Raw genomic sequence first — 72089 nt, 5'->3', positions numbered from 1 at the left:
CAGTGTCCAAATATGCATAGCTAAACGTGTGGAATTATGGAGATAGGGTGGTGGTGGGGGCAGGGATGGGGGGGTGTATATTGGTGGGCCTGAGTAAGATGCTCTTTTAGTGAGTCAGCACAAACTCAATGGGCCGAATGGCCTCTTCTACACTGTAGTGATTCTTCGGATCTGTGGTCTGAGAATCCAGCGCCTCCTCAAGTCTCTGAACCAGAACCCCATCCCCAGTTCCTTGACACCCCTTTCTCAAAACCGTGCCCACTTGTCTAAGCCCCACCCTGCTTCTAATCCTAAAGTTCCTGAAGCAGACCTATTCCTAAATCCTGCCGAACTTCGGAACCCTGCCCACATGTCTATATCATGACCAGTGAAGTTTGGATAAGTTGTTCCCAATTTCGGTTTGGGAGTTCTGAGCTCTGTCACCAACTGGAATGTTGGAACCTGAGAACACTGTGGAATTTTAAGCGTACAATTTCTCCCCCTCACCTTTGCCCTCTCAAATCTTTAAACTCTTGATAACAATTGGGATTCCGAAGATACACAAGCAATGAACTTTCTCATCCTGTGTGTTTTTTAACAATAAATGCACAGCGCTAGCTCCACACTTATCCAGGATGGACAAGAACAAAATGGGTCTCGGTCTCCCTGGCTGGGTGGAGGGGTGGTGTTTGTGACCTAGGGTAACTTCCCTTGTGCTCCTGTCTCAGTAACCCTAACTCTAACGCTATCTTCTTGCATAATATATATAAAAGACAATAACAGCTTTGGCAATAAGCACTGTAACTAATATAGCAAAGTTTGGACTATCATTATTTGCCAGTCATTTTTATTCATTCATGGTGGGGGAGTGGGGGGGTTCATTGTTGGAAAGGTCAGAATCTACTGACCATCGCTAATTGCCCTTGAGAAGTTGGTGGTCTTCTTGAACCGCTGCACTCTATGTCCACGGTGCTAATAGGGGTAGTGTTCAGGGGTTGACTCAGTGACAGTGAAGGAATGATGATTTGCACATCAGGATGGTGTGTGAGGAATCCCCAAATCACAGTGTTGTGATGCACCAGCCGCCCTTGTCCTTCTCTACAGACAGTGGCCTGGATGGAGCTCTGATGAGTTGCCGGAGTGCATGTTTGGCTGGTGTACAGTGCTGCCACTGTGTGGTGGAAATAAGTAAATGTTTAAAAGTAAAGGCAAAATACTGCGGATGCTGGAATCGGAAACAAAGAACAGAAAATGCCGAAAAATCTCAGCGGATCTGACAGCATCTGTGGAGAGAGAAAACAGAGCCAACAGCTGATTGAATTTTAGTACCTCGCCTGTCCGAGGCACGTAAGATTTCAGCCGAGGCCAATGCAGGCGTACTGGTAAAATTTGGCAAATATTGCGAGTCTCGCTGACCCTTTGTCAGAGCTGGGAATGTTTAAAGTGAGTGAATGGGAAGCCGATTAAACTGTCTGTTGGACTGCAGTGAGCTTGGTGTCGCTGCACTCACCCAGGCAAGTGAAGAGTATTCTATCGCACTCCTGACCTGTGCCTCGTAAATGATGGAAAGGCTTTGCGGAGTTGGGAGGTGAGTAACTTGCTGCAGAATACCTGACATCTCCCCTTGTGGACACATGTGGCCAGTCCAGTTAATTTTTTGCTCTATGGTGACCTCCAGGTTGTTGATGGTGTGGAATTTACCATGGTCCATCAAGGGAAGGTGGTTAGAGTCACGTAATGCTTATTGTTTCAGCTTCAACATTTAATGGCAAATGATTTCTCTTTTAACTTTGCAGACTTTTACAATAATGTTCCAACAAGCAACCTATAAAATTGTGAAAGAGATTGACCCTGATGGCAACACACTGAACCCTGCACCAAGCACCTACTATTCTGACTCCCTCAAGCCCCTGTACATTGTCAAGAAGAAGAGTAGAGTTTTCTTTTTCACAAAGAACAAATACATTTTCCCGTGCATCAGACTGGTTGATATATTGAAGGATGGCGGCGATTTAGACTTTGGTAACCTTGCCATTTATTTCAGTTTAACTATGTCGGTCTGTGGGGCCTAGGTGGTCCCTATTAGTTTTTGGTGTTGTGGGACATTGGGGTCTACAGCATGTTCACATTGGAACAAGACCTCTCTGACTTTCCCACTCAGTTTTACATGAGTAATTGAGCCAGCGTTGCATTATCACTTTCCTGGATTATCACCACAACGATGTGGACATGCCGGTGTTGTACAGGGGTGGGCACAGTAAGAAGTCTCACAACACCAGGTTAAAGTCCAGTAGGTTTTGGAGCTTTTGGAGTGCTGCTCCTTCATCAGGTGAGCATCACTCACCTGATGAAGGGGCAGCGCTCTGAAAGTTCATGATTCCAAATAAGCCTGTTGGATTTTAACCTGGTGTTGTGAGACTTATCACCACCTTGGCATCGAATGGCTCCTCCACCGCGTCTCCCAAATACAGGGCTGCCGTTAATACAGAACAGGAAAAGAAGTCAGCAATATCAAAGGGAGAGAATGCAGCCTTTGTTTTTGTGAAGAGCATATATCATTCCGCGGAACAAATGTAAACTGATATGATGGTGCAGTGTCAGGGGGATTAGCTTGGGTAAATACCTGGGATTACGGAGATAGGGCCTGGGTGGGATTGTTGTCGGTGCCGACTTGATGAATCGAAAGGTTCCCTTCTGTAGCGTAGAGATTCTGTGATTCTATATGTGATTCTTCCTTGTTTAATTCATGTAAATTTTCTACATCAAGTTAAATTCTCAGTAATTTTTCAGACCTGTTTCTATATTCTAGCATGTCTATATTTAAAAGTGAAGAAGGTTTCTCTCCCTCCTCAGTCTGCCTTCCTAGTCCTCATGCCTGACCATCCAAGATAATGTCAAGTCTACAAGTATTTATTTCAAGTTGATTTTGGTTTGTCATAAATGTTATCTGGAGTTGCTATGTCTCGTTGAACAAGTTGGGAGACATTTTGACATTTATATGAAATGTACTATGCTGACCCAGTTACCCAATAAGCATCTCTCTCAATCACATTTCAACTGACCTTGATGAAAACAAGTAGGTGAGGCATTATCACTGGTTTGAATGCTCATTGAAACTTTTGAATGGACCTACCTTATATTAAGCTGATCTTTCTCTACAGCCTAGCTATGAGTGTATCACTATATTCTGCACCTTCTCCTTTCCTTCTCCCTCATGTACGCTATAAACAGTATGTTTTGTCAGTATAGCACGGAGAAATGATACTTTGCACTGTATCCCAATACATAAATCCCTACAACATAGAGGAGGCCATTCCACCCATTGACTCTGCACTGACCACAATCCCACTCAGGCCCTATTCCTGTAACCCTACACACTTACCCTGCTAATCCCTGACACTAGGGTCAATTTAGCATGGCCAATGCACCTAACCCGCACATCTTTGGACTGTGGGAGGAAACCGGAGCACCTGGAGGAAACCCACGCAGACCCGGGGAGAATGTGCAAACTCCACACAAACGGTGACCCGAGGCCTGAATTGAACCCTGGTCCCTGGCACTGTGAGCCAGCTGTGCTAACCACTGTGCTAATGTGCCGCCCTGTGACAATAATAAATCACATCAAATGAAATTAAGGCAGGGAAGAATAGATTTTTGGTCTCTTAATAAATTAAGGGATAAGGCGGGGGGCAGGCTGGAAAGGCAATGAAGGTCAGCTATGATTGTACTGAGCAGGTTCAAGAGACCGCACGTCAATTCCTTCTTTATTTCTTATGTTTAATACTGCAGCCTAAAGTCAAAATTGCCCCGATCAAATCTGTTTCCCTTCAATTTTCTCCCTCCATCCCTGACCACCTAAAGATCTTGACTCCACTTTGGGGGACACTAACTGGGATTTTCCAGTACCTCACCCGAGTGGCCAACTCCATGTGTGAATGAACAGTGAGTGTTGTCAGCAAATGCATTCTCAGATTAGCCTAGTTATGTCCACAGCCAATGCCATGTATGTCTAATTGGAGGAGGAGGAGAGAGAGAGGAACAAATGATGTTTGTGGTGGATTTATTTTGTTTCTGCAGGATTACAAAGTTCATGTTTTAGCTGCTACTCTCAGCAAGGTACCATCGCAGTCTCTGGAGACATCGATGTAAATGAATGTTACGTTGATGCTGGAGTGCATGCATCAGAAGCCAAGACAGATACCATGTCTGCCATAGAAATGGTAAAGCGAACAATCTCGGAAAATACATTGCACGAGGTTGTTCAAACCAGGTATTTATGTCTCAACCCAAAGTAAGGCAATAGGCAATGTAGGCTTTTGCACTTGACAGTTAAGCAGTTAAATTCTGCTGTGGACCAGAGAGGGATATTTAATAGCAGTTCCTACCAAACTCAGGTAGTAGATTATATATCAAATTACCATTTGTCGTCCACTATAATAACTAACAGTGGATATGAAACTATAGGCTTAATAACGATCTTTGGAAACATCAGATGCTTTATACCCTAATTTAGTGTCATGCTTTATTTTGTAAACTTTTATCTCTTTTATTTTCCTCATTCTTGGGATGTGAGCATTGCTAGCAAGGATAGCACTTATTGCAAAACCCTAATTGCCCTTGAATAGATGGCGTTGAGCTGTCTACTTTAATAAGGCCAATTGGCCTGTTAGGCCATTTCAGAGGACAGTTAAAAATCTCCCACATTGATGTCGGCCAGCAGTCACTTGTACATCAGATGTACAGATTTCGTTCGAGAACATTTTGAACTATCCCATAGTTCTGTGGTCATCATTACTGATACTTGCTTTTTATGGGACATTTGTTTAATTAGTTCAAATTAAATTCCAGCTGCCATGATGGGATTTGAACCCATGAATCCATGTCATTTGTCTGAATTATTATTCCAGTAATATAACCTCTGTGGTACTACACTCTATATCGTTATATTGAGTATCACTGTACACGGGTTAGAGTTGATTTTCCTTTCTGAAGCTCTGAATCATAGAATCCCTCCAGTGCAGAAGGAGGCCATCTGGTCCATCCAGTCTGCACCAACCACAATCCCACCCAGGCCCTCCCATAATCTCACATGTTTACCCTAACTGGTCCCCCTGACACCAAGGGGCAATTTAGCATGGCCAATCCACCGAACCTGCACATCTTTTGGACGGTGGTGGGAAACAGGAGTACCTGGAGGAAATCCATGCAGACACAGGGAGAATGTGCAAACTCCACACACACACAGTGACCCGAGTCGGGAATCGAACCCAAGTCCCTGGCGCTGTGAGGCAGTAGTGCTAACCACTGTGCCACCGTGCCACTCTGTATGAGGTAATGTACTCAGTATCTTTGTAATTGGTCCTGTATTTGCATTTTTTCTACTAACATATTGTATTTACACTGAAGTACACGATGCTCAGGATTATTCAGAGAATGATCCCCATAATAATAGCATTGATGCAATTCATAGGCATCTGATGGATATGGAAAATAAGTTAAAATCATTTCCTCTGTCAGTCTTTCACAAAATTGAGGGTGGTGTGGTAGCACAGTGGTTAGCATTGCTGTGTCACAGCGTCAGACACCCAGGTTCAATTCCCGGCTTGGGTCACTGTCTGTGTGGAGTTTGCACATTTTCCCCGTGACTGCATGGGTTTTCTCCGGGTGCTCCAGTTTCCTCCCACATCCTGAAAGACGTTTAGGCGCGTTGACCCGAACAGCCGCTGGAGTGTGGCAACTCGTGGAACTTCACAGTAACTTCATTGCAGTGTTAATGTCAGCCTTTCTTGTGACTAATAAACAAACTTTAAAAAAAAATGGATGAGTTCTGATTTTTTTTTTCCCTTTCAGGAAGGTAAACAGAGGAAACAGTTTTGTGAAACAGCTGAAGGGTGATATTTTGTACGTCATATCAGAAGTGGTTGAAACAAATCAAGAATGCTGTCTCACTACAACATCCATGGCAATGACTGGAGTAGAAGCGTTTCTTCAGATGATACAGGTGAGTATTACCAAGCTAACACTGAGCAATAGTCAATTTGTTTGCAATATTAATTGAAATATAGGTGGGTTATAGTGGGATATTCTGACTGCATTGTCTGTGACATTGTGCTGAATTGAGAAAATTGCCTGTTAGTTTCCAGGCAAACAAATGGATCTTAGTAAAGGAAGATTCTTAAAGGTGGCACGGTGACACAATGGTTAGTGCTGCTGCCTTACAGCACCAGGGACCCGGGTTCAATTTCCGGCTTGGGTTTGTGTGGAGTTTGCACATTCTCCCCGTGTCTGCGTGGGTTTTCTCCGTGTGCTCCTGTTTCCTCCGACGCTCTGAAAGATGTGTAATTTAGGTTGACTGGCCATGCTGAATTGCCCCCTAGTGTCAAGGGGATTAGAAGGGTAAATATGTGGGGTTCCAGGAATAGGGCCTGGGTGGGATTGTGGTTGGTGCAGACTCAATGAGCCAAATGGCTATGATTCTGCAAGTTAACCTTCAGCAATGGCAAGTAATTTGGAAGGAAAATGGTATGTTACTTTCAAGTGTCTGGAGGCTAGCTAGGCTAAATGCATGGGGTTATGGGGATAGGACCTGAGTGGGATTGCGGTTGGTGCAGACTCAATGGGCCAAATGGCCTTCTCCTGCACTGTAGAATTCTATGATTATAAGTGTAAGAATGAACAAGGCTTGCTACAATTAGATAGGACTTTTTTGAGGCCACAACTGGAAACTGTGTGCTCTTGTTACCTAAGGAAGGACCTCTCAAAAGGTTTTGACTTTGCTGAGAATTCAGTTTCAGTTTTAAATATTCTAATTTTCTTTTGTTGTACTAGGTTAAAGGAGGAGTTGCAGCAAAAATGAATAAGAAATTATCCTTTCCAGCTGGAACTACTGTTGCATTCAAGGTCTCAAAACTCAGGATCACTCAGGATGACACCTTGGGTATGTGAACAGAGATGAGAGACAAAGGCAAAATACTATGGACGCTGGAATCTGAAACAAAAGTAGAAAATGCTGGAAAATCTCAGCAGGTCTGACAGCATCTGTAAGGAGAGAGAATAGAAAGTAAAAGTAAAGTTTATTTATTAGTCACAAGTACATTAACACTGCAATGAAGCTACTGTGAACTTCCCTGACTTGCCACAACCTGGCACCTAGTCAGCTCAATGCACCTAATCAGCCAGTCTTTCAGACTGTGGGAGGAAACAGGAGCACCCGGAGAAAACACACGCAGACACATTCCTCAGAATGTGCAGACTCTGCACAGACAGGGACCCAAGCTGGAAATTGAACCTGGGTTCCTGGAACTGTGAGGCAGCAGTGCTAACCACTGTGCTGCCCCAATGTTTCGAGCCTGGATGATCTTTCATCAGAACTAAAAGCAAAACTATGAGCCAGTCAGGAGATTTTCCCAGTAGTAAATCGCCTGGTGAATGAGTAATTCAATAATCTTCCATTTTTTATGTCCTATCTCCATGTGAATTCCCCTTTCTCCTTTCTTGCCACTGGGCTTGGAGGATCTGAAAAAGCACCATAGATCTCCATTCTCCAGTGCGTTGAGGTGCTATGGGTTGTCCAAATTTCCGAAGTAGATGGTAATTCACAGCTGCCAATAAACCATGACCTTATTTTCCAGTCTGAGATTCTCATCCTCAAATGCTCTTTTCCTCAGTTGGCTGAAGTCTGAGCTAGCATATGGGAGGTGATGATGAACTTCATCATCTACGTCTCCTTTCTTTCAGAGGAGGTTCTCTTAATATGGAAAATGGTCCACATTTTCCAGGATCTCGCTGGATCTCATTATCTAAGGATATTGTGAGAACATCTTCTCCACATGGACTGCAGAGGTTCAATTTAAGTGCATCATGGGATGGGCAGCAAATGTCAACCTGACCCAATGACACCCAAGTCCCAAGATGTTTTACAAAATTAAGGGTTGTCACTTTACTATTGCAGTGTAATTCAAGATAATTGTCTCTTTCTGTTTTCTTCATTCTAGTCATTAGTAGAGCGACAACTCATGGTAGAGAAGGGGAGAAAATAAATGTGATGATTAATGGGTAAAACAAGGAAAGAATCATTGATGTTGCACTTGTTGTGTTCTGTGTCAATCCAAATCTAGACTCCAACGGTGCTAAGGAGAATGGGGAGAGTACTGGAGATAAAGGATCAGCCATGATCATATTTTACAAAGACACCTTAGAAAGCATCCTTTCTGGTTGTATCACAGCTTGGTATGGCTCCTGCTCTGTCCAAGACTGCAGGGAAATACAAAAGGTTGTGAATGTAGCCCAATCCATCACGCAAACCAGCCTCCCATTCATTGATTCTGCCTACACTTCCCGCTGCCTCAGCAAAGCAGTCAGCATAATTAAGGACCACATTCACCCCGGACATTCTGTCTTCCACCTTCTTCTGTTGGGAGAAAGGTATAAAAGTCTGAGGTCACGTGTCAATCAACTCAAGAACAGCTTCTTCCCTGATGGCATTAGACTTTTGAATGGACCTACCTCCATTAAGCTGATCTTTCTCTACACCCTAGCTATGGCTGTAACACTACATTCTGCATTGTCTTGATTCCTTCTTTATGAACGGTATGCTTTGTCTAAACAGTTGCAAGAAACAATACTTTTCACTGTATGCTAATACATGTGACAATAATAAATCAAATCAATGAACTGAATGGTGGAGTAGGCTCGAGGAGACGAATGGCTGACTCCAGCTTCTGTTTTCTATGTTTTTATGAACGACGAACTGCAACTAACTTAAAATTTGAACTTTTTTTCTGTTTATTCAGAAATGATTTGGAAGGAACATAAACAATTATGTTTGCTTGCCAGTAATTTCATTTCAAATTTCATTGGTAAGTTTGTTTTACGTTTCATGTCATGGATGTTAGAATGTAACCGAAGACAACGTTGTATTGGATGCAATGTGACCAATGGTAACAAGCTGTAAAGATCAGCTGACCCAGTTAACCATGGAACCAATTACAGAATGATGTGATGATCAGCTGACCAGCTGATTCACTATAAATAAGAACCTGTTGGGAATTGTGTGGAGAGCTTGGATTGGCCCCAAGTTTGGAGTAATGAAGTTTCTTTATTAAACCCTTTCTTTGATTTAGAATTTAAAGGAAGTTTTGTTATATTTTCATTATATGCATTTGAAGAATGAATTTGATGAAACGATGAAGTGTTAAAGTCAGACATGAAGGAGTGGTAGATGGTAGAAGTAATGCAGCATTTACTGGATTTTTTTTAGCTTGGAGCCCACATTGAATCCAGCTTCACTTTTACATTTTCTCAAAATACCATCATCATCCCAAATTATTAATCATATTATTACATAATTTGGACCATCATAAACATTTCTAAAATGCAAAATTATCCTGATAATGCAATAAAAATGCACTGCTCGGATTTTCTGGTCTCCGAATGGTTAGAGACCGGATGCTCCTGGAAGATGCACTGCAAAACCCTTTGGAAGTCTCAACAGAAGGATTCTATTGGAACTGCCTGTGAATGCCCGAGAAGCCAGGGCAGCACAGCAGCCCAGTGGTTGGCACTGTTGCCTCACAGCACCAGGGACCTCAGGTGACTGTCTGTGTGGAGTTTGCATGTTCTCCCCATGTTTGCATGGGTTTCCTCTGGGTGCTCCAGTTTCCTCCCACAGTCCAAAGATTTAGGTTGATTGGCCATGCTAAATTGCCCCTTAGCATATGAAGATGGGTAGGTTAGGTGGATTAGCCATGTAAATGTGTGAGGTTATGGGGATAGGGTGGAGGGTGGGCTTAGATAAGATACTCTGTCAGAGACTTGATGTCTCTGATGCAGACTTGATGGGTTGAATGACCTTCTTCTACACTCTATGGATTTTATGGATATGGAATCTATTCAATGGTTGAACATTCCATTGAATCCAATGGGCAATTTCCCTGCATCTGGAACCATCTGGAAATGTCTCCAGCTCTTGAGTTAGAGCCAGAGATGTGAGAGGATTCCGATTCATTTACCTATCTGGGGAATCAAAGTACCTCACAAGAGGTTATTGCAGAAGGTCGGGGGACATGGAGTTGGGGGTAGGGTGTTAGCGTGGATAGAGGATTGGTTGTCAAATAGGAGGCAGAGAGTGGGGGTCAACGGGTGCTATTCGGATTGGCGGATGGTGACTAGTGGAGTGCCCCAGGGCTCGGTGCTGGGGCCTCAGCTTTTTACCATTTATATAGATGATCTGGAGGAGGGAACCGAGTGTAGGGTGTCGAAATTTGCTGATGACACCAAGATTGGTGGAACGGCAAATTGTGCGGAGGGTGTGGAGAGTCTGCAGAAGGATCTTGATAAGCTGGGCGAATGGGCCAGGAAATGGCAAATGGAATTTAATGTTGGCAAGTGCGAGGTGGTCCACTTTGGTAGGAATAATGGTAGGAAGGATTATCACTTACGTGGCGAAAAACTGCAGCAGGCGATGGTGCAGAGGGACCTCGGGGTCCTTGTGCATGAGTCGCAAAAACCCAGCTTGCAGGTGCAGCAGGTGGTCAGGAAGGCGAATGGGATGCTGGCCTTCATAGCGAGGGGGATTGAATATAAAAGTAGGGAGGTCTTGCTGCGGCTGTATAGGGCATTGGTGAGGCCGCAGCTGGAGTACTGTGTGCAGTTTTGGGCGCCGCACCTGCGCAAGGATATTTTGGCCTTGGAGGGAGTGCAGAGGAGGTTTACTAGGCTGATACCGGAGTTGAGGGGGTTGAGCTATGAGGAGAGGCTGAATAAACTAGGCTTGTACTCGTAAGAGTTTAGAAGAATGAGGGGAGATCTCATTGAGACGTATAAGATGATGAATGGGATGGATAGGATAGAGGTGGAGAGACTCTTCCCGCTCAAAAAAGACAGTAGGACTAGGGGGCACAGCCTCAAGATAAAGCGGGGGCAGTTTAGAACGGAGTTGAGGAGGAACTTCTTCACTCAAAGGGTGGTGAATCTCTGGAATTCTCTGCCCGTTGAAGTGGTGGAGGCTACCTCGCTAAATATTTTTAAGACGCGGGTTGATGGGTTTTTGATAAGAGAGGGGATTAAGGGTTATGGGGAGAGGGCGGGAAAGTGGAACTGAGCCACGACAGATCAGCCATGATCTTATTGAATGGCGGGGCAGGCTCGAAGGGTTAGATGGCCTACTCCTGCTCCTATTTCTTATGTTCTTATGTTCTTATGAATGTTAGCCAGGGAAAAGCCATGGCTGGGATTTTCTATCCCTGTCCAATGAAACGAGCTTGAAAATCCCACTCCACGTCTGATCCATAGGGGTGGTACGGTGGCACAGTGGTTAGCACTGCTGCTTTTCACCATCCAGGGACCTGGGTTCGATTCCGGGCTTAGGTCACTGTCTGTGTGGAGTTTGCATGTTCTCTCTGTGTCTCTTCTGGGTGCTCTGTTTTCCTCCCACAGTCCAAAGATGTATGGATTAGGTTGATTGGTCTAGCTAAATTGCCCCTTAGTGTCCTGGATTGCGTAGGTTAGAGAAATTAATGGGTAAATATGTAGGGATACGGGGATAAAGCCCGGGTGGGATTGTTGTTGGTGCAGACTCGATGGACCGAATGGCCTTTTTCTGCTCTGTAGGGATTCTATGGTTTCAATGAATCCTCCAGACTCCCTACTGCACCCCTGACTAATTCCCCCCGAACCTCCGACTCCCCTCACTTGACCTGACTTCACTGCAGTACCTTACTACCCTACCTCCTTCCCTATCCTTCCACTTGCCAGCCTGCCAGCCTAACCACCTACCACCGTGCCACCTACCTCACTGATACTCTTTGGCTAAAGCACTGAAATGCTATACCCAAGCCAAAACATTTTCAATGTCTTAACGAATGAAGACTTACCAAAATATGGCAGCTAAGCCAAAAAGGCTTGGCTTCTCCTGTATTGTGAGATAGGACTCTGGGGACAGGTAAGTTTGACATTTCTGAAGAAGTCTGGTTCGGGAGTCAAAGCCAGAAATGTGGAGATTCAGCGCTGAGTAAGAAGAAGTCGGGATGGACTGGCAATCCAACGGTTGTTGCCATTCCTCACAGGAATCTGCTCACCATTTCCCCAGGATTTCCACTGATCTTCCACTGGGAGATCGAGGGAATCTTTACAGAAATTCATATTTGTTTATAACTCTTCAAGATCTCCCTTTCAAACAATTCTGAGAATGGTGCTCTGAGATACCGAAGTCCCCATGCAACGTGAATTCTTGTAGTCAGATTAATGATATGAATGGCCACCTCATTCAACTAATTATGATCCCTTTCCCGTGATCTGAGATGAAATCGCCAGAGTCAGGTAAGATGGGTGTCTAACGATCTGCCGTATGTGGTGGAGCCTATTCGAGTCTTTGCTCTTTTAATCAGGTTATCTGTTATCAAAAAACAACCTCACTCGAAGGGCTAGATGGCCTACTCCTGCTCCTATTTCTTATGTTCTTATGTTCTCTGTCAGTTACATTGCCTTTTGCACTGAACTTCACTTTCTCCCTTTGGGTAAATGGAGCTGTATCTGACTGACTACTGATTATTATTTGTAATTTTACAAAGTGTTCGATTCTCGGTAATAATCCTTTTTCCTCATTAGGATCAAACTCTCCCTGGAAACCTGACATTCCATTCTCCGAACTGGCTAAGCTGCCGAAAGACATAAGTCTGCTGATGCTCGACACTTTCCGAGAGATTCTGAGCACCTGTGATTGTGTTCCAGATCTTGAGATAATGGTTCGTACCTTGATTTTCTCAACAATTCAACTGGAAATAAGTTTCAAAGTTTTATTTATTAGTGCCACAAGAAGGCTTACATTAACACCGCAGTGAAGTTACTGTGAAAATCCGCTAGTCACCATACTCCGGCGCCTGTTTGGGTGCACTGAGGGAGAATTTAGCATGGCTAATGCAACTAACCAGCATGTCATCCGGACTGTGGGAGGAGACCCACATAGACAAGGGGAGAATGTTCAGACTCCACAGACAATTCTGGACCCAAGTCAGGAATCGAACCTGGGTCCCTGGCACTGTGAGGCAGCACTGCTAACCACTGTGCCACCATGCAGTGTTGCTCTAATTCAGAACCCACACTAACCATTTAAACTAATCAGACCCTAGTCCACTAATGATTTGAGGGGACAACCTATTGCACATTCATAACAATCCACCAATTCAAAGGAGACTTCAAATCATTTAATTTCATTCCTTTCAAACTGACTTTAAAACAAGCGAGTTGCAGGGACTTATTTATGCTTTGTCTTTCTATTTGTGAGTTCAGAGATGCTTGATACTGGGAAATCTTTCTGTTTCTCTGAGTGTCAGTGTTGTGTGAGCTGTGGTGCACTGCACTGTGGAATAGAGCAATGCATATTCCGCTCTCTCTGCAATCCTAGACTCCAGCTCCAGTTTGGAAGAATGCTCCTGTTGTTCCAATGTGCTTTTCCTTTCTCATCGACCACACCCAATGTCCTCCTGCCTCTCTGTGACAATTTATGAACAGTTTTATGCTGATTTTTTTTGTGAGTTGCCACTGTCAAAAACAATTTTACACAGATTTCCTAAAAAGGTGAGAATTACTCACTGGGACAGCAACAGTGGAGTTAAAACACATCGATGAGGCAAAATTGAGAGATTTTATTCTGCCTCAGGTCATGTAATATCCAAAGATATGCCTGTTAGGTGGTTTGGTAATGCTAAATTGCCTCTTAGTGTTGGGGGATTAGCATGGTAAATACATGGGGTTATGGGCATGGGGCCTGGGTGGTATTGTTGTCAGTGCGGGCCTCCTTCTGCACTGTAGGAATTCTATGATTCAATGTAATCTCTTATCAGAGGATGTAAGACACCAGCATTGAACTCCTGAATTTGGAAAGTGTTCTAATTCCCAACAAAATAACTCTTGTCCTAATAGAAAAAAAGTTAATCTATTTCTAACATCTCCCTCTCCCCCTCCACCCTGCCGCCCATCTTCACAGCTTGACCAGATGAGTGAAAGTTTCCAACCCGACCTCCAAGTGTTGGAGCTGATGGATGATGAGGACAGAGCGCCTGTGGAGAAGCTGCTGGATCTGATGGGAATTCGGAAGGCTGACCCACCGGGACAGCCCCTCACCTTGACTCCTGATCAGAACGGAATCATAACCACTGCAGCCATTTTCATCCAGGCACTCAATAGTACGATAGAAAGCGTATTTCATTAACACGTATCCATAACATAATTAACAAATCGCCCTCTGCCTCCTATAGAAGTGAAATACTGCAGATGCTGGTATCTGAAACAAAAATGCTGGAAAATCTCGGCAGGTCTGGCAGCATCTGTGGAGTGAGAATAGAGCCAATGTTCCGACAGATGTTATTGGACCTGTTGAGATTTTCCAGCATTTCCTGTTTTTGTTTTTTGTTGACCCCCTGCCTCCTGCAAGCCTTAAACCCTGGCATTTTCTCTCAAAATCTCTGCCTCTCCACCTAGGACTATGATATAAGAGCAGAATTAGGCCATTCGGCCCATCGAGTCTGCTCCGCCATTCAATCATGACTGATATTTTTCTCATCCCCATTCTCCTGCCTTTTCCCCATAACCCCTGATCCCCTTATTAATCAAGAACCTATCTGTCTCTGTTGTAAAGACACCCAATGACCTGACCTCCACAGCCTTTTGCGGCAAAGAGTTCCACAGATTCACCACCCTCTGGCTGAAGAAATTCCTCCTTATCTCAATTTTAAAGGATCATCCCTCTAGCCTGAGGTTGTGCCCTCTGGTTCTAGTTTTTCCTCTCCTCCTTTAAGACATTACTTAAAACCACCTCTTTGGTTACTTACTCTGGAATCCATTTCTGTGGCTTGGTGTCAGTTTGTTTTTGATAACACTCCTGTGAAGTCTCTCGCTGTTTAATCACATTAAGGCACTATATAAATCCATGTTGTTGTTTCTGTCAGCTGCTAAGCAGCTGTCAGAAACCTCGACAGATCCAGTTGGTTGATTGCCAGTATTTACTGTGCTTAATATATCCCTGGCTGCCAAGTGAGGGTGAACAGTTTTGAAACTCCTCAGCTTTCCCTTGCTGAAATTGGAGTGGGAGATTCTTTGAATCAGACTCTGCACAGACAGTGACCCAAGCTGGGAATCGAACCCAGGACCTTGGTGCTGTGAGGTAGCAATGCTAACCACTGTGTCGCCTGAGGTCAGGTTTGACCTGACTCCGAAGTGAACTCAAATAAGACTCCCTGGTGGAGGATGACGAACAAGGACGAGTTTGATATTTCATGGAGGTTAAATCCAGAACCGATTCAAATGGGGATAGGGCCTGGGTGGGATTGTTGGGGGTAAACGCCCAATCGGCCAAATGTCCACCTTCTGCACTGTAAGGGTTCTATTATTCTATCAAATCCAGCTTACAGTGTGTTCAGAGTTTGCTGGCCTCCCTAGAAACTCTCTCAATCTATCTGATCTTATTTGAAATTTCTAGAGATTTCTGCCCCTGCCTGCTCACTAAACATTTAAATTCTCAATTATAGGGGTGGGGCTGGGAGTGGGTACACATGTCTACAACCAAGCTTATGCAGAGTTCTTACTGGAACAGGACATTAACAATTTGTAGTTGGGGAGAAGCCAGGCATTGGATGTGGCCAGTGAGAATATCAACAGCAGCTATTAGTTTCAGAGGAACCTTTAGACACACGCAGCTGAATAAAAACCAATAGGATTAAATAATGTCGTTCTACTTAAAATTTGACCTCATCCAGATTCTTGCTGCCTGCATCTGAACTTGCACGAAGTCCCCATTCACCTATTGACTGGGTGTTTGTGAGGCTACATTGGCTCCTGGACTTGCAACTTCTCGTGTTTACAATTTGCATCTTTCTTTTCAAGCCTGCCAATGGCCTGGCCCCTCGTTCAATGTGTAACCTCCTCCCAGGCAGCGGCGATTCTCCAATTCTGGCCTCTTGTGCATCCTCAGTTTTAATCGCTCTACCACTTGTGGATCTTTCTTCAGTCGCCGAGATCCTTAGCTTCAGAATCTCCTCCCTAAACCTCTCTGCCATTCTACCTCACACTTATTCATTATAATGTTGCTTCAAACCTGCCTTTTGACCAAGCTTTAGCTCTTGTGTTTCAGCACATTCTTATGTGTCAATTTCCTTTTGATGAATCTCCTAGGAAGTGCTTTGGGTCATTTCACTGTGTTAAAGGCAGTATATAAATTCTGGTTGTTGCTATCATTGTTCGAGTGTACAAGTGCAACTCAGTGCAGCCTATGCCACAGGATGCCTGAATTATTATGCTTCTTTTTCAGAATTGAATGCTGACACTCTAAGCCTGCTGGCTACAAGTGTTGAGATGAAGATTATATCCACACAACTAAAGCTGGTAAGAAGTACACTTTGTTATTAATTCAGCTGAGTGAGAGAGGAAAGGATAAAATAACTTTCCGACCATCATGGTCCTATTTCTGGGTTTCTTGTTTTAACTCAACATTGCCGATCCCCAAATTTGGGAACATCGGGCTAATCCTAGTCTGAAGGCACGTCAATAGCTCCTCTGGGGTTAATCCTGTCTCCAAATGCGGCAGTGTCCTAAAGTTAGAAAGGAAATTGTTTCCGAATACCCTTTTCCATTTGACATTTCTGTCAGCCTAATTAATATGAAGAATGCCATATCCACCCCTCAACAAGGGAGAGAGTCTCCCTTGTCAATGTACTTTTTACAACTCTTCGTATCTTTTTAGTTTCCCACGCAACAAAGCAACATTTACCATTTCCCCTCTCCCCGTGAGAAATATTATAAATCCTTTTGTGTTTGGAAATCCACCACATTGTTGTTTAGTGATGCATCTGATGCAAAGTAATCAGTTTCATTTCTCGAACATCGTGGGGATTTCAAAACACAATTTTCTGATTTCGAATGTTGTCACTATTTTGTTTGGACAAAGATCAAAGAACAGCGCAGGAACAAGCACTTTGATCCACCAAGCCTGCATCGACACCCTGCGTCTTTCTAAAGTAAACCTTGCTCAGATAATTTCTTCAGCATTGGGATCATTCATTTTAGTGCTCAATTCTAAACTGACATTTAAAATTGATTATTGTCTCGCCAATTCAGTTGCCCAGTTTGACTTCTGAGTATCACTTGTTCAGTTTTAGGAGTTCGTAGAATCATAGAATCCCGACAGTACAGAAGATGGACATTCGGCCCATCGAGCCTGCACTGACAACAAACCCACCCTATCCCCGTAACCCCACGTATTTACCCTGCTAATTCCGCACCCCTCCCCCCCCCCGAAACTAGGGTCAGTTTAGCATAGCCAGTTGATCTAACCTGCACATCTTTGGACTGGAGAAGGAAACCGGAGCACCCGAGGAAACCCACACAGACGCAATGAGAACGTACAAACTCCGCACAGACAGTGACCCAAGCTGGGTCCCTGGCACTGTGAGGCAGCAGTGCTAACCACCTGTGCCACCATGCCATCCTTTGCTGCATCTTTTTATGAGGCCCTATCCCGACAGGTTGCAATGGGATTAACATTCTCGAAAAGCATTGCCGAACGTAAAGTGACATTTGACCACCCCGCCTGATTTTCAATCCGATGTATTTAAATGTCTTCCGATCTTGAACTCTGTTCCACGCCCGTTAATGACAATCTTTTCAAATTTGCTTCCCCACCCGACAAAAAACCGTCTACAAAACGCATCATGAAGATGCCTGAAGCTTTCCCTCCAGTGTGCCAATAAAACATTGCAGGGTCTGCTTTCAACTGAAGGCAATTGAACTTTTGCAAAACTGACCTCACTCTGGAGATGCCATTTAAACTGTATCCTCTTTTATTTAATGTTCAGAGTGTCTCCTCTGTGTTTGACGCCTCTTTCAGAGGATGGGGCAGATCTTCCCTTTGAAACTGGTGCCCCTGAAAAATGATATGGAGATACTGGCATTGGACTGGGGTAAACACAGTCAGAAGTCTCACAACACCAGGTTAAAGTCCAACAGGTTTATTTGGTAGCAAAATCCACTAGCTTTCGGAGCACTGCTCCTTCATCAGGTAAGTGGGACCTCTGTTCCCATACAGGGCATATAAAGACACAAACTCAATTTGCAAAATAATGGTTGGAATGCGAGTCTTTACAACCAACTTCTGCTCCTTGTAGCGTCTTTAACTGTAAAGACTCGCATTCCAATCATTATTTTGCAAATTGAATTTGTGTCTTTATATGCCCTGTATGGGAACAGAACTCCCACTTACTTGATAAAGGAGCAGCACTCTGAAAGCTAGTGGATTTTGCTACCAAATAAACCCATTGGACTTTAACCTGATGTTGTGATATTTCTTACTCTGTTTGCCCCTGAAAAAAGGCAGTTTTAATACCAATCGAATTACATTCCCAAGAACTTGTAACTCACAGAGCCAAGAACATCTTCAAATAACCTTTCCTGCTCCTTATACCTGGTCACCAGATTTTTCTTCAAAATCTCATGTCATCAGCCTGGCGTTAGCTTTATAACTCCAGTCAGGAAGTACCTTTTCTGTGCATATCCATCTATGAGATTAGGCTGGCTATCCCCTATCTTCCACCTCTGTGGATAACCCAAATTCCAGCCTTGCAACCCTAGAAGTTTGGCAGCTTTCATTAATTTTGATCACATGGACTTCTGCCCCTTGTAACGTTCCCAGCCTGGGCCATATTCCTTGACCTTGTTAAATTACCAGGATTTACCAGAATGTTGCCTGGTATGGAGGGCATTAGCTATGAGGAGAGGCTGGAGAAACTTAGTTTGCTCTCACTGGAATGACAGAAGTTGAGGGGCGACCTGATTGAAGTCTACAAGATTATGAGGGGCATGGACAGGGTGGATAGTCAGAAGCTTTTTCCCAGGGTGTAAGAGTCAATTACTAGGGGGTATAGGTTTAAGGTGCGAGGGGCAAGATTTAAAGGAGATGGACAAGGCAAGATTTTTACACAGAGGGAGGTGGGTACTTGGAACTCGCTGCTGGGTGAGATAGTGGATGCAGATACGATTGTGAGTTTTAAAGGACTTCTTGACAAGTACATGAATAGGATGGGACTAGAGGGACATGGTCCCCGGAAGGGTAGGGGGTTTTAGTTCAGTCAGGCAGCATGGTCGGTGCAGGTTTGGAGGGCCGAAGGCCCCGTTCCTGTGCTGAAATTTTCTTTGTTCTTTGTTCTACATCCTCTATCCTGCTCTGGACTGTTTCTGTTTGACCTCTTCTTCCTACTAACAGATGCTCTTTCAATATTTGTGATCTCCTTTGAGGAGTATATTCACCCTCAGACCTGGTGTCCAAACTGGTATCTTCCCTCTTTGTACTTCATGCTCCCAATCCACCAGCATCCTGCTCTTGTCTCATACATATCGCCAGTTTTTGTCCTTTCCTTTGCCAATCTACCAACAATTGTCACATCCCTCCATTAACTGACCCCCTCTGTCAAGTATGTAACTCTAGTGCCAGTTTTTGGCAGTTGCCCTTTGGGACAAATTACCTTATTTTCTTCATCCGAATGCCAGTGTCTGTTTTCAGACACCTTTAACAACTTTGTCCTCATGATTACGCAACATACAGGCATAAGATATACATGGTTCCTCATCACTTTCTATTAACCTTTCCAGACTCAAATTTGTAACCAGTGTCAAATAACCTTGAGGAATGTACCGACTAATCTGGTTCCCATGTTGTAAAATGACAGTTTCACATCCCTTTACCAATAATCTTTCCTGGACCTTTCCACTTGTTACGTCCTTCTCTTTTATAGTGTACCATGCCTCCCTGATTGAATATCATTTCCAATCGCAATACACTGTGTCTTAAGGTTTGTCAAATCCTTTGATGCTTTGGCTTTGGGGAATGCTCTCCTGCCCACTTGCAGCGAATTCAAATTCTCAGAAAAAGTTGAGCTCAATGTAGTTGCTTCCCAGGATGGGTGATGATCACTCAGGGCAGCACGGTGGCACAGTGGTAAGCACTGCTGCCACACAATGTCAGGGACCCAGGTTCGATTCAGACTTTGAGTCACTGTCTGTGTGGGGTTTGCACATTCTCCCCGTGTCTGCATGGGTTTCCTCCGGGTGCTCCGGTTTCCTCCCACACCCCAAAGGCGTGCCCAGGTGAAGTGATTGGCCATGCTGAATTATCCCTTAGTGTCCCAGGATGTGTAGGTTAGCAGATAAATACATGGGGTTACGGGGATGGGGCCTGGGTAAGATAGTCTTTTGGAGAGTCAGTGCAGACTTGACGGGCCAAATGGTTTTGTTCCACATTGTAGTGATTCGGTTACTGAAGAAATTTTTGAATTCTGACTAAAATCAACTGCTGTGAACTATAGATCCCCCCGAGGAGAGGAATTAGTAATGCCGAGTTATCTGTTGGTAGTCTTTAATTAGTTCTACAATTTATACTGTAGTTTGAGTGATATAAAATACAAGAATGATCTCTCATGGAACTGTTTCAAGCCACAGAGATAAGGATAGTTCTGAACTACTTTTATTTTGATTGGTTTTCCAGTTGGAAAGGATTGAGGAAAGGTTTTTTCCCGAGAGAATGGATCCAGTAGAAAAGCTGCATGAAGCTGAGGAGAATCTGGAAGTACTAGCCCTCCAGCTTACAGATACGGAGTTTGAAATAATGCAGAAGATGCTGCAAGGGTCTGGATTTCACCTGAGTAGAGAAAACGCTTCAATCGTATTCACAGGTCACAGTGAAGATGCAGATACGTTTTTCCGCATCTCAGCTGTTGTGCGTATTCTCAGTGCTTTAAATAAATGAGAAAAGATGCACACCATTTGTACATGGCCCTTGAAAATGTAATCCTTCACGTTCTAATCATCTGTCTGTTGACTTTAAGCTGCATCCTCATAGAATCCCTACAGTATCGAAGAAGGCCATTCAGCCCTTCAAGTCTGCACTGACTCTCTGTTAGAGCCTTCCCCTCCGTCCCTTTCCCTGTAACCCACATATTTACCTCACCAATTCCCCCTAACCTATACATCTTGGGACACTACGCAGCAATTTAGCATGGCCAACCAGCCTAATCTGCACATCTTTGGACTGTGGGAGGAAACTGGACATGGAGAAAACATGCAACCGCCACACAGACAGTCACCCCAAGGCCACAATCGACCCTGGGTCCCTAATGCTGTGAGGCAGCAGTGCTAACTGCTGTGACGTTGTGCTGTCCTCTTCCTACCTCTCTGCTGAAGATGATATCCTCGCTGTAACAATGCTAACAACAGCCTCAACTGTTCACTTGTGGCTTCTGTGAATATTAAAACTGGATTTCAATGTAATAACCACTGGGAAACCAACTGAATAAATACTAAAATATTTCTACAAGTGACATGCAGTAGAAGCTGTATTAATTTTGCTGTTGCAAAGCCAGCCGTCATGTTCTAACATTGTTGCCTGGGTATGATCCGAGCCAACTGCTGCTCTCAAACATAAAAGTGAGCAAAAATTAACAAATTCCTTTCAGAATTGTGATACCTATACCCAGCATTTCAAAAAATATATTAATTATGCAAGAATCGCTTTATACACACCTTTGCTTAGGCAGATTTCTGCATACATTTAATCATATGCAGTCTTTGTGAACTACATTATTAGTGAGAGTATGCTTGTTGGCTGATTAGATAGTAATGTGAGATTTGATTTGATTTGATTAATTATTGTCACATGTATTAGCATACAGTGAAAGGTACTGTTTCTTGCGCACCATACAAAGTATACCGTTTAAAGAGAAAGAACAAAGAACAAAGAACAACCCAGCACGGGAAACAGGCCCTTCGGCCCAACGAGCCCACGCCGCCGCATCTTCCTACACCTACCCTGCCCTGCGTGTCTGCGAGTGGAACCCCTAACAGCCAGATTCAGGGGAGAATAGTGTCAATTTGGTAAACCAATCAGCCTAACAGCACACCTTTGGGGTGTGGGGGGAAACCGGAGCGCCCGGAGGAAACCCATGCAACCACAGGGAGAATGCGCAAACTCCCACAGACACAGGCCCAAATCCATGTATCTGCACAGCTAGCAGTGATAGTCACTGAGCTGTTGTGGTGCCCGTCTGCTGGTCCAGGATTAAGCACACACAATGACAAGAAGTACTAGGCCACTCCCGGAACCTCCAAGAGCAGCCCACGCATGACCCACCGTGTGCATGCCCCTCGTTTGACAACAAGGTGGACCGACACCTGTGGAATAAAAAGACAAAACGTTAACATGTAATACTACATTTCCGGTGTCGTCCCGAGGCTCTGACCCTATTTAATACCCTCTACTATAACCCTCCATCCTTGTTTCTCTCATGTGTCTATCTAAGTTAACCTTAAACAAGTCCAATGTGCCTGCCTTCACCACCCTACTCGGTAGCGCGTTCCATACCCCCACGACCCTCTGCGTGAAAAACCTTCCTCTTGTATCCAAATTATACTTCTCCCCCCTCAGCCTTAGATCGTGACCTCTCGTAATTGTCCCCAATCTAGGGAAAAGCCTACCACTGTTGACTCTATCTATTCCCTTCAGTATTTTGTACACCTCTATCATATCCCCCCTTAATCTCCGTCTTTCTAAGGAGAAGAGTTTCTCCAACCTTTCCTCGTAACTCAGTCCTTCCATGCCAGGCAACATCCTCGTAAACCTCCTCTGCACCCTCTCCAGGGTCTCCACGTCCTTCCGGTAGTAAGGTGACCAGAACTGGACGCAGTACTCCAAATGCGGTCTAACCAACGTTCTGTACAACTGAAGCATTAGATGGCAGCTGTTATACTCTATACCCCTTCCTATAAAGGCTAGCATTCCATAAGCTTTCTTCACAACCTTCTCTACTTGTGTTGACAGGAGAGAGTGTAGAATGTAGTGTCACAGTTATAGCCAGGGTTTAGAGAAAGATCAACTTAATGCAAGGTAAATCTATTCAAAAGCCTGATGGCAGCAGAGAAGAATCTGTTCTTGAGGTTGGTATGTGATCTCAGACTTTTGCATCATTTTCCTGATGGAAGAAGGTTGAAGAGACAATGGCCGTGGTGCGTGGGGTCCTTAATTATGCTGGCTGCTTTGCTGAGGCAGCAAGAAGTGTAGACAGAGTCAATGAGGCTGGTTTGTGTGATGGATTGGGCTACATTCACAACCTTTTGTAGTTTCTTGCGATCTTGGGCAGAGCAGGAGCCATACCAAGCTGTGATACAACCAGAAAGAATGCTTTCTATGGTGCATCTGTAAAAGTTGGTGAGAGTCGTAGCTGACATGCCAAATTTCATTAGTCTTCTGAAAAAGTAGAAGCTTTCTTAACTATAGTGTCTGCATGGGGAGACCAGGACAGGCTGTTGGTGATCTGGACACCTAAAAACTTGAAGCTCTTGATCTTTCTACTTCGTCCCTGTTGATGGAAACAGGGGCATGTTCTCCACTGCACTTCCTGAAATCGATGACAATCTCCTTTGTTTTGTTGACATTGAGGGAGAGATTATTATTGTCACACCAGTTCACCTGATTCTCTACCCTATTCCTGTACTCTGTAATTGTTTGAGATCTGACCCACTAGGGTAGTGTTGTCAGCAAACTTGAAAATCAAGCTGGAGGAGAATTTGGCCACACTGTCATAGGTGTAGAAGTACAGTACATTGCTGAGGACGCAGCCTTATGGGGTGCCTGCAGCCAGAGAAATGAGTGATCTGCAAAGTGTGTCATGTGAAGGAATAAGAGTAAAGAAGTATAGCCACAATGCAGGAATAAAAGTTTGAAAAGAGTTAGTTCCCTATAAACTCACAGATAGTATTATAATAAAAGCAAAATATTGCGGATGCTGGAATCTGAAACAAGAATGGAAAGTGCCAGGAAATCTTAGCAGGTTTGACAGCATCTGTGGAGAGAGAATAGAACCAACTTTTTGAGCCTGGGTGACCCTCCGTCAGAGCTAAGGGTTCATCCTGACAGAAAATTTGGTGGACCATTCAAAGGTCCATTGAACCCGGGAGGGAATTTCCAGTCTTGGGGCACATGTGGCTGGAAGATCCCACACATAGGAGTTACATGAAATTACATTATTATTACACTTGACTCTTCCAAGTGCAAAGAACTGATGGTCTAATCTAGATTAGAGGCACAGACCGGCAGTTTCAATAGAGCTGGCTTCTCAGAGGTCTTGTGGCACAGTGATAAAGTCTCTACCTCTGGCCCAGGAGAACTGAGTTCAAGTCCCACACTTGGACTTGTTGGTCATGGAAGGCCCATTCATTATGTAGCTCAATCAGCTAAAGAATCCTTCTACCACTTTCCCCCACCATTCTCCAAAGTAAAAAGAGTGTGTTTATTATTTATTTATCATTGCCACAAGTCAGGCTTACATTAATACTGCAATGAAGTCACTGTGAAAATCCCCTACTCGCTACAAGCTCCTACCTGTCCAGGTCCACTGAGGGAGAACTTAGCATGGCCAATGCACGTAACCAGCACGTCTTTCAGACTTTGGGAGGGAACTGGAGCACCCAGAGGAAATCCACGCAGGGAGAAAGTGCAGACTCTGCACAGACAGTGACCCAAGCCAAGAATTGAACCCGGGCCCGCTGCAGTGAGGCAGCAGTGCTAAGCACTGTGCCAACATGCCGTTCTGTGTAAGTGTGAAGAATTGAGAATGTGGTATATAAATTTCAACACCCAGGCCTGACTACTCAACCAGCTCATGCTTGCAAAGTTCCGAACACAATGTCGAATGTATGATGTGATTCTACAATTGGCCAACACATTAACTTCCGGAATAAGATCATTTGCAGGGCTTGCGAGGTGGTACACTAATGCTTGCTAAAAGCTCCATCTATTCATACAGACAGGGACAACCTGTCCTCTACAGGCAGAAATGAGATGTCCTGGCATTGTGGCCAGAATTGTTGGGCCATTCATGCCGGTGGGATTCTCTGGTCCCGCTGGCAGCGCACCTCAGCCCGCAGGTTTCCTGGTAACATGGGGTGGCTCCAATGGGAAATCCCATTGACAGCGGTGGGACCAGGCAGTCCTACCACCAGCAAACAGCCTGCCACCTCCCACCACTAAGAAACATGTGGCTCAGAGGCCAGAGAATAGATACTTAATTACTTTTAAAGTCATTATCTTATCAGGAAGAGCAGTTTCTCACAGTCACAGCTGATATGGTTGTTCTCAGCCTGATTTCACTGTTTGAGTGTCTCACTCAGTGGACAGAAATTCAACCAGACTATTTAATTGGTTTAATTGCAACTCATTACGCTATTAAGAGTGGAACAATATATGAAAATGAAAGGAAATAACTTTAATTTTAACTAATCACTGTTTCAGTTCCAAATAAGCAACAACCCTCTTATAGTGCCGCTTTAGACCCATAAATATACTTGCCATGATGAATTAGACAGTCTTGATACTTTCAAAGAGAGAAAATGAGTTTCAGGGCAGCCTGTAGAATTCTGCCTTCAAACAAACTCCAGCCAGGACTAAAAAGCTGTTTGGCCTCCTATAAACCTGGCTCTTCCCATTAACCACATCATCACATAACCCTGTCTACCTAAACCCACATTCCATTCCATTAACCAAAAACCCCAGGGAACATTTTTTTGTGAACAAAAGTCCATTAGCTTTATCTTAGTAAACACAACATGGCTAAAATGAGTAATTATTCTATTCTCACAGCACCTGAGCTGTATTTCTGCCAGATATACTGACTACATGTAGCATAAAGCTGATTTTTAAACATTCTCCTTAAACACAAATGCATATATATAAATCTCAATTGTATTACAATCATCACACAATACTACTGGATAATAATACAGTGCAGACTCTTCACTGTTCCCCCAATCCTTCCAGATTCCTTCTAACTGCCAGGTGGCATGCAAGCACTTTTAAAGGTTACATCCATGGGGTGGGGGAAGCGGGAGGGGGAGGGAGGGTGAAAAAAATCAGCTTTTGTTTTTAAGATTGTGTTTCTCTTTCAATTTCCTCTTTGACGGTTGCAATGTTGAATGCTGGCTGTGGATAACATTTAAAATCTTCAATGCAATGCTGGGTTCTGGAGGTTTCACCACTCTTGTGTGCTTTCCTGCACTCAGTCCTGGCTGAAATCAGCAGACACAGTAAGTAAATAAGAACATAAGAACTAGGAGCAGGAGTAGGCCATTCGGCCCCTCGAGCCTGCTCCGCCATTCAATAAGGTCATTGCTGATCTTTTCGTGGACTCAGCTCCACTTACCCACCCACTCACCATAACCCTTAATTCCTTTACTGTTCGAACATTTATCTATCCTTGACTTAAAAACATTTAATGAGGTAGCCTCAGCTGAGCAGGGAATTCCACAGATTCACAACCCTTTATGTGAAGAAATTCCTCCTCAACTCAGCCCTAAATCTGCTTCCCTTTATTTTGAGGCCATGCCCCCTAGTTCTAGATGCAACTGCCAGTGGAAACAACTTGCTTCTATCTTACCTATTCCCTTCATAATCTTATATGTTTCTATAAGATCATTCTTCTGAATTCCGGTGAGGATTGTCCCAGTCTACTCAGTCTCTCCTTATAAGCCAACTCTCTCAACTCCGGAATCAACCTGGTGAATCTTCTCTGTATCCCCTCCAGTGTCAGTAAGGAGACCAAAACTGTACTCAGTACTCCAGGTGTGGCCTCACCAGCACCTTATACAGCTGCAACATAACCTCGCTGTTTTTAAACTCCATCCCTCTAGCAATGAAGGACAATATTACATTTGCCTTCTTAATTACCTGCTGCACCTACAAACCAACAGTTTGTTATTCATGCACAAGGACGCCCAGGTCCTCTGCACAGCAGCATGCTGCAATTTTTTACCATTTAAATAATAGTTCATTTTGCTGTTATTCCAACCAAATTGGATGACCTCACATTTACCAACATTGTACTCCATCTGCCAGACCCTTGCCCACTCACTTAGGCTATCTATATCTCTTTGCAGACTTTCAGTGTCCTCTGCACACTTCGCTCGACCACTCATCTCTGTCTCATCTGTGAATTTTGACACACTACACTTGGTCCCCAACTCCAAATCATCAATGTAAATTGTAAGCAGTTGTGGTCCCAACACTGATCCCTGAGGCACACCACTAGTCACTGATCACCAACCAGAGAAACACCCATTTATGCCCACTCTTTGCTTTCTGTTAGTTAACCAATCCTCCATCCGTTCTAATACATTACATGGAACACCGTGCACCTTTATCTTATGCAACAGCCTTTGATATGGCATCTTGTCAAATACCTTCTGGAAATCCAGATACATCACATCCATGCGTTCTCTATTGTCCACTGAGCATGTAATGTCCTCAGAGAATTCCACCAAATTCGTCAAACATGACCTTCTCTTCATGAACCCATGCTGCATCTGCCCAATGGGACAATTTACATGCAGTGTTAAAGTCAGCCTGACAATGATCTCACCACCCTGACCAACCTTTCCCTAGCCACCAGTATTATTCATATCCAACAGGCAGATACATTCTCACACATGCAACTGGCAGTTTACACACAGGTTAATACATCTTTTATTTTTTCCATGCTCTTGGTCCAGTAATGGTGCCTGTGTCCAAAGAACCATAGAATCCCTGCAATGCAGAGAGAGGCCATTTGGCCCATTGAATTTGTACGACTTGTAGGAAGAGCATTCCCTCTGTCCTATCCCCATAGCCTTGTGCATTTGCCATGGCTAATCCACCTAACCTACACATCTTTGGACACTAAAGGCATCCAGCTTGGCCAATCCATATAATGTACATGTATTTGTACCTTGGGAGCAATGATGTGGATATGCCGGCGTTGGACTGGGTTAAACACAGTAAAAAGTCTGACAACACCAGGTTTAAGTCCAACCGACTTATTTGATAGTAAACTCACTAGCTTTCGGGGTTAGTCCCTTCGTCAGGTGAATGGAGAGTTCTGGTCTCAGACAGAGCATATAAAGCACAGACAGTTTACAGATTACTGATTAGAATACCATAACTTCTACATTTTTCTAGAAATGTGGATGAACACAGTCAGAGGAATGCAATCAGCTTTTAACAACAGGAGAAAAACCACTAATTAAACACTTGATTGTGATACAATTGTCCTTCACCCCACCTATATCTTCACAAATCTAAGCAGACGATGTATGTAAATTAAGGATTAAAATGTTATTCATTTCTCATTTGCTGCAGTGGCCTATAACTGCAAATCATCTGTATGAATTGGCAGAATGCCTAGCAGTGCATCCCACTGCACTCCTCGGGCACAAGTAATAAAGCTTGGAAATTTGAGTACTCTTGGTGCCATGCTGTTGATTGTACCCAAGTCAATGACAAATACCCCAAAAAAGTGCAATTTTGACTTTTGTTTAATCAAAATGAGAATTTACCACATGTGATATGGACGGCATAGTGACACAGTGGTTAGCACTGCTGCCTCACAGCACCAGGGATCCAGGCTCAATTCCCGGCTAAGTCGCTGTCTGTGCGGAGTTTGTTCATTTTCCCCGTATTTACGTGGGTTTCCTCCAGGTTCTCCAGTTTTCTCCCACAGACCAAAGGTGTGCAGGTTAGGTGGATTGCCCATGCTAAATTGCTCCTTAGTGTCAGGAGGACTAGCTAGGGTAAATGCATGGGATTATGGGTATAGGGCCTGGGTGGGATTGTGGTTGGTGCAGGTTCAATGGGCCGAATGGCTTCCTTCTGTACTGTTGGATTCAATCCTATTCTTAGAAAATGAGCTTGAGGGTTGAACTACATCTACAAGTAACAAAAAGGACAATTGGACTGTAAACTTGAATGAAAGATTTTTTTCTGAGTTAAAAACTGGAAACTAGAAGAAAAAGAAACAAGAGTCTTGAGTTATGATATTGCTATAATGTACGAAGCCCAGTCCATCAGGCAAACCAGCCTCCCATCCATTGACTCCATTTACTCTTCCTACTGCCTCGGAAAAGCGGTCAGCACCTCGGATATACTCACTTCCACCTTCTTCCATTGGGAAACAGATATAAAAGTCTGAGGACATATACAAACTGACTCAAGAACAGCTTCTTCGCTGCTGCCATCAGACATTTGAATGGACCTACCTTGCATTAAGCTAAACTTTCTCCATACCCTAGCTATAACTATAACACTACACTCTGCACCCTCTCCTTTCCTTCTCTTTGTGTAGCGCGCAAGAAACAATACCTTTCACTGTATAATATTACATGTGACAATAATAAATCAAATCAAATGTACAGATTCTGATAATGCTGTTACATTAATACCTTTGATTTGGTTAAATCATTATAATTTGCAATATGATGTATAGTTGTGAAATGAGGAATATACTTGAATGCTGTAACAAGTTATGTTGTTAGATATTTGTGATGTTAAGTTTGTGTGATGTGGATTTAGGATCAATCTAATACAATCAAACCAATACAGTGAATCCACCACCTTCCTCCTCCCCGATCTTTCGAAGGACAATACTTTTCAGTTAAAGTTAAAGCTGATGTTTTGAGTCCCGATGACCCTTTGACAAAGCTTTGACAAAGGATTGTCTGGACTTGAAACATCAGTTCTTTTCTCTCCTCACAGATGCTGCCAGATCTGCTGAGATTTTTCAGCATTTTCTCTTTTACTTTCAGATTCCAGCATCTGCAGTAACTTGCTTTTATCCAGCATAGCAAGTAACCTCCTTGGAGCAGCTCGGTCCAAGACCTGATCAAAATTGGGTTGAGGAATAAATAATGGCCAGGACTACAGGAGAACTCAACCTGGAAAACCCAGCAATGAAAATGAGACAGGAACTGGTGGATCCCAGATGTGAGGATATTTCCTGCACAACTTGTGGGCTGGGAGGAGCAGGAAAGCTTTCCCAATGCAGTCAGACTAACCTAACACGTCAGCCTCTCTCTCTTCAATCAGCCCACGTTCCTAACCCAACCCACCTCATGAAATCTCTGCCTGCAATCGACTATCCCACCTCTATCCTTCCCGTGCCATCTGCTAAGACCCCTGTAATGATTTTAGTGAGGTCCGCGAGGTGGACCTGTTGGAAATGAGCTCCCTGATTGACGCAGTAAACGCTGTCCAATCTGGGAGCTGTACAGAGGTATATAATTTGGAGTGTGCAGCTTACTGATACTCAGGATGAATGCAGGGCAGCACGATGGCACAGTGGTTAGCACTGCTGCCTCACAGCACCACGGAACCTGGGTTCGATTCCTGGCTTGGGTCACTGTGTGGAGTTTGCACGTTCTTCCCATGTCTGCGTGGGTTTTCCTCCGGGTGCTCCTGTTTCCTCACACAGTTTGAAAGATGTGCTGGTTAGGTGCATTGACCTCAACAGGTGCCAGAATGTGGTGACTAGGAGAATTTCACAGTAACTTCATTGCAGTGTTAATGTAAGCCGACTTGTGGCTAATAAATAAACTTTAATTTTATGCTGTACTGTGAAGTAGATATCTGAGTATTACTAACCATTGTAAATAAATCTGGATTTGGTGAAGGGACACTGGCCTCGTGGGAGTTATTTCAACCCCGTTTTCTGATATCTTCCCATCCACTCTATCCGTGATCTCTTACTCTGTCCTATCTCTCCTGCCTTCTGATAGCAAACAGCCTCTCAATCTGGTCAGCAGCCAGAAAACAACTCAATGCCTCCAGCCTTTTCACAGTTTCGATTGCAACGTTCACTGGGGAGCTTGTGTGGCACAAACTGAGATCCTCACCTTACATGCTGCAGCAAGAAACTGGTTTCCGCGTGATTGCTACAATTTAAAACAAAACTCATTATGTGGAATTATGTGGAATTTACAGCACGCTGCCTCTTCATTAGATATTTGTTACAGATGTGCTGGATAAAGTGCTGATCCCAATCCGGGTACTGCTCAAAGGTCAGACCATCAGCGGCGCAGTGGATAACATATCTGATTATGGATCAGAAAATTCCAGGTTCGACTCCTGGCTGGCTCTAGGCGGTACTATAGTGGTTAGCATTGCTGCCTCACAGCGCCAGGGACCCAGTTCAATTCCCAGCTTGGGTCATTGTCCATGTGGACTGTATACGTTCTCCCGATGTCAAGGTTTTTTTGTACCTGTTAATTCTCAGATACTTTCGACCAGCTTGCTTGCTCCAATGTTTTACCCCAGTGCCCTTATTTACAAGATAGAGAAAGGACAAACACAAGTAAAGGTTCAACAAGTTTATTAATAGTAACATTACTAACCCTTAAATTACCCACATAAAACAAGAGGATACCCCAGATTCAAGTATACTACCCGCAAAGATGGTTTGGTTAAAACTGCAGGCTCGATTCTCTGAGTCCCTCTGGCTAGTCGTCATGAAGGTGAGTCTCGATGGCAGCTTCTTCCTTCCTTCCTTCTCTGGTCAGTCTTCCGAATGGTCAAGGGTCACCTCCTTCATCGAGTCTTTGCTGCTGGTGTCTGAAAGTGTGTTCCTTTATCCCCTGCCTGCTTGGCTTTCCAGAAACGTCTCTGGCTTCTGGCCAGTGAGGTCCCACGAGGGGGTTCCAATACCCAGTGGGTTTCTTGATGTCTGCTTGACAGGACACCAGGGTCCGCCCCCAAATGTCCATCTCCATGCTGTGGCTTACATGTAACCTGTTATCAGATCAAGCCAACTGCAGGAACTCTCGGTGACAGAAAGTCTGGTCTGATCTGGGCTTCTAACAATGGGCTGGTGCATTTCAATGGGGTGCAATGATCTCTTGCTAAGTATCAGTAGGGTGCAACGACCTTTGATGGGTGATTGATGAATCAGACCAAGACAGGTTTGTGTATTGTGCAATTGGCCTGCCTGAGGTTTGATTGTGTTTGATTTTTAGTATGTCCAATTCTTTAATTTAGGATATCCAATTTTATCAGCCTTAAAACTAGGCTCTGTTAATATTATGGTTAAAAGTCTGACAACACCAGGTTTAAGTCCAACCGATTTATTTGATAGTACACTCATTAGCTTTCGGGGTTAGTCCCTTCGTCAGGTGATCTGAGGCAGGGCCTTCCTATCCAATGCAGAACTCCCACTCACCTGATGAAGGAGCAGCGCTCTGAAAGCTAGTGGTATTTGCTACCAAATAAACCTGCTGGACTTTTACCTGGTGTTGTGACAATTCTTACTCTGCTAAGTAACAGCCCAGTCCTTCTGTACCCTTTGTTTGCTTTTCATCTGATAAACTCTAATCATAATAAAGGTATAGTTTAAAATGAAATCCAAACACCCGTCCATGCAAATACCTTTGTTTAACATGAATCTAACTGGAGTTTTAACTCTTTCTTACACAGAAATACTAAATTAAACTCATATAAATCTACGTTTTATTTCTAATAGCAAAGAATCTTACGAAAAATATTTGGACTGCTGAGAAAATGGGAGGGAATTGCAGTTTTTTCAGAGAGTTGTGAATCCCAATTTTATGGCACTTAGTACAAAAAAAAGCTGGGTTGCAATTCTCGCCAGTAGGGGGAGCAGAGCCTAATCTTGTCAGTGAAGCCGGCTGCTGAGCTCTTGGGATGCCATTGCCCCATTAAGTGCCCCATTCTGACTTCCCAGGCGTGAGGCTGATTATGCTGGCAGATCGAGGTTGGTTATATCGTGAGAGATGAGAAATCAGACGCGAACCCAATTTTTTGTCTCCTGTGCGATCTTGCCGACTCGCCACGCTGATCGACTAGTGGGACAAGCTAGTCAGATCGCACCCCCTGTCCCCGGGGTTTGTGGATGAACCAGTGCAAGTTGGAATACAGCCAGCAGAGGAGCTTATCTTTACGTATAGTTTAATGTAATCATATTGGTTTAAATTCAGCTGATGGAGAATCTGTGTTTGTAAAAGTTACTCTGACCTGGTAGCTGCAGTTCATGTTATGTTGAGTTGCAACCATTTCTTGGCTCTTGCAGCTTTTCCAATAAGTACTCTTCCAACTCATTATATTGGAAACATGTGTGCAGTCCTGTCTCAACAATAAAGAATTTAAATGATTAGGGAGTAAGTAAGGACAGGATTACTGCTCTCTAGATATTTAAAGTATGATCAGCTCAATTGAAAAAGTTTCAAAAAAGACCTACAAACTCTGGACACATTGTAAACTTGATTTGATTCTGCCCTGGATTTGTACTGCTTGAAGTATCCAACTCAGTCATCCTCCTCCAGGGAGTCTCGTTTGAGTTCACTTCAGAGTTGAGTTCTTGGGCGTCACTGTGGGCATCACTGGCTTGGCCAATATTTACTGCCCATCCCTAAATGCCATTGAGAAATTGGTGGTGAGCTGCCTTCTTGAACTATGCACTGCAAGTACTGTGGGTGAAAAGTAGAAATCCCTTCATACCAAATTTAAACCTCTGGTGTAAATCCACATTGATACAAGTATTCACCTCTGTGCCAATTTGGTGACCACATCTTTCTTTTAGGTACTTAGCCTTTTTGAGGCATTAACACAGCATCCACCCGCAACCGAAAGAGTTTGGTTGGTAACAAAGTGCCCTTGACTGGAAATGGACATTCCCATGTTCGAGCCTTGCATTCTCCTGTCTGTCCTTTCTGCATCTGCTTCACGTAACTTTGCCACATGAACTGCAGCGCTTCAAGAAGGCAGCTCACCATCAGCTTCTCAATGCCTTTTAGGGATGGGCAATAAACATCGGCCGAGCCAGTGATGCCCACCTCGCATGAATGAATCAATGAAATTTACTAAAATGGTTGACTGTTGAGGCTGGGATTCAAAGCATTAGTTTTCAGCAAGTGGACACTGTGAGGAATCTCGATTTCAACACTCTTCACCGATGCTGCTTGCGTTAGATACAGATCACAGTGTATTAACAATCAACTAACTGGATCTTTTAAAGTTACTGTCAAAGAACAAAGAAAATTACAGCACAGAAACAAGCCCATCGGCCCTCTATGCCTGCACTGACGATGCTGCCCGACTTAAATAAATCCCCCTACCCTTCCGGGGACCATATCCCTCTATTCCCATCCTATTTATGTGTTTGTCAAAACCCTCCTTAAAAGTCACTACCATATCTGCTCTCACTTTCTCCCCCGGCAATAAGTTTGAGGCGCCCAACATCCTCTGTGTAAAAAATCTGCATCGTATATCTCCTTTAAACCTCGCCCCTTGTCCCTTAAACCTATGCCTCCTAGTAATTGACTCTTCCACCCTGGGCAAAAGCTGCTGACTATCCACTCTATCTGTGCTTCACATAATCTTGTAGACTTTTATCAGGTCGCCCCTCAACCTCTATAATTCCAGTGAGAACAAACCAAGTTTCTCCAACCTCTCCTCATAGTTAATGCCCTCCATACCAGGCAACATCCTGGTAAATCTTTTCTGCACTCTCTCCAAAGCCTCCACATCCTTCTGGTAGTGTGGCGACCAGAATTGAATACTATATTCCAAGTGCGGCCTCATTAAGGTTCTATAAAGCTGCAACATGACTTGCCAATTTTTAAACTCAATACCCCGGCCGATGAAGGCAAGCATGCCGTATGCCTTCTCCACTTGCAGTGACCTGTGCACTTGTACATCCAGATCCCTGTCAGCTGTTTAGTGGTAACAAAAGCAGCAATGTACATTTATGTAGTATCTTTACTATAATAAAATATCCAAGGCACTTCACAGGTGTGTTATCATATACAAGTTAACACTAAGCAACAGAATTTTCATCAAGAAGGTTACTTCAAGCAATATGTTAAAGGAAAGAGAAAGAGAAAAGAGAGGTGGAGAGATTTATGGAGGAAATCCCAACATGGAATGCCGAGGTAGCTGAAGGCAGGAGGAGCTTTGTTAATTATACTGTTAGTGTTACTGAAATGAACTTTGCATCATGCCACTGGCTACTTGAACATGGCTACAGTCTTTATGGTTGCATTCTGATAGGAAGTCTAGTACGGGGCTGTCCCCATGGATCAACCTTCCAAAATCCCAATGGATCCACATGCATTCTGTTCTCAACTTCCACCAGATCCAGCATTTGGAATTTGAGTTTGAGACTTCACACACCTTGTCAAGCTATGAACATGAGGAGTGGAGGAGGGAGGGGATGTGTGGCATAAAAATATTAATTTTTGTGTACTATTAAACTAGGGTACACTGTGCTGGGGACCAGAGTACTTTGCAAATGCAGACACTCAATGTTGACACTTAGCATTCTCACATAAGATAATGCATGGCTGAAACCAGAGTAAAGCTTCCCAATTCTGCCTCAGTTATGTGATTTAGCTCCACTGCTGCTGTTCATGAGTAATTCCTATCTCTCTTTTAATGCTAAGATGGCTGCGTAAAATTGGCTTGACAGATTTTACTCTTAAGGAGTTATTGGAGTATTGGGTGTGGCAGATGAGAAAGAGAAACCACATTGGGCCAATAAGAGCATTCTTCCAAAATCAAAGCTGTGCACAAACTGGGGAGAGAGTAGAGGAAACATTATTACATATCAAATTTACACTACAGTGCACCTGAGCTCACTTAACACTGACACTGACATAAGAAGGCGTTTGACAAGGTACCTCACAAGAGGTTATTGCAGAAGGTCAGGGGACATGGAGTTGGGGGTAGGGTGTTAGCGTGGATAGAGGATTGGTTGTCAAATAGGAGGCAGAGAGTGGGGGTCAATGGGTGCTATTCGGATTGGCGGTTGGTGACTAGTGGGGTGCCCCAGGGGTCGGTGCTGGGGCCTCAGCTATTTACCATTTATATAGATGATCTGGAGGAGGGAACCGAGTGCAGGGTGTCGAAATTTGCTGATGACACCAAGATTGGGGGAAAGGCAAATTGTGCGGAGGGTGTGGAGAGTCTGCAGAAGGATCTAGATAGGCTGGGCGAATGGGCCAGGAAATGGCAAATGGAATTTAATGTTGGCAAGTGTGAGGTGGTCCACTTTGGTAGGAAGAATGGTAGGAAGGACTATTACTTACGTGGTGAAAAACTGCAGCAGGCGACGGTGCAGAGGGACCTCGGGGTCCTTGTGCATGAGTCGCAAAAACCCAGCTTGCAGGTGCAGCAGGTGGTCAGGAAGGCGAATGGGATGCTGGCCTTCATAGCGAGGGGGATTGAATATAAAAGTAGGGAGGTCTTGCTGCAGCTGTATAGGGCATTGGTGAGGCCGCAGCTGGAGTACTGTGTGCAGTTTTGGGCGCCGCACCTGCGCAAGGATATTTTGGCCCTGGAGGGAGTGCAGAGGAGGTTTACTAGGCTGATACCGGAGTTGAGGGGATTGAGCTATGAAGAGAGGCTGAATAAACTAGGCTTGTACTCGTTAGAGTTTAGAAGAATGAGGGGAGATCTCATTGAGACGTATAAGATGATGAATGGGATGGATAGGATAGAGGTGGAGAGACTCTTCCTGCTCAAAAAAGACAGTAGGACTAGGGGGCACAGCCTCAAGATAAAGGGGAGGCAGTTTAGAACGGAGTTGAGGAGGAACTTCTTCACTCAAAGGGTGGTGAATCTCTGGAATTCTCTGCCCGTTGAAGTGGTGGAGGCTGCCTCGCTAAATATTTTTAAGAAGCGAGTTGATGGGTTCTTGATAAGAGAGGGGATTAAGGGTTATGGGGAGAGGGCGGGAAAGTGGAACTGAGCCACGACAGATCAGCCATGATCTTATTGAATGGCGGGGCAGGCTCGAAGGGCTAGATGGCCTACTCCTGCTCCTATTTCTTATGTTCTTATGTTCTTATATTTCTTAAAATGGAAGATTTCCCAGTCCTGGCATTTCTGAACTCACAAAACAGAAAAATAACAAATCACAAATAAATTACTGCTACCTCAACTCACTTTGAAAGGAACTAAAATGGTGAAAAGCCTCCAATGGAATAATAAACAGAGTATTGTCTTAGAAATGTAGAAACTCAACTACTTTCTGTGGCAGTGAATTCCACAGACTCATCACTCGCTGAGTGAAGAAATTTCTCCTCTTCTCAGTTACATAGAAACATAGAAACTAGCAGCAGGAGTAGGCCATTTGGCCCTTCAGCCTGTTCTGCTATTCATTTTGATTATGGCTGATCATAAGTGCGAGGTGGTCCACTTTGGGCAAGTGCGAGGTGGTCCACTTTGGTAGGAATAATGGTAGGAAGGACTATTTCTCACGTGGCGAAAAACTGCAGCATGCGACGGTGCAGAGGGACCTGGGGGTCCTTGTGCATGAGTCGCAAAAACCCAGCCTGCAGGTGCAGCAGGTGGTCAGGAAGGTGAATGGGATGCTGGCCTTCATAGCGAGGGGGATTGAATATAAAAGTAGGGAGGTCTTGCTGCAACTGTACAGGGCACTGGTGAGGCCGCAGCTGAAGTACTGTGTGCAGCTTTGGTCACCGCACTTACACAAGGATATTTTGGCCTTGGAGGGAGTGCAGAGGAGGTTTACTAGGCTGATACCGGAGTTGAGGGGGTTGAGCTATGAGGAGAGGCTGAATAAACTAGGCTTGTACTCGTTAGAGTTTAGAAGAATGAGGGGAGATCTCATTGAGACATATAAGATGATGAATGGGATGGATAGGATAGAGGTGGAGAGACTCTTCCCGCTCAGAAAGGACAGTAGGACTAGGGGGCACAGCCTCAAGATAAAGGGGGGGCGGTTTAGAACGGAGTTGAGGAGGAACTTCTTCACTCAAAGGGTGGTGAATCTCTGGAATTCTCTGCCCGTTGAAGTGGTGGAGGCTGCCTCGCTCAATTTTTTTAAGACGTGGGTTGATGGGTTTTTGATAAGAGAGGGGATTAAGGGTTATGGGGAGAGGGCGGGAATGTGGAACTGAGCCACGACAGATCAGCCATGATCTTATTGAATGGCGGGGCAGGCTCGAAGGGCTAGATGGCCTACTCCTGCTCCTATTTCTTATGTTTTTATGTTCTTATAAAATTCAATATCCTTATCCTCCATCCTCCCATAACCCTTGATTCATTTAGCCCCAAGAGCTATATCTAATTTCTTCTTGAAATCAGACAATGTTTTGGCCTCAACTACATTCTGTAGCGGTGAATTCCACTCACTCACCATCCTCTGGGTGAAGAAAGTTCTCCTCACTTCAGGTTCTAAAAGATTTACACCTTATCCCCAAATTATGGCCCTTTGTTCTGAATTCCCTCACCATCAGGAGCATTTTTTCTGAACCTATCCTGTCTAATCTTGTTAGATGTTTCTATGAGATCCCTTCTCACTCTTCTAAACAGTGTTGTCTTGAAAGAGTAATAACACTTCCTCAACTGAACCAGTTGGGTTGCTACAACAATCGAGCGCTCCTGTAACCCCACTAATCACTATATTGATTGAATTCAGTTTCACTGCTTTGAAGGTAGCAGTTCAACTCATGAATATTGAGTCTCTATCCATTAGGCCATCACTTCTTTCCCTGCTACTTAGGGTCTTTGTTTTGCTTTTTCAAACACTCAAATTGATACATTACTGCAAACAGTTCAGGCTGTAACAAAAATTCAAGAATTCCCAATTAGGCCAAACACACACGAGTATAAAGTTTATTTATTAATGTCATAAGTAGGCTTACATTAGCACTGTAATGAAGTTACTGTGAAAATCCCCCAGTTGCCACACTCCGGCACTTGTTCGGGTACACCAAGGGAGAATTTAGCATGGCCAATGTACCTAATGTGCACGTCTTTCGGGCTGTGGGAGGAAACCGGAGCACCCAGAGAAAACCCACGCAGACATGGGGAGAATGTGCAGACTCCGCACAGGCAGTGACTCAAGCCAGGAGTCGAACCTGGGTCCCTGGCACTGTGAGGCAGCAGTGCTAACCACTGTCTCACCAGCCCAACCCAGTTTCGAACTGGTAACTGCAACACTTCCTGAGCAGTAGCAGCAACATAAACATCCAACTGACCAATTTGTCACTTTCAAAATGGTGCGGACTGCGGAAAGTGAAGTTACGAGTATCGGTATTTTGAAAAAGGTCTCAAATAAATAATGTCATGAGACCGGAGGAAAATCCTGAATTGGAAAATGACATGCTGAACTTTTGAATAAGATCTGTGATTTTTAGACTGGAACGTACAAATCATAGGAGACTGTGGAAGTGTGACCCTTGCTTCATATGTGATCTGCTTTCATTATTTCAGTGGAGATCAGCACTGTGGGACCATACGGACTGCACCACCGCCTTCCCAAGAATGAGGGATGGAGAATAAATGCTGGCCTGGTCAGTGAAGCTGACACCCCCCCCATGGTCCTAATCTGAGCTGAAAAATGGGGTTTGCTCTTCCCGGTTATCACTCTCTCGGCTTGCACTGTGTGCTTTATTTCAGCTACATAAATGATAAGGAATCAAATCTCCCAATCGTTCGCAACTTGGCTCCCAAAAAGCCAACAATGCAAATATTTCAAAAGTATTGCTCAGTGAGTGTGTCAGGGAAGGTGGCTATGCTTTTCCTTTGCTTGTCTCATTGGGTCAAATTTCCTAACCTTGCTCAAATTGTTCAGCCCAACTGGTTTTCCCAGAGTTTTTGCACGCGATCAACATCGAAAAAGACCTGATCTCAGCATTTAGGCAGCATTTAAATGACTTTGAGCTTTGAGGAGGAGTCACCCTCCTGCTCCTATTTTCCGTGGCTCCTAAAGTTAACTCTTGCCTCCCTTCTCCACTATTTGCAGCATTTTTCTTTTAAAAAGAAAAATATTTCTACGATGTGAGGACACATACAGTTAAACCCAATGCCCTGGTTGCCCTGAGAATGTGGTGGTGAGCCCTCACCCTGAAGCCATTGTGGTCCTTGTAGTGACGATGTCCACAATGCTGCCATGTGACGGGTGGAATTTGCGATAATTGATTGTGCCCCTGGGATAACTGGAATCTTAGTTAAAAACACACGCCAGCCACACCTCTTCCAAGAATTGAAAATGGCTTTCACAGAAATCCACAACCAATTCTTTTCTCAGGATTTTGGATAGGGATCAAACACACAAACACCTTTCCAACATGACACAGATCAAGAGGGCAAGCCTCCCAAAAGTCCTGAATTGGTGGAAAAACTGGTCTAAATCCCGACTGTTTTGTCAGTTCAGCATCTCACCTGAATCTCCACAGTCTGTGCATTGCAGAGGTCCCAGTCATGAAGCTCATTAAAAACTCGGGGGGGTGGGGGGGAACCTATTCACACTGGAGTTCTGGAATTCTACTCATGCGCAGTGGCCCCGATCTGTCAGCCTCCCTGTTTCCCGGGACCTCCCTGAACCCCGTCAGAATGAAGTATTCCTGGCAGGCTGGGAGATTCAATCAGGATCTTCGACTAATATACTTACTTAAAACATTATTTTTTTAAAAAATTAAATGACTTACTTGCCTTCCTGCCGGTTTCCAGCATGGTCTGACCAGCGACTGTTCACCGGCTCTGGGATATGCGTGTGCATTCCCGGTGCATGTGGAAATCTCTGTTCAAGGCTGGTGATGTGCATCTCCCATCACGGCCCACCAGAAAAGTTGCAGGTTGTGATGAGAGAATTGCCGCTCAAGTGTCAAATCAAGCCCAGGATCAACTGCAATGATTTTTTTTGTCAGCTTGGATTTTGTATGTCTCTCTCTTGTGGGGACCATGAATTGGATTCAATTTGAATTGTTTCTGGAACAAGAAGGAGATGAATGAAAGTTTAAAGTTTATTTGTTAGTGTCACAAGGCGGCTTAGATTAACGCTGCAATGAAGTTACTGTGAAAATCCCCGAGAAAATCTCCTTCGTCTGTTCGGGTACACGGAGGAAGAATTTAGCATGGCCAATGCACCTAGCCAGCGCGTCTTTCAGACTATGGGAGGAAACTGGAGCACCCGGACGAAATCCACACAGAGAACGTGCAATTCCAAACAGCCAGTGATCCAAGCTGAGAACTAAACTAGCGCTGTGAGGCTAACCACTAACCGAGGGTTTGGCTTGTAACTTGAAGAACGGAGTAAATATGCAAAATAATAGTGGCAACTGAATAAATATGTTTTCAAATCTAAAAATGTTGTTCTGTCTGACTAAATTTTTTTAGTTAATTTGTGGGACATGGGCATCCCTGGCTGGCCAGCATTTATTGCCCATCCCTAGTTGCCCTTGAGAAGGTGATGGTGAGCTACCTTCTTGAATCGCTGCAGTCCATGAGCTCGGATGACCCCCAATGTCATAAGGGAGGGAATTCCAGAATTTTGATCCAGCGACTGCGAAGGAACGGTGATATATTTCCAAGTCAGGATGGTGAGTGGCTTGGAGGGGAGCTTGCAGGCGGTGCTGTTCCCATATATTTGCTGCCCTTGTCCTTCTAGATGGAAGTGGCTGTTTGTTTGGAAGCTGCTGTCTAAGGATTGTTAGTGAATTGCTGCAGTGCACCTTGTAGATGGTATATACTGCTACTGAGCGTTGGTGGTGGAGAGAATGGATGTTTATGAATGTGGTGCCAATCAAGTGGACTGTTTTGTCATGAACGGTGTCAAGCTTCTTGAGTGTTGGAGCTGCATCCATCCAGGCAAATGGGGAGTATTCCATCACACTCCTGGCTTGTGCCTTGCAGATGGTGGAGAGGCTTTGTGGGGGGGAGGTCAGAAGGTGAGTTACTCGCCGCAGTATTCCTAGCCTCTGACCTACTTCTAGAGCCACTGTGTTTAAGTGGCGAGTCCAGTTGAGTTTCTGATCAATGGTGAATATTTATTATTTAGGGATTCTAAATCAGGAGATTTAGTTAAAAACTTGCTGATTTCAGCCAGGACTGAGTGAAGGAAAACACCCAGCAATGGTGAAACCTCCAGAAACCAGCATTGAATTGAGGGTTTTAAAGGATATGTACACTCAGCGTTGCAATAGGAAATTGATAGAAAAACACAATTTTAAAAACAAAAGTTGAGTCTGCAAACCCCCATCACCCATCCTCTTTGAGGTGAAGAGGTTTGCTTGTATTTAAATAGCACTTCGCAGGACATCAGGATATCCCAAAGCACTTTAATTACTTCTGAAATTAGTCACTGTTGTAATGTGGGAAAAGACAGAAGCGAATTGTTTATTTGAAAGAGGGGCGTCTGTTTCTGTTGGGGGGGCGGAGCAGTGAAGCAACTTGGAGGTGGGTTTATGAATGAAAACTTTAAAAGTTCCTGTGTGCTATTCTGCAGATAGAAGTAGTCCAGGAGGGCTGGAGCAGCAGCAGGTAAGAATTCTTACAGTATTATCCAGTATTGGAAATTTATTCAGCAGTTGCTGGTGTTATTTCAGATTTGCAGTATTCTGATTTTATATCAGTGTTTACAGCACTGATTGCAGCACAGGGGGAGAGGGAGTGTTTCTTCCAGACTCGCCCACCCCACTCCATCACCCACCCAACCTTAATTTGCCACTGCGCCCTTTCTTCCAGCTGCAACCCAAATCTCACTGCTCCTGGGCTGCAGCTTTTCTCAGTCTCCCCTGTCCCAACCCACAGCCAGCTCTGTGTAAGAGGAGGGTTTGGTCAATTCTCTGGGGCGGATGGGCTCCGGGTTGCTGTCATATTGTCCCACCGGCCACACACACGGGAATGCGCTCCAGATTGCGCCGACACTTCTGAAATTCCAACGAGACCGAGAAAGCCTTGAGCTGGATTCCTCTATTCCTCGACCCCTGTTCTGACTGCTTTTGCTTTCTCACTCAGCGCTTCACTAAGTCCCAGCACCAAACAACCCAGAATTCATTCATATAATTACTGCTCTGTACATAGACACAGCACAAACTCCCCACTGCAAATTAGCTAAACCTGAAATGGGAGGCAAGGGTGCTGCTTTTGGTCCCTTTGCTTGGTAGACCCTCATCTGGGGTCATTTTCTCCACTGGTCTCTCTGTATAAAAAACACTATCCTGTATAAAATCAGATTGTCGGAATGTTGGTCCAGAATAAGAAAACTGCACGTGACCCGAACTTAGACCATCATTTCAACTTCATTGTATCATGTTAAATTAAGTTATGTTTTGTGTTTGTAGATCTTAGCGACCATGTTCTACACAGCAACTAAGAAAATTGTGAAAGAGCTTGACCCTTGTGGCAACATATTGATCCCTGCATCAAGTCCCTATCTGTCCAAAGACTTCAAACTGCTGCACATCGTCAAGAAAAAAAATAAATTTTTCTTTTTCACGAAAGATACATACTTGTCATCATGCATCACAGTGGCTGACATATTGGAGAATGGCCAGGATTTAGATATTGGTAAGGCTTGTTGTTTATTGAAGAGTTATTGTCTCAGTCAGTGGATTCTAGATCGTTGCTGGATAGTTTTGTGTTGTGGTTCATTGGGGTTTAATCCCTGGTCACAGTGATCCAATGCTGCATTGTTACTCGTTTGAGTTAACACCGCAATAGAATAGCTTATCCTTCGGGGGGTATCAATCTTGGACAACAGGTCCAGGGGAGGGGAAAGATAAGTCAGAAATATGGACAGAAGAATATTTTACTTTCTTCTTTTGGACGGCATGGTAGCACAGTGATTAACTGTGCTGCCTCACAGTGCCAGGGGCCCAGGTTTGATTCTTGGGTCACTGCCTATGCGGAGTCTGAACATTCTCTCCGTGTCTGTGTGGGTTTCTTCCGGGTGCTCCAGTTTCCTCCCACAGTCCAAAAGACATGCTAGTTAGGTGCTAAATTCACCCTTAGTGTACCTGAATACCTGCCGGAATGTGGCGACTAGGGGATTTTCACAGTAACTTCATTGTAGTGCTAGTGGAAGCCTACCGTGACTAATAAATAAATAAAACTCAATTGATTTGATTCATTATTTGTCTGATCAGAATTCACCTGATGAAGGAGCAGCGCTCCAAAAGCTCGTGCTACCAAATAAACCTTTTAGACTTTAACCTGGTGTTGTGAGATTTCTCACTGCGCCCACTCCAGTCCAACACTGGGATCACCACATCATGATTTATTATTGTCACATGTATTGGGATTCTGTGAAAAGTATTATTCTTGTCTACTATACAGACAAAGTATACCATTCACAGAATACACAGGGGAGAAGGAAGGAGAGTGTGCAGAATGTAATGTCACAATCACAGCTAGGATGTAAAGAAAGATCAACTTAATATAAGCTAGGTCCATTCAAAAGTCTGATGGCAGCAGGGAAGAAGCTGTTCTTGAGTCAGTTGGTATGTGTCCTCAGATTTTTGTGTCTTCTTCCCCCAAGGAAGAAGGTGGAAGAAAGTATGTGCATGTGATCCTTAATTATGCTGGCTGCTTTTCTGAGGCAGCCAGCATAATTAAGGAAGTATAGACAGTGTCAATGGATGAGAGGCTAGATTTTGGTGATGGATTGGGCTGCATTAACAACCCTTTACTTTTTATTATATAATAGAATTTATATAATTCTGTCGAACCATCAGTATAAATTCATGTGGTTCTTCCTTGTTGACACAAATGCAACTGCATACATAACCCATACAAAACTCGGGTCCAAACTCAACTAGAGGATTGCTCTAATTCTGAACATTGCACTTTCAGAAGGATGTGTAGGCTTGAGAGAGGATGCAGAACAGACTTAATAGAATGGTGTCAGGGATGAGGGATTTTAATATGGTGGACAGAAACTGAGGCTATTCTCTGTAAGAGTGGAGAAGATTGAGAATAGATTTGATAGAGTTGTTCAATACCATGAGGGGTCTGAACTAAGTAGATAGAAACATCTCCCCTTGGTAGAAGTGTGGGGAACTTAATTTAAAAATGATTGGCAATAGAACCAAAGGTGACATGAGGAAAATGATTTTTACACCATGAGTGGTTAGGATTTGGAAGGCATTGTTTGACAGTGTGGTGGCAGCAGGCTCGATCGAGGCTTTCAAAAGGGAATTGAGTAAACACCTCATTGGAAAAGTAATGGCAGGGCCTTGGGTGGGATGTGGGGGAAACAACTGGATTATGCTTGCAGAGAGACAACACGGGTTTGATTGGCTGAATGGCCTCCTTCTCTGCTTTAATTTGGTGATTTGGTGTGGATAAAACGACAACAGGTTAAACTCTCAGGGGGTGATCTCACCAAAAAATTTCCAAGTGCCAACTGAGTGTGAAAACGGAAGAAATCTGTGCCTTTTTTTGGGTAAGTTAGAAATTAAATCTTAACTTACTGTCAAAAAATGAAGCCAAACCTGTTTCTTGCCAGCAGGGGGAGGGGATGGGGCCTAACTGCACCGAAAACCAGTAGATAGCAGCAGAAGGCGTAACTATGTATTCAATGCCTCCCCGACTACTGCTGGCCTCCACAGTCGATTTCATAAAAAAGAACATAAGAACATAAGAAATAGGAGCAGGATTAGGCCATCTAGCCCTTCGAGCCTGCCCCGCTATTCAATAAGATCATGGCTGATCTGCCGCTGCTCAGTTCCACTTTCCCGCCCTCTCCCCATAACCCTTAATCCCCTCTCTTATCAAAAACCCATCAACCCGCGTCTTAAAAATATTTAGCGAGGCAGCCTCCACCACTTCAATGGGCAGAGAATTCCAGAGATTCACCACCCTTTGATCCCGCACCCCTGCTATCATGCAGCTCTGCAGCCTATCCCCCCGCTCCAAACCGAGACCGATTGCCCCAGCCCCGCTATTGTGGGGCTCCGTGGTCAATACCCACCATCCTCCCCCCTCCTCCACACCCAAAAAGGGCACAAGGCCAATCATGCCGATATCCAGTGCCAGTAAGATCCCAAGTGGTGAGGAATCAGATTCCTCGGCTCTCTCATGATCTTACTGGCTTGCCCTGCCCATGGCTGACAATGATAAGATTGAGGGTATTTTGTCCGATTTGCTTCTATATTGTAATATGAATGGATCAAAATAGGAAAAGATTTTCTGCCTCTTGGCCTCTCTTTCCACTCCTCAGCTCACCCTCCAAGATAATGTCTTGACTGTAAGTATTTATCTTATGTAAATTTTGATTTGCTATAGGTCTTATTAGAGAATCTATCACGGGCGGCACAGTGGTTAGCTCTGCTGCCTCACAGCTCCAGGGACCTGGGTTCGATTCCTGGCTTGGGTGACTGTCTGTGTGGAGTCTGTATGTTCTCCCCATATCTGTGTGGGTTTCCTCCAGGTGCTGCGGGGGCTTCCTCCCACAGTCCAAAGATGTGCAGGTTAGGCGTATTGGCCAAGCTAAATTGCCCCTTATTGTCCTGGGATGCGTAGATTAGATGGATTAGCAGGGTAAGTATGTCAGGTTATGGGGATAGGGCTGAGTGGGGTTGTTGTCGGTGCAGACTCGATGGGCCAAATGGACTCCCTCAGTACTGTAGGGTTTCTGTGCAATCAAAGGCACTTTGTGAAATGTACAATGTTGCCTCTGACATGCATTAGCCTGCCCCATCCCAGGTTCACACCTATTGAATAAGCGGAGAGACAAAAGTCAGGTTATCAATAATCCAATCTGAGTTTTACACGGCAGCCAAAAGTCAACATTCCTTTCTAGAATCTGTCTCCTTCCAATGTTCTCCCTCAATCTCTGCCCTCCTGATTCCAAACCAGGGGACAGTGGCTTCAGATCCTCAATAATTCACTCAAACTGCCACCTCCATGTGGGAATAAACATTGAATGAAGAAAGTCCCAAATACTCATCTCACTATCTAAATCCTATACGTATATACATCGGAGGGAGAGAGAATGAATACTTATGGTGGATTATTTTCTTTCTCTAGAACCGGAAAGCACAGTTGTTAGTACCTACATGGCAGATTCTAAAATCTCCATTTCTGGAGAAGTTGGTGTAAGTGACTGTTTTGTTGATGCTGGAGCACATGTGAAAGGAGGCACATCAGATATGATATCTGCTATCAAAATGAAAAGTCGAGCAATTTCTGAAAAGATGCTGCTTAAAGCTATCCGAAACAGGTATTTATGTCTCAACCCAAAGGAAAGTTACTGGTATCTGTCGAGAAAGATTGTTTTACACTGTAACATAGAACTTTCCAGTGTGTGGTAGCTCTAAACCCTATTGGGTATCAGAGAGTGATATCTAATGGCGACTCCAGTAGGACTCAAATACTGGATTCTGCTTCAAATTTATCATCAAGCTTCAAATCATTGGAATAGAAATACAGAATCCCTACAGTGCAGAAGGAGGCCTTTCAACCCATCTTGTCTGCACTGACATTGCCACCCAGGCCCTATCTCTGTAATCCCATGTATTTATCCTGCTAGTCCCCCCAGCAATTTAGAGGTCAATCAACCTAACTAGCAAATCTTTGGACTGTGGGAGGAGACCAGAGCACCTGAAGGAAACCAACACAGACACGGGGAGAAGGTGCAAATTTCATACAGACAGTGACCTGAGGCCAGAATTGAACCCAGATCCCTGGCATTGTGAGGCAGCAGTGCCACCCTATCATAACCAATATTGTTAGGATCTTATTGTTAGAACTGCGAGTTATATTAGGATGCCAGTCTAAACCCCAACGATTTTTCTATTTTGGCATAAATATGAGGATAGAACATTTTGGTCCAGGAGTAATTTTGCTGATAGATCAGGAATATTTTATAGTGGAACAAACTTTATTTAATAACACAGCATAACTATAACTCTAACAAATAGAGTCCCCAAATCAATAACAGTTGAATAATATTTAAAAATGAAAGGGAGCAAATTTACGTCTAAGCTTATAATTGTTTTAGTTCCAAATAAGCCAAATTCATGCATAGATCAAATCCATTTTTAAATAAATAGTTAGTAAACCCAACCATGCTTGCTTCAAATTGTGTTAACAGTCTTAAAGCTTTCAATGAGAGATTTTGTTGAGATAGAATGAATTCTGAAGAACAGACCTGCAAATTCTGAAGAACAGACCTGCAAATTCTGAAGAACAGACCTGCAAATAAAACTTACTGTTGTCCTTGACTCCTCCCATCACCAGAGCAGCACCTGATGGATAACTCTTAACAGTTTCAATCAGCCTAATCAAAAACCCCAGGGGAAATTGCCATCTATTAACAAAAATTCATTGGTTCTACCCTAAGTAAACACTACATGCCTAAAATTATCAATTGTCCCGCTCTCCTCAAATCTAACCTGCATTCCTCCTAGGCATACAGACCGCTTGAGAATAAAGCTGAATTTTTAAACATTCCGTTTAACTATAAAAAAAACCTATATCAATTGCACTACTTTCATCACAGTATCACAAAATGATCCACTTCATAATCAAAGTTAGATTGATGCTCCATGCTAGTTTCTGTGTTTACTGATTTATTTTATTCTGTAAACTATTATTCTGTTATTTTGACCATTATTGTGTCAGAGCGCTATTCAAATGTGAATTAATTTGTACATTTAGTCAGAGAATATTTACTTCTCTGAAATTCAATTTGAGGCAATTTACTCAATATTGTTATGACAATTTCATGTTTGTGCAAATTTCTTGTTCTAACAAATTGTGTTTGCATTAGGTTTAAAATACATTTGCCTTAAGATTACACAAAGAACGATACAATGAATACCAACGACATGATCTGTGGGTTTTCTTAATCTGTCCTTCCAGAAACTGATAGCTCTAATTTGTTTTTTAATTCTTTTCAGGAAGATCGACAGAGGACACAGCTTTGTGAAACAGATGCATGACGATAGTATGTACATCATGTCAGAGGTGGTGGAGACAGATCGACGATGCAATCTAAGTAGCATTTTGGAGACAAGTTCTGGACTGAAAGCAGTAATCCCAAAATTTGCGGTAAGTATATCTGAATCCTATCACTGAGCTGTAATCAATATGTTTACAATATTAATTTATATCTAGATGGCTTACAGTTGCGCTTCTGAATTTATTCTCCCTAAACATTATGGGCAGGATTTTCCCAATATAATTCTAAGTGCACTGGAGGCAGGAACACCTCCTGCATTTTGGACAAACTGAGCTGTGATAATTCGCGGAACTCTGTGAAATACGAAGGCCGTCAGATTATTCACGGCTGTGGGGGGAGGTGGAGGAGCTTAATTCCATCAGAGACACTGATAGCAGAGTGCTTGGGGGCTATTGGGCATGACATTCCCGCTGCCTACCTCAGGTCCTGCCCTCTTGGCATTGCCCAGTGGTAGTGCCAGGGTGCCAGCTGGCAGTGCCAGGCCAATACTTCCCCACCCATCCCCCACCCCCATTTCCTGGGGGCCTCAGTGCACCAACAGGGTCATCACATCAGGTCCCCATTTTTTGGGCCCACCTGTGATCCCTGTTGGTATGGACCTCCATCAGTGAGGTCAGAAATCCAAGTGAGCCTGGACAATATATTCCAGGTTCACTAAACATTTAAATAGCCCCATGAATATTAAAATCAGCCTCACGCCATTCCCTGGCACGAGGCTGATTACGTCAATAAAAGTGCCCTGGAACCTGTTATTGGTCTCCCACTAACATTTCTTGCCTCACTATGCTGCTCAACCATTGTAGCCAGGCAGGGAAATCACATCCTATATTTTTTCAAAGCATGTGGTTGACAAAGCCTGTATATGTTTCCCATATCAAACTGCCCAATCACTTGGGCTGAGCGATTTGCTAGGCCATTTCAGAGGGCAGTTAAGATCTAAGATCACATGTCAGCCAGACATAAAGGGCAGGATTTTACAGTCCTCATTCATCCTGAAACCGTAAAATCCTGCCCGAGGTCAATGGACCTGCCCATTGTCTGCCCCTCACCTGCTCTGATTCCCATGGCAGTGGGACAGTAAAATTCCAGCCAGACAGTCAGAAGTTGTAGTGCACATTGGCACCAATGACATAGGTGGAAAAAGGGGTGAGGTTCTTCAAAGAGAATTTAGGAAGCTAGATAGCAGATTGAAAAGCAAGACCTGAAAGGTTGTAATCTCTGGATTACTCTCATTTTCTTTGTTGTGTTAGGCTGGACTAGGAGTTACAGCAAAAGTTACTGAGAAATTATCCTTTCCTGCTGGAACTACTATTGCGTTCAAGGTCTCAAAACTCAAGATTTCTACAGATGACACATTGGGTACGTAAAAGGAGAAAAAGAAACTTGAAAACTGATATGAGATGCTGCCAGATAGGAAATGGTGGATTACCACGGTAATGGTTAATTATCCATTGCCCTATCGCTGTATTTTCAATATTCTAGAAATATATCAAATTTAGCATTGCATAGATATTCCTGATTCCAGTGGCTTAACTTGCTTTTGTTCTGAAATTCCTTCCTCCCTCCCGCACTTTCATTTGTTGTAGCAACTCAATTAAAGTAGTTGTGTCAACACTTCCAGTGAGACAGTCCTGAGATGAATTTCAGACAAATAGAGCAGGTCAAAGGCTGGATATTCTATGGCATTATGTTGATAATTGTCATTTAGATTTTCCTTTTGGACTATTGAAAGTAAGATGGCAAGGAGCACCAAGGAAGGGGACAAAAGGAATGATTAAAGGGTAAAACAGAGCACCTCCTGACCACTACCCCCATCACCTACATCTAAAGCCACCTTTCTATTGACAAGACACGCATCAGGGGTGATATGGAGTAACTTCCATTTGCAAAGGAGGGTGCATCTATTGAGGACACTACACAGAACAAAACTGTCCACCTTAAGCACCCACTCCTTCCAGCAATGATGGACCACAGCTGCAGACTATACGATCTGCAGGATGAACTTCTGCAACTCACCAAAGTTTCAACAGCAACGTACGTAAAAGCTGATTCCTCCACCAAGGGCAGCAACTGCACGGAAATATCATCACCCCGGAGTCACGCACCATCCTATTTGGACATCTACCTGATTCATTGTCGCCAAAATCCTTATCTAACTATATTGTGAAAGCACCTTCATCACATGGATTGTAGTAGTTCAAGAAGGAGGCTTACCACCAACATCTTAAGGACATTTTGGACGATAATAAATGGCAGCCTTACCAATAATATTGCCCACGTCTTGTGATCTGGGGTGGCACAGTAGCACAGTGGTTAGCGCTGTTGCTTCACAGCACCAGGGGCCCGGGTTTGATTCCCACTTGTGTCACTGTGTGGAGTTTGTACATTCTCACCATGTCTGCGTGCGTTTTCTCCAGGGGCTCTGGTTTTCTCCCACATTCTGAAAGGCATGCTGGTTAGGCGCATTGACCTGAACAGGCACCAGACTCTGGCGACCAGAGGATTTTCACAGTAACTTCATTGCAGTGTTAATGTAAGCCTCATTTGTGACACTCATAAACTTTGAGAATCACTTTTCAAGAAAAAAAGTATTAAGTGTCCACACATTATTATCTCAGTGTATTTAAAGATAAATGTCATTTTCATTTTAAACTCTGTCTGTCCAATGTAAGATGGTAAAGAAGTTTAAGGTTTAAGTTTGTTTATTAGTGTCTCACATAGGCTTACATTAACACCACGATGAAATTACTGTGAAAAATCCCCTAGTCACCACACTTTGGCAGCTGTTCGGGTACGCTGAGGGAGAATTTAGCATGGCCAAAGCACCTAACCAGTGTGCCTTTCAAACTGTGGGAGGAAACCAGAGCACCCAGAAGAAACCCACACAGACACAGGGAGAACATGCAGACTCCACACAGACAGTGAGTGACTTAAGTCAGGAATTGAACCCGGGTCCCTGGTTCTGTAAGGCAGCAGTGCTAACCACTGTGCCACTGTGCCAGGAACACTTAACAAGGGAACAAAAGAAATGGGTAAATGAGGGGAGAGTAAGTAGATAGTGCTGGTAGTGTTCTTTCAAACCTGCTAATGTTGATCAGTTGCCCACATAAGTTGAAATCTGAAACTTCTTTCTTCTCTGTTCCCTCAGATGTTGTTTGGGACATGATAGTTCAGTGCAAAGCGTTAGGTAAGATTGTTTGACCTTTCTTGATGCAATTGCTTTCTTTACTCAAAACTTGTCACAAATCCAAGCAAATGTCATGACTCTTGAGGAAGTATTTAAATTAGGGCAGAAACAATGGTCAGTGAATGTACTGTGGTATGTACTGATTATTTATCAAACTTGAAGCCTGGAGAGAACCCAGCCCCACTTTTATATTTTCTCAAAATGGCAATATTAACTCCAAATTGTAGCATTATCATAAGAACATAAGAAATAGGAGCAGGAGTAGGCCATCTAGCCCTTCGAGCCTGCCCCGCCATTCAATAAGATCATGGCTGATCTGAAGTGGATCAGTTCCACATTCCCGCCCTCTCCCCATAACCCTTAATCCCCTCTCTTATCAAAAACCCATCAATCCGCGTCTTAAAAATATTTAGCGAGGTAGCCTCCACCACTTCAACGGGCAGAGAATTCCAGAGATTCACCACCCTTTGAGTGAAGAAATTCTTCCTCAACTCCGTTCTAAACCGCCCCCCCTTTATCTTGAGGCTGTGCCCCCTAGTCCTACTGTCCTTTCTGAGCGGGAAGAGTCTCTCCACCTCTATCCTATCCATCCCATTCATCATCTTATACGTCTCAATGAGATCTCCCCTCATTCTTCTAAACTCTAACGAGTACAAGCCTAGTTTATTCAGCCTCTCCTCATAGCTCAACCCCCTCAATTCCGGCATCAGCCTAGTAAACCTCCTCTGCACTCCCTCCAAGGCCAAAATATCCTTGCGTAAGTACGGCACCCAAAACTGCACACAGTACTCCAGCTGCAGCCTCACCAATGCCCTATATAGCCGCAGCAAAACCTCCCTACTTTTATATTCAATCCCCCTCGCTATGAAGGCCAGCATCCCATTCGCCTTCCTGACCACCTGCTGCACGTGCAAGCTGGGTTTTTGCGACTCATGCACAAGGACCCCGAGGTCCCTCTGCACCGTCGCCTGCTGCAGTTTTTTGCCACGTAAGTAATAATCCTTCCTACCATTATTCCTACCAAAGTGGACCACCTCGCACTTGCCAACATTAAATTCCATTTGCCAGTTCCTGGCCCATTCGCCCAGCCTATCTAGATCCTTCTGTAGACTCTCCACACCCTCCGCGCAATTTTTTGCCGTTCCACCAATCTTGGTGTCATCAGCAAATTTCGACACCATACACTCGGTTCCCTCCTCCAGATCATCTATATAAATGGTAAATAGCTGAGGCCCCAGCACCAACCCCTGGGGCACTCCACTAGTCACCAACCGCCAATCCAAATAGCACCCATTGACCCCCACTCTCTGCCTCCTATTTGACAACCAATCCTCTATCCATGCTAACACCCTACTCCCAACTCCATGTCCCCTGACCTTCTGCAATAACCTCTTGTGAGGTACCTTGTCAAACGCCTTCTGAAAATCAAGAAAGACCACATCCACCGGCTCTCCTCTATCCACTGCCCTAGACACATCCTCATAGAACTCCAGTAAATTTGTCAGACACGACTTCCCCTTAACGAAACCGTGCTGCGTCTGCTCTATCAAGCAATTCCCCTCAAGATGCCTTGCTATTTCCTCCTTGATGACGGATTCTAACATTTTACTTACAACAGACGTTAAACTAACCGGCCTATAATTCCCTGCCTTTTGCCTGGCACCCTTCTTAAACAACGGCGTAACATTAGCCGTTTTCCAATCTTCCGGCACTTCCCCGGAATCCAGCGACATTTGGAAAATAACCACCAAGGCATCCACTACCACCTCCGCCATTTCTTTCAGAACCCTCGGATGCATTCCATCCGGTCCTGGGGACTTGTCCACAATCAGTCCCTCCAGTCTGTTGAGCACCGCCTCTCTAGTAACAATAATGTCATTGAGACCCTCCAGACCTACGACCTTTCCATCTCTAACACCCGGCAAATTATTCACATCCTCCTCCATGAAGACCGAAACAAAAAAGTTATTCAAGACCTCAGCCATTTCCCCATCCCCTACCACTAAGTCCCCCTTCTCATCCTCTAAGGGTCCAACGTTCACCCTAGCCAGCCTCTTCCTTTTTATATATTTATAAAAACTCTTGCTATCCTTTTTTATATTAAGCGCTAGCCCAGCTTCATAGTTTCTCCTACCCTTCTTTATCAAATTCTTTGTCAATCTTTGTTGACATTTAAACCTCTCCCAATCCTCTTCTCGCCCACTACTCTTAGCTACTCTAAACGCCTCCGCTTTTAATTTAACACTTTCCTTCATCTCCTTCGTTATCCACGGCTTATTACCTCTCCTCCTACGGTCCTTTTTGACCATCGGAATAAATTTCTGCTGAGCACCAAGAAAGATCTCCTTAAAGATCCTCCACTGCTCCTCAGCAGACCTACCTTCCAACACACTCCCCCAGTGCACATTCGCCAATTCTTCTCTCATCCTACCGTACTCCCCTCTGTTCAAACAAAGGATGCGTGTCCGGGAACCCACTTTCTCCTCCTCCATCTGCACCAGAAACTCCACCATACAATGATCACTCTCCCCAAGAGGATCCTTTACCGCAAGGTCCCTAATTCTACCCGCCTTATTACATAGCACCAGATCCAAGATAGCTCGCTCCCTCGTCGGCTCCGACACACACTGTTCCAGGAAACTATCCCGGCAGCATTCCAAGAACTCCTCCTCGAGCCCACCGTGTCCAACATGGGTTGACCAATCAATATGTAGATTGAAATCCCCCATAATTACGGCCGTCCCATTCCTGCACGCCGCACTTATTTGCGCGTTAACAGCCCGCCCCACCTCCAGATCATTATTTGGGGGCCTATAGACGACACCCACTAGCGTCTTCCTCCCTTTGCTGTTCCTAATCCCTACCCACAACGATTCCACGTTCTGCTCTTTGGCTCCAATATCATCCCTTGCTACCACCCTGATGCTATCCTTAATCAGCATAATTTGTTCCATGATACAAGTCTTTTGACATGAAGAATTATCTCCATTATATATATGTCCGATGCCATAGGAGTGGAATTTCCACAGTTGAATATTCTGTTTCAATGGGACTTCATAAAATCCGAAAAATCCATCGAGCCTGCACCAACAACAATCCCACCCATCCCCTATTCCCGTACCCCCTTGTATTAATCTGCGAATCCCATTAACCCACATATCTTTGGACACTAAGGGGCAATTTAGCATGGCCAATGAACATAACATTCACAACTTGGGGCAAGGCCAATTTTGAAGGTATCAGACAGGAACTTTCAAAAGTAAATTGGGGAAGTCTGTTGGAAGGCAAAGGGACATCTGGTAAGTGGGAGGCTTTCAAAAGTGTGTTAAACAAGGTTCAGGGTGAGAACATTCATCTTAGAGTGAAGGGCAAGGATGGTAGAAGTAGGGAACCCTGGATGACCCAGGATATTGAGGCCCTGTTTAAGAAGAAGAAGGAGGCACATAACATGCATAGGCAGCTGGGATCAAGTGGATGCCTTGAAGAGTATAGGGGGTGTAGGAGTAGAGTTAAGAGAGAAATCCGGAGGACAAAAAGGGGACACAAGATTGTTTTGGTGGATAAGGCAAAGGAGAATCCAAAGAGCTTCTACAAATGCATAAAGGCCAAAAGAATAGCTGGGGAGAGAGTAGAGTCTCTTAAGGATCAACCATGTCATCTATGTGCGAATCCACAAGAGATGGCTGAGATCTTAAATGAATATTTCTCATCATATCTACTTTTGAGAAAAGCCTGGATGTTAGGGGACTTGGGGAAATAAATAATGAGGTCTTGAGGAGTGTGCATATTACAAAGAAGGTTAAAGCACATTAAGGTAGATAAACCCCCAGGACCTGATGAAGTGTATCCCAGGACATTGTGGGAGACTAGAGAGGAAATTACGGGTCTCCTAGAGAGATATTTGAATCATCAATAGTTACAGGGGAGGAGGCTGAAATTTGGAGGGTGGAAATGTTGTGCCTTTGTTTAAAAAGGGCTGCAGAGAAAAGCCTGGGAAATATAGGCCGGTGAGCCTCACATCTGTGGTGAGTAAGTTGTTGGAAGACATTTTGAGAAACAGGATCTACTGGCATTTAGAGATGCAAGGACTGATTAGGGACAGTCAGCATGGTTTTGTGAGTGGAAAATCATGTTTCACAAATTTGATTGATTTTTTTGAAGGAGTAGCCAAGAAGGTAGATGAGGGCAGTGCAGTTGATGTTGTCTACATGGACTTTAACAAGATCTTTGACAAGGTACTGCTGGTAGGTTGTTGCATAAGGTTAATTCTCTTGGGATCCATGGTGAGGTATCTAAATGGATACAAAATTGACTTGATGACAGAAGACAGAGGGTAGTTGTAGAGGGTTGTTTTTCAAACTGGGACCTGTGACCAGTGGTGTGCCTCAAGGATCGGTGCTGGGTCCACTGTTATTTTCATTTATATTGATAATTTGGAGGAGAATATAGGAGGCATGGTTAGGAAGTTTGCAGATGACAGTGAAGACAGTTATCCTGGATTGCAAAAGTCGTAGGTAGAGGAAGGATTGGAATAAGGCACTCACTGTGTGTTAAAATGGGCGGCGTGGGCTTGTTGGGCCGAAGGGCTTGTTTCCTGTGCTGTGTTGTTCTTTGTTCTTTGATCTTGATCAATTGGGCCAGTGGGCTGATGAATGGCAGATGGAGTTTAATTTAAATAAATGCAAGGTGATGCATTTTGGTAGATTGAACCAGGGCAGGACTTAGTCAGTTAATGGTAGGGCACTGGGGAGAGTTACCAACAAAGAGATCTAGGGGTACATGTTCACAGCTTCCTGAAAGTGGAGTCACAGGTGGACAGAATGATGAAGAAAGCATTCGGCATGCTTGGTTTCATTGGTCAGAATATTGAATACAGGAGTTGGGATGTCTTGTTGAAGATGTACAAGACATTGGAATACTGTATGCAATTCTGTTCACCCTATTATAGAAAATAATAACCCTATTATTAAACTAGAAAGAGTGCAGAAGAGATTTACTAGTATGATACCAGGACTTGATGGTTTGAGTTATAAGGAGAGGCTGGATAGACTGGGACATTTTACCTCTGAGCATAGGAGGCAGACGGGTGCTCTTATAGAGGTCTGTAAAATAATGAGGGGCATAGATCAGCTCGTCAATATCTTTTCTCAAAGGTAGGGGAGTCTAAAACCAGAGGGCATAGGTTTAAGGTGACAGGGGAAAGATACAAAAGGGCCCAGAGCAATTTTTTCACACAGAGGATGGTGAGTGTCTGGAATGAACTGCCAGAGGTAGTAGTAGAGGCGAGTACAATTGTGTCTTTTAAAAAGCGTTTAGACAGTTACATGGGTAAGGTGGATGGTGTGGGATATGGCCCAAATGTGGGCAATTGGGACTAGCTTAGGGGTTTTAAAAAAGGGCAGCATGGACAAGTTGGGCCAAAGGGCCTGTTTCCATGCTGTAAACCTCTATGACTCTTTAACTTTGGAATGTGGAAGGAAGACAGAGCACCTGGAGGAAACCCCCACAGACACAGGGAGAACGTGCAAACTCTAACAGGCAGTGATCCAAGGCTAGAGTTGAACCCAGGTCCCTGGTGCTGTGAGGCACCAGTGCTAACAACCATGTCACCATACTGCCTACGTCAACATTTTCCCCAAAGCATCGACGGGAAATCAAGAATACCCCCATGGAAATTCTTGTTTGTCGGCATATCCAAGGATCACACTTCCTAACAATTCTCAGAGTGCCACTCTGGAATCTCAGTGTTCCCACTGAATGTGAACCTTTGCAGTGGGTTTCATGGTGTGTATGTAGCCACCCTTAATAAGGTGCAACGTCCTTTGGGATGATCAACATCAGGTAAATTGAATGGATTGAAGACCCGCCCTATTACATTTTAATTGATGGAGCAGTTAGATCTGGTCAGTTACATCTAGTCACAGTTACATCTGTAATGGTTATTACATCTAGTCTTCGTTCTTCTAATTGGGTCATTGGCTATAAAAACCTCAGTGCAGTACTTGCATTACCGTTTTGTACTTCATGTAACATTTATATCTCTTTGGGTAACTGGAGCAGGATTGAATTATCATTCGTAATTGTCTTAAACATTTTGTCTCCTGAAATCTCAGTAATTAATCCCTTTCCATATCAACAGCTCTTCAGAAACTTGAGCTCCCACTCACTGACATAATTAAACTGTCTAAAGACACGAGGCTGGTATTACTCAACATTTTCCTTGAGAATCTTCATTGCAGTGATCATCTTCCTGTTCTGGAAACAATGGTTTGAATCTTAATTTTCTCAATGATAAAATTAGAGTTAATGCTGGCCAACGATCACTGTTGTAGTTATCACTTCCATTGTTTGGGGATGGATCTCAGTTTTGGGGAATTTACTGGGGCAAAAAATGTGACCAGATGTTATCGGACTGCTAACTATTATTCAGTTCAGGCTATCACAGTAAATCACAATCACAGAATCCCTACAGAGCAGAATGAAGCCATTTGGCCTATCAATTCTACACTGACCACGATCCCACCCAGGCCATAATCCCACAACCTCACATATTCACCCTGCTAATCCCCTGACACTAGGGTTAATTTATCATGGCCAATCCACCTGACCCGCACATATTTGGAGTGTGGGAGGAAACCAGGGCACCTGAAGGAAACCCACACAGACACAGGGAACATGTGCAGACTCCACACAGACAGAGACCTGAGGTCAGGATTGAACCTGGGTCCCTGGTGCTGTGAGGCAGAAAGAAAACCCAGAACACCAGTTTAAAGTGCAAACAGGTTTATTTGTAGCAAAAGCTGCAAGCTTTCGGGACAGCCTGTCCCTTCGTCAGGTGGCTGGGAGTGCTGTGAGGCAGCCGAGCTAACTACTGTGCCATCCAATCTACACCATTAGCTCTTCATGCTTTATAATGACAAAGTCTGACCAAACAATCCCCAAACTTGATATCTTCTCACACGATCAGTGGGGTTTGAAAAACTTAGGATCATGTTTAAAAACCCGTCTTGTTTCTTCAGGGAAATATTCCATATTCGTGACAATATTCCATTTGCTATTTGGCCCATTTAGTTTAGCTGCTTTCAAACAAGTAGATGGCATTAAGTTATGGTTCTATTTCTGTTTTTGAGTTCAGAAGTGCTGGGACTGGGGAATCTTTCAATATCTGTCAATGCCTGTGCTGAATAAGTTGCACGCACTGTGATGTAACTTCGATATGTTGCAGAATGGCACAATGCTATGCTGGGAAGATGTCCCAAGTGTGCAGCAAAAAAAAGATTCAAAATTCATGTAATTAAAGTAAAACTAATCTTTGTCGTCAGCTCTGTGGTCAGCATCTCCAAAACCCAATAAATCTTGGGATTCTCGTGTATGCATTGTTTGGGAAAGAGGCACATACGCACAGGTTAGATTTTTTACATTGGTCGGGCCCTTGCACCTGACCAATGGGATTTGGAGCTGAAGACAAAGGCCCCAAGCGCCCACACAAAAAGCAATAGCTCACAAAGGGTGTAAAACCCCTGGGGAGAGATGAGAGAGTAAAAAGTCTGACAACACCAGGTTTTAGTCCAACCGATTTATTTGATAATACTCACAAGCTTTCGAGGGGACTGCCTCTTCGTCAGGTGAATGGAGAGTTCTGGCCTCAGACAGAGCATATAAAGCACAGACAGTTTAGAGATTACTGATTAGAATGCGAATCCTTACACCTAACCTGCTGTTCAAGACCTGAAGTGGCTGACAATGTGAGTGGAAGGAGCACTGATCACAGGTTACAGAGATGTGTATTGTCTCCAGACAGTACAGTAAATGAGGTTTTGCAAACCCAGGCAAGTCACGGGGGTTACAGATAGTGCGACATGAACCCAAGATCCCTGTTGAGACCGTCCTCATGTGTGCGGAACTTGGCTATCAGTCTCTGTTCAGCGACTCTGCGCTGTCATGTGTTGTGAAGGCCGCCTTGGAGAATGCTTACCCGAAGGTCAGAGGCTGAATGCCCGTGACCACTGAAGTGTTCGCCAACAGGAAGGGAACAGTCTTGCCTGGTGATTGTCGAGCGATGTTCATTCATCCGTTGTCGTAGCGTCTGCATGGTCTCCCCAATGTACCATGCTTCGGGACATCCTTTCTTGCAACGTATCAGGTAGACAATGTTGGCCGAGTTGCAAGAGTATTTACCATGTACCTGGTGGATGGTATTCTCACGTGTGATGATGGTATCCATGTCGATGATCCGGCATGTCTTGCAGAGGTTGCTGTGGCAGGGTTGTGTGGAATTGTGGTCACTGTTCTCCTGAAGACTGGGTAGTTTGCTGCGAACAATGGTCTGTTTAAGGTTGTGTGGTTGTCTGAAGGCAAGAAGTGGGGGTGTGGGGATAGCCCTGGCGAGATGTTCGTCTTCAGCGCAGAGTCACTGAACAGAGACTGATAGCCAAGTTCCGCACACATGAGGACGGTCTCAACAGGGATCTTGGGTTCATGTCGCACTATCTGTAACCCCCGTGACTTGCCTGGGTTTGCAAAGCCTCATTTACTGTACTGTCTGGAGACAATACACATCTCTGTAACCTGTGATCAGTGCTCCTTCCACTCACATTGTCAGCCACTTCAGGTCTTGAACAGCAGGTTAGGTGTAAGGATTCGCATTCTAATCAGTGATCTCTAAACTGTCTGTGCTTCATATGCTCTGTCTGAGGCCAGAACTCTCCATTCACCTGACGAAGAGGCAGTCCCCTCGAAAGTTTGTGAGTATTATCAAATAAATCGGTTGGACTAAAACCTGGTGTTGTCAGGCTTTTTACTGTGTTTACGCCAGTCCAACGCCGGCATACCCACATCATGAGAGATGAGAGAGACAGAGAGAGATTCAAAAAGAAACAGGCAAGAACACAGAGAAATTTAAAAACAAAGTTTCCAGTAAGAGGGAAAGAGAGAGAAAATAAGAAGCGTGCCTCAAAATCTTTTTATAGTGTGGAGGTGTACCATTGTACATAAAACGTTGGGGACTGCCATAATAGAGTAACGCTTCCTCTCCCCGCTGCCAATTCCTTGAGTTCAGCTGCAATTTAAAGTTCATTTATTAGTCACAAGTAAGCTTTCATTCACACTGTAATGCAGCTAAACTGCACATCTCTGGGCTGTGGGGGGAAACCAGAGCACTCGGAGGAAACCCACGCAGACATGGGGAGAATGTGCATGCTCCACACAGACAGTGGCCCAAGCCGGGAATCGAACTGGGGTCCTGTGACATTGTGAGGCAGCAGTGCTAACCACTGTGCCGCCCAATTTCAGATTATTGTCCCAACATGCTTTTTCTTTCTCATCCACCACACCCAATGTTCAGCAGGCTCTTTGAGTGAGGTTAATGACAGATTCTGAACTTTTTATGCTGTAGCATTTTTGTGAGTTGCTACTGTCAAACCAGTTTTTAGACATCTAAATATTCCCGCACAGAAGACAATTATTTGCCTAGGAAGTGATGGGGCATCAATCAGACAAATTTGAGAAACTTTATTCTGCCTCAGGTCGTGTAATCTCTTATCCAGGAATGCAAAATATCAGCATTGAATATCTGAAGTGTTTGAATTCCCAACAAAGTACCTCTTGTCGCAATAGACACAAAATTAATCTAATTCTTACTCCTCCTCCCCATCTACCCATCCCTACAACCCCACATGTTCACAGCTTGACCAGATGAGTGAAAGTTTCCAACCCGACCTCCAAGTGTTGGAGCTGATGGATGATGAGGACAGAGCGCCTGTGGAGAAGCTGCTGGATCTGATGGGAATTCCGAAGGCTGACCCACCGGGACAGCCCCTCACCTTGACTCCTGATCAGAACGGAATCATAAATACCTTAGCCATGTTCATCCAGCCACTTAGCGGTATGATAGAAAATATATTTCAGTAAAACTTACTCATGTTATAATTAACCAATCACCTTCTGCCTTCAGCTACCTAGGATCTCAACTCTATCATCCCCTCCCTACACCTCTCCGCATTCACCTCTCTCTCTTTCTTTAAGATTTTGTTTAAAACTGTCTCTTTGATTAAGCTTTGGGTTACCTGTTCCAATATGCGCTCTATAAATGCAAGTTGTTCTCTTCCTTACTCAAACAGCTGACAGCAGCAACTATAGATCCAGCTAGTTGACTGCTAGTATTGCTGGTCTATCATACGACCTGTGCTATAATTCAGTGTGCAAAATGTTTCGGCTGCGCTCGTCCCAAGGCTGGAAATTCCCATCCGAGATCAATAGACCTTTGCATGGTCTGTGTCCCGCCTGCTACAATTCCTGTGGCGGACAGGACGATAAAGTTCCACACAATAGATTTCTGGCTGTCAAACCCATCATCATAGACGACGAGAGTTTACATAGAGACTCTGAATAATGATCTCTTGCAGAAAACTTAGAAGGAGAATTTTGAATTCATCCTCACAGATCAACCATGTTGTTAACCCATGTGAAGCAGAGAGAAATGGGGGAATGGGAGGCTTAGACGTGGGAATGTTCATTTCCGTTTATGAACCCATTGTTACTGACCAAACTGTTTTGTGCTTTTTGTAGCACAGCCTCAAAATTCCCTTTGTCTAAATAAAAGTTACCATCACCACATTATTAGAGATATGGACTCTCAGGCCCTGATTTTACAGGCATGTTCACCCCAGCTCTGGAGCGGGCGATGCTCGTAGAACGACATTCTCCATTGGCCTCAGGAGCGATCTTACGAGCCTCGGGCAGACGTGCTGGTAAAATTACAGCCCCAGTATCAACTTACACTGCAAGTTTAGCTTTGGCGTGAAGGGATTTCTACTTTGCACTGACAGTGCACGGTTTGATTTGACTCTGAAGTGAACTCCAAACAAGACTCAGTGCAGAAGGATAAATAACAGTAGTAGCCCAGGATAGTGTCACATCCAGCTTACAATGTTTTTTTTGGTCCTTCTTGAAATCTTTTCAGTCTATCTGATCCTATTTTAAATAACCAGAGAATCGTAATCCTCTCCCTTTCTGCTGCAATTGTGTTCTTAATTTTAGAAAGCCCAGTGCACACATGCATGTTCAGAGCTTTGCAGAGTTGTTACTCAAACGGGACATTTCGTGTTTCAACCAGGCAGACCAAGCAATGGTTTCAGCTCTCTGGAACATGAACTGCAGCTACCAGTGCCAGACTGACACTTAGACACACATGGGATGGCCAATCTTACCAAAAGAATTCTAAGTAAGGACAGGCGGGAAAAGGGCAGGGTTTCTCATTCATTTTTTGGGCAATCCTAGATTTTATGCAATAGTGCGTACAAAACTGGTCTAAACATTCCTCGCCTGGAGGGGAAGGTGGCTGGGGGCTTAAATCACCAGCCAGCCTGCAGTAGCAGCAGAGGGTACTATTGCACATGTGCAGATCTCTGGGGTTGCACATGCACAACTGCAACAGCAGAGGCCTGACAGTTCGAAGAGAGAGAGACCTGCCAGGCCTCCACTGCTACAGCAGACTTTGACCCAGCACCAACGCCAACTATCACAGGGGTCCATGGCTGATCACAAGCCCCACGCCGCCCAGAAAAATTGGCCCGTTGCCCAGACCGATTGCGCCCTCCATCGGTCACGATGCAGAGTGGCAGTGGGGCCCCACCCCCTGGCACTGCCTGGTGGGTGAAAACAAATAAAACTAAAATAACCTAATATACTTAAACTAGGAACTCATCCAAAACTCTGCTATGCATGTCCTGATTTGCACAATGTCTCATTCACCCAACAATCCTGTATATTGCTTTGGATCATTTTACTGCGTTAATAATGCTATTTAAATATCAGCTGTTGCTGTTATTGTCATTGTTTGTGTTTCCAATTTCAAGCTGCAACTCAGTGGAGCCTTCATCATAGATTGTCTGCATTATTCTGCTTCCCTTTCAGAACTGAACCCCGACATTCTCGAGAAACTGGCCAGCAGCATTGTGATTAATGATATAGCCATACAAGTAAAGCTGGTAAGAAATACATTTGGGTTATTAATTCCAATGAGAGAGAGAGTGAAAGGAAAGGCATAGTCTGATTCCTGATCGTGCCCAGAGCCAGAAACACATCTGGGAATCAAGATGACAGAGGATGGAGCTTATTACCATTTCAGAAATACTTCAAATACAAAGGGGGGACTTTTCTGTCACTCACATTATGGTAGAGATGTTTAAAGTGCTGAAAACAAATTCTGATTTTCTAATAGACTTATATTAATCAAGAATTTAACTCAGGGAGGTTAATCATTCATTCAGTAATGTTGGTGATAGTGATTTCCAACATTACATACTTTTGCATTTATTTATATGATCGGAAGAAATAGGAGCAGCAGTAGGCCATTCAGCCCATTGAGCCTTTTCCGTCATCAATAGAATCATGGCTGACGTGATTGTGGTCTTAACTCCAATTCCCGCCAGCCACTTCTCCTCCATAACTCTTTGTCTCCTTTTGTCAATTAAAAATCTGTATAACCCAGCTTCGAATATATTCAATAGCCCAGTCTCCAGTGCTCACTGTGGAAGATGAACAACCCTGAGAGAAGAATCACCATCTTAAATTGGTGCCCACTTATTTTTAAGGCATGTCCCCAAAGTACAGACAACCCCACCAAGGAAAAACATTCATTCAGCATCACCCTCTGTCTGGACCCCTCAGAACCTGGATCAAAGAAATTGCCTTGGTGGCTATTCTGGATACTGTTGAAAGTAGTCTGAATCTAAGGTCACTATTCTGACCAGATTGTGTGCTCCTAGCAATATAATTCACATTTTTCACTCCAGACATAGATACACTTCACTGAACACAATGGAACAAAATGACACATATTCCCATTTTTTTTGTTTTAGTGACTCTGTCTAAATGTCTGTCCATTTAATCAACATTATTATAGCCACAGTTGTTGTACCTTTTCATTTTTTAGAACACAGAACATAGAACATAGAACACTACAGCACAAACAGGCCCTTCGGCCCACTGGTTGCGCTGATCACTTGTATACCTACTAAGCCATAGACCTATCTATAACCCCAAATCCCATTAGATCCCATATACTCATCCAGAAGTCTTTTAAAAGACCCCAGTGAGTTCGCCTCCACCACCACCGACGGCAGCCGATTCCATTCACTCACCACCCTCTGAGTGAAAAACTTACCCCTAACATCTCCTCTGTACTTGCTTCCCTGCACCTTAAATCTGTGTCCTCTCATAGCGACCATTTCAGCCCTGGGAAATAGCCTCCGAGAATCCACCCTATCTATTCCTCTCAACATCTTATAAACCTCTATCAGGTCGCCTCTCAACCTTCGTCTCTCCAGGGAGAAGAGTCCCAGCTCCCTCAACCTATCTTCATAAGGCATGCCTCCCAATCCAGGCAACATCCTTGTAAATCTCCTCTGCACCCTTTCAATAGCTTCCACGTCCTTCCTATAGTGAGGCAACCAGAACTGCACACAGTACTCCAAGTGGGGTCTGACAAGGGTCCTATAAAGTTGCAGCATTACCTCCCGACTCCTAAACTCAATCCCTCGATTAATGAAGGCCTGTACACCATACGCCTTCTTGACCACATCCTCCACCTGCGAGGCCGATTTAAGAGTCCTATGGACCCGGACCCCAAGATCCCTCTGCTCTTCAACACAGCTAAGACTCCTACCCTTGATATTGTATTCCTTCATCCCATTGGTCCTGCCAAAATGGACCACTACACATTTATCTGCATTGAAGTCCATCTGCCACTTCTCCGCACAGTCTTGCATCCTATCTATGTCCCGCTGCAACTTCTGACATCCCTCCAGACCATCCACAACACCACCAACCTTCGTATCATCTGCGAACTTGCTAACTCATCCCTCCACTTTCTCATCCAGGTCATTTATGAAAATGACAAACAGCAAGAGTCCTAGAACAGATCCCTGGGGCACTCCACTGGTGACCGACCTCCATGCAGAAAAAGACCCATCCACAACCACTCTCTGCCTTCTGCAGGCAAGCCAGTTCTGGATCCACAAGGCCAAAACCCCTTGGATCCCATGCCCTCTCACCATCTCAAGAAGTCTTGCATGGGGGACCTTATTAAACGCCTTTCTTCTTTTTACACTCAAAACAGCTGATCTTACAAACGGCTTCCTAGCAGATTTGAAACCATGGATCATTGCAGCAGCTCCTACTCTATCACTTTCTGTTCCAGCACGGTGACGCAGTGGTTAGCACTGCTGCCATGCAACGCCAGGGATCTGAGTTCAATTCCCAGCTTGGGTCACTGTCTGTGTGGAGTCTGTATGTTCTCCCTGTGTCAGAGTGGGTTTCCTTCAAGTGCTCCAGTTTCCTCCCACAGTCCAAAAGACGTGCTGGTTAGGTGCACTGGCCATGCTAAATTCTCCCTCAGTGTACTCAAACAGGTGCTTGAGTGTGGTGACTAGGGGATTTTCACAGTAACGTCATTGCAGTGCTAATGTAAGCCTACTTATTGCACTTGCTAATGTGTTCTTCCCCCTGCAATCTCCACAGACATTTCAAACTCACGCTTCACTTCACTGACTATTTGTCAATAAATTTCTCTCTTTTCTACTCTAGTGAGATCCTGCCCTCAGGGTCTTTGTTTTACACAATTGTTTCAAGACTGCATAATTTGAACTGTTGCTGAATTGGAAATGATATTAGTGATGCAGGATAAGTTCCTGCAGCAGCATATGGATCGATAGCTTGTGTATAATAAGAAAACAGTTTTGGTCAATACTTCACTCAGTAGTTAAGCGAGCATTGAACTGTGTATGTATTGTGGCTGTATTATTATCACAATTTGTATAACTACAGCAATCAACACTGAATTCAATATCCCTGCGAAGGCTGCAATTTCCACATGTTTGCAAAAAATGTTGGTATAAATTTCAGACTTGGTGTCAGTGCACCAAGTCCAGAGAGAGTGGAATGAAATTCAATTGTTCAGTGACTTTGCTCCCAGTCACCATCTAGTGGAGGTTGATCTCTATTCATTCATGGACGTGGATATTTATTGCTGGGTCACCATTTATGTCTTGCTTGCCTTCGAACTGAGTGGCTCGCTAGGCCATTTAGGAGTAGGCCAGACCAGGTAAGGATGGCAAATTTCCTTCTCTAAAGGGATGTTAGTGAACCAGACAATGTTTTCAGATTCAAATTTCACCTGCTGCCATGGTGGGATTTGAACCCAAGTACCCAAAGCAGTACTCTGCGTCTCTAGACTGCCAGCCCAGTGACGATAGCACTATGCCACCCTTGAGTTTGTGTTCATAGATGTTTTGCAAGGCAGGTTGAGTAATGCCTTCCACAGTTAAACAGAGAATTGACATTTGAGAGACATTCTGGAAAGCTGCTGATATCTGTAATCTTTCAGAAACAGGCCACAGCTGAGTAAGATGGGGAAACCTATGATTTAATCCTCTATATTGCTGAGGAGTGGAACCTTTCATATATTGTGTTACCTGTTGATTGTAGTTAATTAACCGTTCTGCTGTTTCCTCTGATCAGTATAAAATATGGAAACTTTACTCTCATGGAACAGTTTCAAGACAGAATAGTTTTCCTTCATCACAACAGACACAGAGATCTTTCTAAAATATTTCATTCTCACTTATTTTCCAGTTTGAAAAGATCGAGGAAAGATTTTTCTCATCTTTTAGATGCATGACAATGTCCGAAGCTGGGAATGCACAGGAAGCTGAAGAGACCCTGGAGACTCTGGCCCTTCAGTTATCATCTAAAGGATTTGAAAAGACACAAAGCATCCTGAAAGAATTGGGATTTCAGCTAATAAAAGAAAATAAGTCAATCTCATGCAAAAGCCAGGAAGGAGATAAAGATATCTTTTATTCTGTCTTTGCCACCCTGAGTATTCTCAGCGCTTTAGCTAACGGAGCAAAGATGAAATGATTTATACCAGGGTCCTTGATAATGTAAACCCTTTCCTTCCCAGTCACCTTGCTAATTCAAGGCTGCTTTCTCTCTAATGCACTGAGGATGTTGTCCTGACTGTACAATGGTGACAACATCTTCACCTGTCCTCTTTTTGGCTACTTGAGGTATCATTTTTAGATACAGAGGGTGTCTTTTATGCTTTGTACTTGCTTAAAATATCATGGTTCAGGAAAGTGGCTCACCATCTTCTCAAGGGCAACCAGGAATTGAAAATAAAAATGCTGGTCTAGCCAGTGATCCTTTGAAGGAATAAAACAAAACTAATTTCATAGATTTGAATGTTTATTTCTTCCTCCACTTTCCTGACATTAGTAACTGGCCTGTGAAATAATTGTATTTGCATTAAGGATCCTTTCTCATCACTTATCCCAATCAATATTGATTTTGTTTCTACATTAACAATAGTTATCTCTTTTTTATTTCCATTATGTTGTCTCTGACTGGTACAGCAAAACCACCACCTCCCTGCTTCCCAATCTTCCTACATATGTTTTTTGTGGCAATATTGAAGCACTAGTCCTTTTTATTATGTAATCATGTTTCTGTTGCTTGTATTATAATGTTATAGGATGTTGATATATTGAGTCTTAAGATGTCAAACTATTGGAGCATACCCAGAAGAGAACCAGGTCATTCGATTGATTCACAACTTTTATCATGGGCTCTGTCAATATCTGACATAATGCGATTATTAGTTATTAAATAATTAGCAGATCCCTGTACATCCCTCATGGAGCTCAGGAAACTGTATCAAAGTGGCTGAGATTAATGTGAATGGAAATACTTACAGCTGAAAGGATTGGCATTTGATTTGACTGTGAGCAATGGAAGGTTGTTGATGAGTGGTGGATCTGCATCAATTGGTGTGAATGAGTTAGATGTTTGCTTTGTGGGTTGGTAACTGCTGCAACCTCGAAGTAGAGATTACTGGCAATCGTGGATGGGTGCCAAAATTGGCAGTCTCCCTGCCATATTCAAATAGCTGTTCATAAAGTCATAGAGTTTTACAGCATGGAAACAGGCCCTTTGGCCCAACTTATCCATGCCACCCCTTTTTTTAAACCACTAAGCAAGTCCCAATTGCCCGCGTTTGGCCCATATCTTGTCTTACCCTTAGCCTAAATGCTTTTTAAAAGACAAAATGGTCAATTGTCAAAAATGCCAATTGTCAAAAGTGCCAATCAGCCAACTGATACCAATAATAAAAAAAATCATATAAATTGCCTATTTCTGAAAGAAGATTTGATTGCTGACTGCTCTTGGGACAACAGCAGAGGGAGCAGCTTTTCATTTCAAAACTTTATTTGAAATTCTCATGGTGGGATTTGAACTCGCATTCTCTGGATCATTACTGCATGCCTCTCAAACTTGTCCATCAAGGGGGCTAGTAGCCATACGAATAATCATACTCACTGAAAGGGTTAAAAGTTTCAGTTTAGCAGAAAAATCAAACACACTGCTAGCTGTGAGTAAATATCCAAGGGCCAAAATGTAGGGTGCCAGTTCTTGGACAGAAATATTGCAGGTGTCAACCTGCATAGACTGTAAAACAATGTGGGTGGCCTTTCAATTTGTTCAGACTTGTTCAGACAACCAGTCAGTGATAACATAGGGAGGCAATGCTGTTCTCTGCTTTACTACAGGGTTTGTTTATCTATCAAACCTCTCGAGCTGAGAAAATTCATTAAGGTACCAGGGACCTTGGATGTGGGGAGGATAATTGATATCTACAAGTCAGTTATTATGTTAATTTGTAGCTGGGGATATATCAGACTAGATAGCATATTGAAACCTTTCAATAATTGGTTTTATAATCAAGTAGATGTGCACATGTTGTGATTGGTTTGTAATAGTTGTACTTATACATGATGTAAACATAATCAATAGTGAGTGAATATAGATAACTTCTTTACAAATGTATACCTCTGGTATATGATAATGACTTGTAATCAAAACTGGAAGTATATCTGTGTAACTCTGTATCTAGTGCTCTGGACTGCATCACCAGCTGACGTACTACAGCACTTGCTATAGGTTGTAATAAAGGACTGATTTTAAAACTCAGACATTCTTTGTTTGATCACTTGAGGGGAACAAGGTCTATAAGCAGCTGATCATTAGTGCCCCACAATAATAATCATTACTTGATTAAGGATATACTGGCACTGGAGGGGGTGCAGAGGAGATTCACTAGGTTGATTCCGGAGTTGAGAGGGTTGACTTATGAGGAGAGACTGAATTGACTGGGGCTATACTCATTGGAATTCAGAAGAATGAGGGGAGATCTTATAGAAACATATAAGATTATGAAGGGAATAGATAAGATAGAAGAAGGAAGTTGTTTCCACTGGCAGGTGAAACTAGCACTAAGGGTCATAACCTCAAAATAAGGGGAAGCAGATTTAGGACTGAGTTGAGGAGGAATTTCTTTACAGTAACGGTTTTGAATCTGTGGAATTTCCTGTCCTGTGAAGCAGTTGAGGCTACCTCATTGAATGTTTTTAAGGCAAGGATAGATAAATTTTTGAACAGTAAAGGAAATAAGGGTTATGGAGAGCTGAGTCCACAAAAAGATCAACCATGATTTTATTGAATGGTGAAGCAGGCTCGAGGGCCAGATGGCCTACTGCTGCTCCTAGCTCTTACGTTTTTATGTTCTTATACAATGATGTAGGAAAGGGGTTCTTGGAAAGAATTCCTGCTGAAGCAAATGACAGCAAAGCTTCCTGTTGTCTTTTCTGCTTTTTCTTTAAAATGCCTTTATTTAGATTATAAGAACATAAGAACATAACATAAGAACATAAGAAATAGGAGCAGGAGTAGGCCATCTAGCCCTTCGAGCCTGCCCCGCCATTCAATAAGATCATGGCTGATCTGTCGTGGCTCAGTTCCACTTTCCTGCCCTCTCCCCATAACCCTTAATCCCCTCTCTTATCAAAAACCCATCAACCCGTGTCTTAAAAATATTTAGCGAGGCAGCCTCCACCACTTCAACGGGCAGAGAATTCCAGAGATTCACCACCCTTTGAGTGAAGAAGTTCCTCCTCAACTCCGTTCTAAACTGCCCCCCTTTTATCTTGAGGCTGTGCCCCCTAATCCTACTGTCTTTTTTGAGCCGGAAGAGTCTCTCCACCTCTATCCTATCCATCCCATTCATCATCTCATACGTCTCAATGAGATCTCCCCTCATTCTTCTAAACTCTAACAAGTACAAGCCTAGTTTATTCAGCCTCTCCTCATAGCTCAACCCCCTCAACTCCGGTATCAGCCTAGTAAACCTCCTCTGCACTCCCTCCAAGGCCAAAATATCTTTGCGCAGGTGCGGCGCCCAAAACTGCACACAGTACTCCAGCTGTGGCCTCACCAATGCCCTATACAGCTGCAGCAAGACCTCCCTACTTTTATATTCAATCCCCCTCGCTATGAAGGCCAGCATCCCATTCGCCTTCCTGACCACCTGCTGCACCTGCAAGCTGGGTTTTTGCGACTCATGCACAAGGACCCCGAGGTCCCTCTGCACCGTCGCCTGCTGCAGTTTTTCGCCACGTAAGTAATAATCCTTCCTACCATTATTCCTACCAAAGTGGACCACCTCACACTTGCCAACATTAAATTCCATTTGCCATTTCCTGGCCCATTCGCCCAGCCTATCTAGATCCTTCTGCAGACTCTCCACACCCTCCGCACAATTTGCCATTCCACCAATCTTGGTGTCATCAGCAAATTTCGACACCCTACACTCGGTTCCCTCCTCCAGATCATCTATATAAATGGTAAAAAGCTGAGGCCCCAGCACCGACCCCTGGGGCACTCCACTAGTCACCATCCGCCAATCCGAATAGCACCCGTTGACCCCCACTCTCTGCCTCCTATTTGACAACCAATCCTCTATCCACGCTAACACCCTACCCCCAACTCCATGTCCCCCGACCTTCTGCAATAACCTCTTGTGAGGTACTTTGTCAAACGCCTTCTGAAAATCCAGAAAGACCACATCCACCGGCTCTCCTCTATCCACTGCCCTAGACATGTAAAAGGTAAAAGGTACATGTAAAAGGTATTTTTTTTATCAAGCATGAATATTTCTGAATTAAATGTTCTGTATTGCAGGTTAATCCCCCCCTCACTGCCTGCCTTATTGAAGCCCCTCAAACTGAAATACCCTCCAGAAATGCTTCCATTTCTCATTCTCCTGCATTAAATCTGCCGCTTTGCCCTCACACCATACTGAATGCAGCAGCTCATGAAGGCAGCTCAAATTCTCAAGGGAAATTAGGGATGGGCAACAAATGTTGGCCACGCCAGTGGTGCTCATGAATGACTAAATAACAGCACTTTAACGGATCTTTATTAATTTGGTATAGGATTGTCAACTGTGCTTGGAAGTATTCCTGGAG

General features: G+C 43.9%; 2 protein-coding genes across 2 annotated transcripts; both read left to right on the top strand.

The window, feature by feature from the left end:
- The first annotated feature begins 1787 nt into the window (after nt 1-1787).
- Nucleotides 1788-20767, top strand: LOC145359026 (gasdermin-A-like). The gene is made up of 9 exons (XM_080213379.1): nt 1788-2001; nt 4057-4249; nt 5830-5980; nt 6808-6916; nt 8772-8837; nt 12586-12722; nt 13964-14162; nt 16283-16356; nt 20507-20767. Exons 1-9 carry the CDS (start codon nt 1788-1790, stop codon nt 20765-20767), a joined length of 1404 nt encoding a protein of 467 aa, XP_080069505.1.
- Nucleotides 20768-42041: 21274 nt separating this feature from the next.
- Nucleotides 42042-69756, top strand: LOC145359120 (uncharacterized). The gene is made up of 11 exons (XM_080213517.1): nt 42042-42112; nt 42916-43141; nt 46604-46796; nt 48478-48628; nt 49790-49898; nt 51688-51714; nt 52642-52676; nt 57883-57993; nt 61411-61609; nt 63640-63713; nt 67360-69756. The coding sequence occupies exons 2-11, from the start codon at nt 42928-42930 to the stop codon at nt 67645-67647; spliced, it is 1401 nt and encodes a 466-aa protein (XP_080069643.1). The 5' UTR covers nt 42042-42112; nt 42916-42927; the 3' UTR covers nt 67648-69756.
- The last annotated feature ends 2333 nt before the right edge of the window (nt 69757-72089 follow it).

Source organism: Carcharhinus amblyrhynchos, chromosome 27 (genome assembly GCF_965287045.1).
Source record: "Carcharhinus amblyrhynchos chromosome 27, sCarAmb.v2.hapA, whole genome shotgun sequence".
Lineage (NCBI taxonomy): Eukaryota > Metazoa > Chordata > Chondrichthyes > Carcharhiniformes > Carcharhinidae > Carcharhinus > Carcharhinus amblyrhynchos.
This window is presented reverse-complemented; position numbering and strand designations above follow the sequence as displayed.

Bases quoted from the DNA above. Each gene is read 5' to 3' on its own strand.
- LOC145359026 (XM_080213379.1), top strand. From the start codon at position 1,788: ATGTTCCAACAAGCAACCTATAAAATTGTGAAAGAGATTGACCCTGAT. The intron at 2,002-4,056 runs GTAACCTTGCCA...TTGTTTCTGCAG, and splicing joins TGGCGGCGATTTAGACTTTG to GATTACAAAGTTCATGTTTT. The intron at 12,723-13,963 runs GTTCGTACCTTG...CCATCTTCACAG, and splicing joins TTCCAGATCTTGAGATAATG to CTTGACCAGATGAGTGAAAG.
- LOC145359120 (XM_080213517.1), top strand. From the start codon at position 42,928: ATGTTCTACACAGCAACTAAGAAAATTGTGAAAGAGCTTGACCCTTGT. The intron at 46,797-48,477 runs GTATTTATGTCT...AATTCTTTTCAG, and splicing joins CTTAAAGCTATCCGAAACAG to GAAGATCGACAGAGGACACA. The intron at 52,677-57,882 runs GTCCCTCTGCAC...CAGAAACTTGAG, and splicing joins TCATGCACAAGGACCCCGAG to CTCCCACTCACTGACATAAT.